At 45.9% G+C, this 72089-nt stretch overlaps 1 protein-coding gene across 1 annotated transcript; it reads left to right on the top strand.

Moving 5' to 3' along the window:
• Positions 1-20687: 20687 nt before the first annotated feature.
• On the top strand, positions 20688-38987 carry LOC143956761 (uncharacterized). Its single transcript, XM_077466944.1, has 5 exons — positions 20688-20860; positions 28404-28602; positions 34497-34568; positions 34846-34987; positions 37134-38987. Exons 1-5 carry the CDS (start codon positions 20688-20690, stop codon positions 38714-38716), a joined length of 2169 nt encoding a protein of 722 aa, XP_077323070.1. The 3' UTR covers positions 38717-38987.
• The last annotated feature ends 33102 nt before the right edge of the window (positions 38988-72089 follow it).

Raw genomic sequence — 72089 nt, forward strand, 5'->3', positions numbered from 1 at the left:
GGGGATGCATTGTGTAGCGGCATTAACCACTTAACAACCGCCCATTGACGATTAACGGCTTCAGGGCGGTTGTTTAACTCTGAGAGGCAGTTAATTAACGGCCTCCCAGAATTCTGCTCTCGTGCGCCTTCTGGGGCACGCACACTAGAGCATCCGTGACCGCCGGGTCCAGTGGACCCAGCACATCACGGTATATGGCCGATCATCGCATCCGATTACCACGTGATCGATCCGTCAAATGACAGAGTGATCACTTGTAAACAAACTGTAATGACACCGGTTACTACCTCCCCCTCTCTGTACCGATCGGTACAGCGGAGGGGGAAGAGATCGGTGTCAGCAGCGCTGTGGGCTGCATCTGCAGTGCCCACATCGCTGCTCACCGAAATTTAACCCCTCAATTCCCTGCCAATACTCTGCAATACCCTGAAATACTCTGAAATACCCTGAAATACCCTGTCATTACTCTGCAATACCCTGCAACACTCTGCAATACCCTGCAACACTCTGCAATGCTCTGCAACACCCGCCAATACCCTGCAACACTCTGCAACATCTGCCAATACCCTGCAACACTCTGCAATGCTCTACAACACCCGCCAATACCCTGCAATGCTCTGCAACACCCGCCAATACCCTGAAAAACTCTGCAATACCTGCCAATACCCTGCAATACTCTGTAATGCTCTGCAACACCCGCCAATACCCTGTAACACTCTGCAACACCCACCAATACCCTGCAACACTCTGCAACACCCGCCAATACCCTGCAACACTCTGCAACACCCGCCAATACCCTGCAACACTCTGTAATGCTCTGCAACACCCGCCAATACCCTGTAACACTCTGCAACACCCACCAATACCCTGCAACTCTCTGCAACACCCACCAATACCCTGCAACACTCTGCAACACCCGCCAATACCCTGCAACACCCGCCAATACCCTGCAACACTCTGCAATGCTCTGCAACACCCGCCAATACCCTGCAACACTCTGCAATGCTCTGCAACACCCGCCAATACTCTGCAACACTCTGCAATGCTCTGCAACACCCGCCAATACCCTGCAATGCTCTGCAACGCAATACTCTGCAACGCTATACTCTGAGATACCCAGCCATACTCTGAGATACCCAGCCATACCCAGCCATAGTCTGTGATACCCTGCAATACCCAGCCATAGACATCCCCCCTCCCACCGCCCTCCGGTGCTTCTACCAACTCGCCAATATGATCAAAGCCAGAATCTTTTTTTTTTCAGGCTTTCCAGCTTAGAGGTGAGATGCGGGGTCTTATTGACCCCATATCTCATTGTAAAGAGAACCTGTCATGTCATATTCCTATTACAAGGGATGTGTACATTCCTTGTAATAAGAATAAAAGTGATCAAAAAATTTATTTTTGGGGAAAAAAATGTCAAACTAAAATAATTAAAGTAAAATGTCCCTGTCCCCATGTGCTCGCATGGAGAAGCGAACGCATACGTAAGTCCCGCCCACATATGAAAACGGTGTTCAAACTGCACATGTGAGGTATCGCTGCGAATGTTAGAGCGAGAACAATAATTCTAGCCCTAGACCTCCTCTGTAACTCAAAACATATAACCAGTAAAAAAAAATTAAATTGTCGCCTATGGGGATTTTTAAGTAGCGACGTTTGGCACCATTCCAGGAGCGTGTGCAATTTTGAAGAGTGACATGTTAGGTATCTATTTACTCAGCGTAACTTCATCTTTCGCATTATGCAAAAATTGGGCTAACGTTACTGTGTTTTTTTTTTAAGCACAACACTGTTTTTTTTACAAAAAAAAGCATTCAAAAAATTGCTGCGTAAATACCGTGCGAGATAAAAAGTTGCAATGACCACCATTGTATTCTCCAGGGCGTTTGCTAAAAAAACATATGTAATGTTTTGGGATTCTATGTAATTTCTAGCAAATAAATGATGATTTTTACATGTAGGAGAGACATGTCAGAATTGTCCTGGGTGCTCCAGAACGCCTGATGGTGCTCCCTGCATGTTGGGCCTCTGTATGTGGCCACACTGTGTAAAAGTCTCACACATGTGGTATCGCCGTACTCGGGAGTAATAGCAGAATGTGTTTTGGGGTGTAATTTGTGGTATGCATATGCTGTGTGTGAGAAATAAACTGATAATATGGCAACTACCAGGAATATCTACCCCCACCCGGGACCGAGGACGCCTATAAGAGGACTATAGACTACTACCTATCCCATCAAAAGCTGGAATACAATCCTCCGGGATTACAAGCGCTTTAGACCCACTGTCATAGGGCATGTGGGTCCAACATTTCTGGTAAGAGTACCTACTTTACATTTATTGAGTGTCGTGTCATCAGATACTACTACAGACAAACAGATTGTTGCCGCTGGTCTTGTAGCCACCCTGGCCCATGGTCTATATGAGAAGATTGGCCACTCTTGCTTGTTATAATAAGAGGATTCCTCTATAGACTGATGAACTGACAATGATTTATTTTCCAGAATTCACGCTATGTAATCCCATTGTTACTACATTACACATTTACAATTGTATTCATAGTGCACTGGGCATTGCACATTGTACACAATGGCGTTCACGTTTATCTCACAGTAAGCGTCAGACCTTTTTTTCTTTCAGCACAGGTGGTTTATATTCATTCTACAACTGTTTTGAGTTTTTTGGTGCTTACCTTTTTAGCACTACATTTTTTGTTTCACACTTGTATAGAAGGAGACATTGTTGCAATAAGTGTTAATGGGATGAGAACAAATTTAATAAATATGTTTATGAAAAATATTAGCGCTCTTCCTACACAGTACAATATTTCCCAAATAGATGAATTTCCATGGGAAAAATGGGCAAATATAATTCAAAAGGATAAAGGTTTATTAATAGCTTTGGCTAAGGAATTGCAGAATGCAGAAGTATTGTTTAAACATGAACAAGGAAATTTGCAAGAAATATCACATCAATGGTCAGAATTTTCAGGAAGTAATTGGTGGAAAAATGTAGTAATAGTGTATCAATTTGGGGAAAAACTTTGATAACTTCAGCAGCAGGAAATATTTTATCGCATCCTATTGTTATTCTTTGTATTATTATTATGTTATTTCTTATATTCCAGTTATGTTTGATGTTTAGAATGAAAAAATTATATTATCGAATTAGAAGTGAAATTAGGAAAGGAGATGATTTATTGCAAAATAAACGTAAAAGGAGAATGGGTTTTGGAGTTACGGATTCAGTTACACATGACAGAACATTTGGAGTTAGGGCAGTTTCACACCACACCAGCCATAGCGTCGGCGGTAAAACTGCGCTATTTTTACCGCATTACTACTGCATTTTACCACGTTTTTGGGGCGCTAGCAGGCGTTTTAACGGTGTTTTACAAGTGTTATTGAAGCATGGGCATCAAAGAACCACCCCACCTCCCTACATCACTTCCTGTTTACTTCCTGGTATCTTGTGAGGTGAAGGAGGATACAGAAAGAAGATGGAGTTCATGGAGCTGCTCTTGATGTTTGTGCTACTGTATTGGGAATATATCCACCAACAGAGGCAGCAACGTTGGTATTGGGTTCATCCCATCCTCCAAACACACAGCTCTATTGGGCAATTTGTGTTGCTATATGTGCACCTAAGAGTGCACCCAGACAAATTCAGAAACTACACTCGAATGAGTATTGGAATGTAAGTATAAATAATCTAACCCCACTCTCACTGGTCCCAAATCCCTAACCCCAATCCCACTCCCACTGGTCTCATACCCCTAACCCTAACCCCAATCCCACTGGTCTCATACCCCTAACCCTAACCCTAATCCCACTCCCACCAGTCCCAAATCCCTAACCCTAATCCCACACCCACTAGTCCCAAATCCCTAACCCTAATCCCACTCCAACTGGTCCCATACCCCTAACTCTAACCCCACTCCCACTAGTCCCAAATCCCTAACCCTAATCCCTCTCCCACTGGACCCAAATCCCTAACCCTAAACCCGCTCCCACTAGTCCCATAATCCCTAACACTAATCCCACTGGTCCAATACCCCTAACCCTAATCCATCTCCCACTGGTCCCACACCCCTAACCCTAATCCTACTCCCACTGGTCCAATACCCCTAACCCCAATCCCACTCCCACTTGTCTCATACCCCTAACCCTAACCCTAATCCCACTCCCACTAGTCCCAAATCCCTAACCCTAATCCCACTCCAACTGGTCCCATACCCCTAACCCTAACCCCACTCCCACTAGTCCCAAATCCCTAACCCTAATCCCACTCCAACTGGTCCCAAACCCCTTAGGCCGCGTACACATGGGCGGATTGTCTGCCCAACTAAGTTCGTCAGACAATCCGACAGACAGTCCGTTAAAAATTTGCTTGAACGGACTTGACCACACACGATGAGCAGACAGTCCACTGAAAGCGTGCGCGATGATGTGTACAGCAAGTACGACGGGACTAGAAAAAATCCTTTCTCAGCATGCGCCATACTTAGTCCGTCCAACTTGCCTACACACGAGCGGACTGTCCGCTGAAACGAAGTTTGGACGGACAAAACCAAGTTTGAACGGACTGTCTTACGGAAATTCCGCAAGACTTTGTTCGTCAGATTGTCCGCTGAAAAAGTCAGGTGAAGCCCACACACGAGCGGATTGTCCGCTGAAACACGGTTCAGCGGACTAAGTTGGACAGACAATCCGCCCGTGTGTACGTGGCCTTACCCTAACCCCAATCCCACTCCCACTGGTCCCATACCCCTAACCCTAAAACGAATCCCACTCGCACTAGTCCCAAATCCCTAACCCTAACCCTGATCCCACTCCAACTGGTCCCAAACCCCTTACCCTAACCCCAATCCCACTCCCAGTAGTCCCAAATCCCTTACCCTAACCCTAATCCCACTCCCACTTGTCCCAAATCCCTAACCCTAATCCTGCTCCTACTAGTCCCAAATCTCTAACCCTAACCTTAATCCCACTCCCACTGGTCCCATACCCCTAACCATAACCCTAATCCCACTCCCACTGGTTCCCAAATCCCAAATCTCCAACCCTAATCCCACTCCCACTGGTCCCATAACCCTAACCCTAATCCCACACCCACTGGTCCCAAACCCCTAACCCTAACCCTAATCCCACTCCCACTGGTCCCAAACCCCTAACCCTAACCTTAATCCCACTGGTACCAAACCCATAACCGTAATCCCACTCCCACTAGTCCCAAATTTCTAAGCGTAATCCCGCTCCCATGAGTCCCAAATCTCCAACTCTAATCATACTCCGATTTTTCCCATATCCCTAACCCTAACCCCACTCTCACTGGTCCCAAATCCCTAACCCTAATCCCACTCCAACTGGTCCCAAACCCCTTACCCTAACCCTAATCCCACTCCCACTAGTCCCACATCCCTAACCCTAACCCCACTCCCACTAGTCCCAAATCCCTAACCCTAACCCCACTCCCACTGGACCCAAATCCCTAACCCAAAACCCACTTCCACTAGTCCCATAATCCCTAACACTAATCCCACTCCCACAGGTCCAATACCCCTAACCCTAATCCATCTCCCACTGGTCCCACACCCCTAACCCTAATCCCACTCTCACTGGTCAATTACCCCTAACCCCATACCACTCCCACTGGTCTCATACCCCTAACCTTAACCCTAATCCCACTCCCACTAGTCCCAAATCCCTAACCCTAATCCCACTCCAACTGGTCCCATACCCCTAACCCTAACACCACTTCCACTAGTCCCAAATCCCTAACCCTAATCCCACTCCAACTGGTCCCAAACCCCTTACCCTAACCCCAATCCCACTCCCACTAGTCCCATACCCCTAACCCTAACCCTAATCCCACTCCCACTAGTCCCAAATCCCTAACCCTAACCCTAATCCCACTCCAACTGGTCCCAAACCCCTTACCCTAACCCCAATCCCACTCCCAGTAGTCCCAAATCCCTTACCCTAACCCTAAACCCGCTCCCACTTGTCCCAAATCCCTAACTCTAATCCTGCTCCTACTAGTCCCAAATCATTAACCCTAACCCTAATCCCACTCCCACTGGTCCCATACCCCTAACCATAACCCTAATCCCACTCCCATTGGTCCCAAATCCCAAATCTCCAACCCTATTCTCACTGCCACTGGTCCCAAACCCCTAACCCTAATCCCACTCCCATTGGTCCCAAACCCCTAACCCTAATTCAACTCCCACTAGTCCCAAATCTCAAATATCTAACCCTAATCCCGCTCCCACTAGTCCCAAATCTCAAACTCTAATCCCACTCCCACTGGTCCCATACCCCTAACCCTAACCCCACTCCCACTAGTCCCAAACCCCTAACCCTAATCCCACTCCCATTGGTCCCAAACCCCTAACCCTAATTCCACTCCCACTAGTCCCAAATCTCAAATATCTAACCCTAATCCCGCTCCCACTAGTCCCAAATCCCAAATATCAAACTCTAATCCCACTCCCACTGGTCCCATACCCCTAACCCTAATCCCACTCCCACTAGTCCCAAATCCCTAACCCTAATTCCACTCCCACTGGTTCCAAACCCCTAACCCTGTAACCCTAATCCCACTCCCACTAGTCCAAAAATCAAAAACCCACAATAGCCTATACGTATTACCTATTTTCTGTCCCAAATTTGACTTTCTTCTGGATATGTTGTTGCCTGCCCTACTGAGACATGATACCCACTACACAGAGGCAATACCTCCATGTGAACGTTTGCTTATAACACTAAGGTAAGTTCATAATGGTATATATAAGAAGACAAATTAATAAAATATATCATGAATTTAATAAAGAAAACATCATTCATTTTAAAAACAAATATTTATTTGTAAACTGTAGAAAACGGAATATATTGCAATAAACTAGTATACACCAGTTAAACAACTGAATTATTATTTTTGTAAATATAACCAATATTAACAATTTGAAAGTTATATTAACCACTTGAGACCCGCGCTATAGCCGAATGACGGCTACAGAGCGGATCTCCTTTTCCGGGACGACGTCAATAGACGTCGTCCCGTGCACGAGCGGCCTGCGCGCCCCCTGAGGGGCGCACGCGGCACGCTCTGTGATCGGCGAGTCTATTAGACTCGCCTGATCACCGATCCATGCAAGGGGTCGATTCCGACCCCTTATCACGTGATCAGCTGTCAGCCAATGACAGCTGATCATGTGATATAACGGAGCCGGTAATCGGCTATTATTCCTCCTCGCGCTGACAGCGCGGGGAGAAAAAAAAAGCTGATCACCGGTGGCCGTCCCGATCACGGCCAGCCCTGCCAGTGCCCACCTGCCCCCTGCCAGTGCCCACCTGCCCCCTCATAACTACACATAATAAAAAATTAGTGCCCACAGTGCCACCCAGCAGTGCCCACAATCTGCCTCAAAGGTGCTGCACCCCAGTGCCACATATCCGTGAACATCAGTGTCATCTACCAGTGCCCATCAGCGCCCAGCAGTGCCGCCCATCAGTGCCCAGCAGTGCCACCTATCAGAGCCACCTATCAGTGCCACCTATCAGTGCCCATCAGTCCCATCTATCAGTGGTACCTATCAGTGCCCATCCATGCCACCCATCCGTGCCAACCATCTGTGCCACCCATCCGTGCCATCTTATCTGTGCCCATCTTTGCCCATCAGTGCCGCCTTATCTGTGCCCATCGGTGCCGCCTTATCTGTGCCTATTAGTGCCGCCTTAACTATGCCTATCAGTGCCCACCAATGCAGCCTATCAGTGCCCACCAATGCAGCCTATCAGTGCCCACCAATGCAGCCCATCACTGCCCACCAGTGCAGCCTATCAGTGCCGCCTCATCAGCGCACTTCAATGAAGGAGAAAAATGACTTGTTTGCAAAATTTTATAACAAACTATTAAACATGATTTTTTTTTTTGCATCTTTTTTTGTTTGTTTATCAAAAAATAAAACTCCCAGTTGTGATTAAATACCACCAAAAGAAAGCTCTATTTGTGGGAAAAAATGATAACAATTTCATTTGGGTACAGTGTTGTATGGCCGCGCAATTGTCATTCAAAGTGCATCAGCGCTGAAAGCTGAAAATTGGTCTGGGACTGAGGGGGGTTTAAGTGCCCAGTAAGCAAGTGGTTAAAGAAAACAACAATAATCTAACAAAAACAATATATTACAGGTCGTGATATAAGGGAGGGGTGGTATGGGACTCCTCTCGAGGGGGGTGAGATTGATTATGCTGTGCCCTATACATGGGGAAACGGGCAGTGTCATAGGTGGGAGTAGGTGGGATGGGATACATTGATGGTTCGGGGTACTGGATAGAAGCTGGAGCAGGGTAATGTAGGTTGGAAGGACCAGGATATTGTATATTTCTATAATCATAATTCGTATACGTATCATTATTTGGAAATCTGGTCTGGAGGTTGAACAACTTCTGTTTTGATATGTTTCAATGACACAAAGAATGTCACTTCTCATGGCACACTGCCATTTTTTGTCCACCGAATCAATAAGTGGTATTAAACTGCGGGTAAAGGCAGCACTATCCCCCATGTCTTTACGATGTGCAGCTAACATCTGCTTCACCACCTCCACAAAGTCCTCACATTGCTGTTGTTTAGATTTTCTTTATCGTGCTGGCTCCGGTTCGTTAGCCATCGGACTGTCTGGCTAATTTTTTGTCAAATGAAGGACAATTCGACATTGGAGGACCAGCCACATCCTCCTGCTGCTCAGTATCTTGCTCGTCTCCTGTCGCCGAGTCAACATTGCATTCGGTTCTGAAAAGAAATATAAGAAATATATTTCTTATAAAAGAAAAGAAATATAGAAAAAAACAATCAATCTATCTATATATCTATCTATCTATCTATCTATCTATCTATCTATCTATCTATATATATATATATATATATATATATATATATATATATATATATATATATATATATATATATATATATATATATATATATATATATATATATATATATATATATATATGTATACATATATATATATATGTATATATATATATATATGTATATATATATATATATATATATATATATATATATATATATATATATATACACATCACTCAAAATATATACTTACTCTCTCATATCCATGACAGGTTTGAGAAACTGAAGTTCCATAAAATGACAGTACACTCTTGTTTTTTTGGCACATGATCCGCTTCTTATTTGTAATTGTTTCTTGGGCTCCCTCCTATAATTGTCTTTCAATGTTTTCCATCTTTTTTAAAGTTGTTCAACTGAAAGATATAAAATGATATCATGTTTTTATTTACAGATATCTTGCCACTGGTAATAGCTATACATCACTGCAATATGAATATCACATAGGCATATCCACAATTAGTGAGATAGTGAAGGTAACGTGTGATGCTATATGGAATCTAAAGACAGAATTTATGCCATTACCGAATAAAGATAAATGGAAAGATGTTGCCGATCGCTTCTGGAGTAAAACAAACTTTCCTAACTGCCTGGGAGCTATCGATAGAAAACACATTAGGGTTATAAAACCCTGTCACAGTGGAAGCAGATATTTTAATTACAAGAAGTATTTTTTCGATTGTTCTTATGGCTTTTCTTGATGCAGACTACAAATTCCTATTTGTAGATATCGGATCATATGGAAGTTGTGCAGATTCAACTGTTTTTCAAAATTCTAAGTTCGGAAGGAGTGACAAACAAACTAGATTTACAGGAGAACAAACCACGACCTGGGACTGAAAATCCAGATATGCCTTTTGTGTTTGTGGCTGATGAGGCATTCACTATTAATGAACACCTAATGAAGCCCTACTCACAGAGGAATCTCGACCCACGGAAGAGAGTGTTCAATTACCATCTCTGCCGTGGGCACAGGCTAGTAGAATGCTCTTTTGGAATTCTTGCCAACAAATGGCAAATTTTCCACAAGCCAATTAATTTGAAAATTGAATATTCAATGAAAGTCATAAAAGCAGCATGTGTTTTACACAGCCATGTACGAGAGAGAGATGGTGTCAATTTTGAGGACACTTTGTCACAGAATTTGGAATCGGCTGACTTTGTCCATGTCCGAGGTCCAACTGTTGGAGTCACAGTCAGGGATAAATTGGCTGATTATTTCATGAGCCCTGCTGGTGAATTTAGCTGGCAGGGAGATATGATTTAATCCTTTTTGCAATCCCCGAATGAACAAAAACATGTCTCCTATTCATAGATAGATGTTATATATAAGTTGTGCCCCGGTGTGGTCCTCAGCTGAACTGGAGGATCTTCTCCTGCGTGTGTAATGTTTGGTCTCTACATGGGCAAGTTTATATGTCATTAAAAATTCAATAAATAATATTCTATTTAACGGTTTATACTTGAGTATATACGGTATTTGTTGTAACACTTAATTTTTCATTAGCTTAGAACGATTTTTTATTCTGTATAACCACAATTTCTCAAATACTAAACTTTGTGTCTCTTTTTTGTATGATATAGTATGTTGATAAGATTACATATTGTTTGATTATTTGTGTCATGTAATAAACATAATACAATTCATTTTTGTTTCCTTTTATATGTGTAACAAATAACTTACAAACATCACTGCAAAGTGGAAAATGCAATTGACCCTCCCTTGTTGATACTAATTTAGTGCTAATTACTTGCTTACCAGCAAGCTGACAATTATTTACACATATATATTATCTATTTTTCTGCTTCTTATAACCCTACGTGTGATTTGCTCCTGAAGATGTGCTATTTTAAGCACGGAACATGTCGAGCCATTAGGTCAACCATAACTTGGACCCAAACACATAACACCACTCCTGTGACAAGATCCAACATATTTTAATACATCTTTTATATTCATTGCTGAAACTTGTATCGTATTGTATTTTTGTATGTTATAGTCAACTATGAACTTTATTGGAGATTGTGATTTAGGAAAAGTGGGAGTGGGATTAGGGTTAGGGGTTTGGGACCAGTGGGAGCGGGATTATGGTTGAGGTTAGGGCATTTGCAACTAGTGGGAGTGGTATTAGGGTTAGGGTTAGGGGTTTGGGAACAGTGGGAGTGGGATTAGGAGTAGGGTTAGGGATATAGGACTAATGGGAGTGGGATTAGAGTTAGGGTTATGGATTTGGGACTAGTAAGAGTGGGATTAAGGTTAGGGGTTTGGGACTAGTGGGATTAGGGTTAGGGGTTTGGGACTAGTGGAAGTGGGATTAGGGTTAGGGATTTGGGACTAGTGGGAGTGGGATTGGGGTTAGGGGTTTGGGAACAGTGGAAGTGTGATTAGGGTTAGGGTTGGGGGTTTTGGAACAGTGGGAGTGGGATCAAGGGTAGGGTTAGGGATTTGGGACTAGTGGGAGTGGGATTAGGGTTATGGTTAGGGATTTGGGACTAGTGACAGTGGGGTTAGGGTTTGGGGTTTGGGACTAGTGGGAGTGGGCTTAGAGGAAGGGTTAGGGATTTGGGACTAGTGGGAGTGGGGTTAGGGTTAGGGATTTGGGACTAGTGGGAGTGGGATTATGGTTAGGGTTAGGGATTTGCGACTAGTAGGAGTGGGATTAGGGTTTGATTTAGGGGTTTGGGAACAGTGGGAGTGGGATTAGGTATAGGGTTAGGGATTTGGGACTAGTGGGAGTGGAATGAGGGTTAGGGTTAGGTATTTGGGACTAGTGGGAGTGGGATTAGGTTTAGGGATTTGTGACTAGTGTGAGTGGGATTATGGTTAGGGTTAGGTGTTTGGGACTAGTGGGAGTGGGATTAGGGTTAGGGTTAGGGGTTTGAGACTAGTGAGAGTGGGATTAGGGTTAGGGATTTTGGACTAGTGGGAGTGGGATTAGGGTTAAGTTTATTGGTTTGAAACTAGTGGGAGTGGGATTAGGGGTAGAGTTAGGGATTTGGGACTAGTGGGAGTGGGATTAGTGTTAGGGTGAGGGATTTGCAACTAGTGGGAGTGGGATTATGGTTTGATTTAGGGGTTTCAGAACAGTGGGAGTGGGATTAGTGGTAGAGTTTAGGATTTGGGACTAGTGGGAGTGGGATTAGGGTTTGATTTAGGGGTTTGGGAACAGTGGGAGTGGGGTTAGGGGTAGGGTTAGGGATTTGGGACTAGTGGGAGTGGGATTAGTGTTAGGGTTAGTGATTTGGGACTAGTGGGAGTGGGGTTAGGGTTAGGGGTTTGGGACTAGTGAGAGTGGGATTTGGGTTAGGGATTTGGGACTAGTGGGAGTGGGATTATGGTTAGGGTTAGGGGTTTGGGAATAGTGGGAGTAGGGTTAGGGTTTGGGATTTGGGACAAGTGGCAGTGGGATTATAGTTAGGAATTTGGGAGTAGTGGGAGTGGGATTAGGGTTAGGGTTAGGGGTTTGGGAACAATGGGATTAGGGGTAGGGTTAGGGATTTGAGACTAGTGAGAGTGGGATTAGGGTTAGGGATTTGGAACTAGTCGGAGTGGGATTAGGGTTAGGGTTATGGGTTTGGAACTAGTGGGAGTGGGATTAGGGTTAGGGGTTTTGGAACAGTGGGAGTGGGCTTAGAGGTAGGGGTAGGGATTTGGGACAAGTGGGTGTGGGGTTAGGGTTAGAGATTTGGGAATAGTAAGAGTGGTATTATGGTTAGGGTTAGGGATTTGCGACTAGTGGGAGTGGGATTAGGGTTTGATTTAGGGGTTTCGGAACAGTGGGAGTGGGATTAGGGGTAGGGTTAGGGATTTGGGACTAGTGGGAGTGGGATTAGGGTTAGGGTTAGGGATTTGCAACTAGTGGGAGTGGGATTATGGTTTGATTTAGGGGTTTCAGAACAGTGGGAGTGGGATTAGTGGTAGGGTTGGGGGTTTGGGACTAGTGGGAGTGGAATTAGGGTTAGGGTTAGGGGTTTGAGACTAGTGGGAGTGGGATAAGAGTTAGGGTTAGGGATTTGGGACTAGTGGGACTGGGAATAGGGTTAGGGATTTGGGACTAGTGGGACTGGGAATAGGGTTAGGGATTTGGGACTAGTGGGAGTGGGATTATGGTTGGGGTTAGGGCATTTGCAACTAGTGGCAGTGGGATTAGGGTTAGGGTTAGGTGTTTGGGAACAGTGGGAGTGGAATTAGGGGTAGGGTTGGGGATATGGGACTAGTGAGAGTGGGATTAGGGTTAGTGTTAGGGATTTGGTTTTAGTGGGAGTGGTATTGAGGTTAGGGGTTTGGGAACAGTGGAAGTGTGATTAGGGTTAGAGTTGGGGGTTTTGGAACAGTGGGAGTGGGATTAGGGGTAGGGTTAGGGATTTGGGACTAGTGAGAATGGGGTTAGGGTTAGGGGTTTGGGACTAGTGGGAGTAGGCTTAGAGGAAGGGTTAGGGATTTGGGACTAGTGGATGTGGGGTTAGGGTTAGGGATTTGGGACTAGTGGGAGTGGGATTATGGTTAGTCTTATGCCCCGTACACACGAGAGGGATTAAGTCTGACAGACCTCCAAAGGAGTTCCGCCGGAGTTCCGACGGAGTTCTGGCGGACTTTTCGACCGAACGGACTTGACCACACACCATCACACCAAACTCCGACGGAGTCGAACGTGATGACGTACGACTGGATTCGACGTAGGAAGTTCATAGACAGTAGCCAATAGCTGCCCTAGCGTCGGTATTAGTCCGTCGGAGTAGCACACACACGAGCAAATTTTTCGAAGGGGACCGGGTCCGGCGGAGTTCCGTCGGGAAAATTTAAAGCATGCTTCATTTCTAAAGTCCGTCAGACTTTAGCGAAGCTAAAGTCCGTTGCAGCCCACACACGATCGGATAGTCTGACGAACTCAGTCCGTCAGACTTTGGATGTCGAAAAGTCCGCTCGTGTGTACGGGGCATAAGGGATTTGGGACTAGTGTGAGTGGGATTAGGGTTTGATTTAGAGGTTTGGGAACAGTGGGAGTGGGATTAGGGGTAGGGTTAGGGATTTGGGACTAGTGGGAGTGGGATTAGGGTTAGAGTTAGGGATTTGGGACTAGTGGGAGTGAGGTTAGGGTTAGGGATTTGGGACTAGTGGGAGTGGGGTTATGGTTAGGGATTTGGGACTAGTGGGAGTGGGATTAGGGTTTGATTTAGGGGTTTGGGAAAAGTGGGAGTGGGATTATTGATTTTGGACTAGTGGGAGTGGTTTTAGGGTTAGGGTTAGGGATTTGGGACTAGTGGGAGTGGGATTAGGGTTAGGGATTTGGGACTAGTGGGAGTGGGATTATGGTTAGGGTTAGGTGTTTGGGACTAGTGGGAGTGGGATTAGTCTTAGGGTTAGGGGTTTGAGACTAGTGGGAGTGGGATTAGGGTTTGAGACTAGTGAGAGTGGGATTAGGGTTAGGGATTTGGGACTAGTGGGAGTGGGATTAGGGTTAGGGTTATGGGTTTGGAACTAGTGGGAGTGGGATTAGGGTTAGGGGTTTGAGAACAGTGGGAGTGGGATTAGGGGTAGGGTTAGGGATTTGGGACTAGTGGGAGTGGTATTAGGGTTAGGGTTATGGATTTGGTACTAGTGAGAGTGGGATTAAGGTTAGGGGTTTGGGACTAGTGGAAGTGGGGTTAGGGTTAGAGATTTGGGACTAGTGGGAGTGGGATTAGGGTTAGGGATTTGGAACTAGTGGGAGTGGTCTTATGCTTAGGGTTAGGGTTTTGCGACTGATGGGAGTGGGATTAGAGTTAGGTTTTTGGGAACAGTGGGAGTGGGATTAGGGGTAGGGTTAGGGATTTGCGACGAGTGGGATTAGGGATAGGTTTAGGGATTTGGTTTTAGTGGGAGTGGGATTAGGGTTAGGGGTTTGGGAACAGTGGGAGTGGGATTATGGTTAGGGATTTGGGACTAGTGGGAGTGGGATTTCGGTTAGTGGTTTGGGAACAATGGGATTAGGGTTAGGGATTTGGGACTAGTGGGAGTGGGATTAGGGTTAGGGTTAGGGGTTTGTAACTAGTGGGAGTGAGATTAGGGTTAGGGTTAGGGATTTGGGACTAGTGGGAGTGGGATTATGGTTAGGGTTAGCGATTTGTGACTAGTGGGAATGGGATTAGGGTTTGAATTAGGGGTTTGGGAACAGTGGGAGTGGGATTATTGATTTGGGACTAGTGGGAGTGGATTTAGGGTTAGGTATTTGGGACTAGTGGGAGTGGGATTATGGTTAGGTGTTTGGGACTAGTGGGAGTGGGATTAGGGGTAGGTGTTTGGGACTAGTGGGAGTGGGATTAGGGTTAGGGTTAGGGGTTTGAGAATAGTGAGAGTGGGATTAGGGTTAGGTGTTTGGGACTAGTGGGAGTGGGATTAGGGTTAGGGGTTTGAGACTAGTGAGAGTGGGATTAGGGTTAGGGATTTGGGACTAGTGGGAGTGGGATTAGGGTTAGGGTTATGGGTTTTGAACTAATGGGAGTGGGATTAGGGTTAGGGGTTTGAGAACAGTGGGAGTGGGATTAGGGGTAGGGTTAGGGATTTGGGACTAGTGGGAGTGGGATTAGGGTTAGGGTTATGGATTTGGTACTAGTGAGAGTGGGATTAAAGTTAGGGGTTTGGGACTAGTGGAAGTGGGGTTAGGGTTAGGGGTTTGGGACTAGTGGGAGTGGGATTAGGGTTAGGGATTTGGGACCAGTGGGAGCTGGATTAGGGTTAGGGATTTGTTACTAGTGGGAGTGGTCTTATGCTTAGTGTTAGGGTTTTGCGACTGGTGGGAGTGGGATTAGGGTTAGGTTTTTGGGAACAGTGGGAGTGGGATTAGGGGTAGGGTTAGGGATTTGCAACAAGTGGGATTAGGGATAGGTTTAGGGATTTGGTTTTAGTGGGAGTGGGATTAGGGTTAGGGGTTTGGGAACAGTGGGAGTGGGATTATGGTTAGGGATTTGGGACTAGTGGGAGTGGGATTTGGGTTAGTGGTTTGGGAACAGTGGGATTAGGGTTAGGGATTTGGGACTAGTGGGAGTGGGATTAGGGTTAGGGGTTTGTAACTAGTGGGAGTGAGATTAGGGTTAGGGTTAGGGATTTGGGACTAGTGGGAGTGGGATTAGGGTTTGATTTAGGGGTTTAGGAACAGTGGGAGTGGGATTATTGATTTGGGACTAGTGGGAGTGGATTTAGGGTTAGGGTTAGGGATTTGGGACTAGTGGGAGTGGGATTATGGTTAGGTGTTTGGGACTAGTGGGAGTGGGATTAGGGTTAGGGATTTGGGACTAGTGGGAGTGGGATTATGGTTTGGGTTAGGTGTTTGGGACTAGTGTGAGTGGGATTAGGGTTAGGGTTAGGGGTTTGAGAATAGTGAGAGTGGGATTAGGGTTAGGTGTTTGGGACTAGTGGGAGTGGGATTAGGGTTAGGGGTTTGAGACTAGTGAGAGTGGGATTAGGGTTAGGGATTTGGGACTAGTGGGAGTGGGATTAGGGTTAGGGATTTGGGACCAGTGGGAGCTGGATTAGGGTTAGGGATTTGTTACTAGTGGGAGTGGTCTTATGCTTAGGGTTAGAGTTTTGCGACTGGTGGGAGTGGGATTAGGGTTAGGTTTTTGGGAACAGTGGGAGTGGGATTAGGGGTAGGGTTAGGGATTTGCAACGAGTGGGATTAGGGATAGGTTTAGGGATTTGGTTTTAGTGGGAGTGGGATTAGGGTTAGGGGTTTGGGAACAGTGGGAGTGGAATTATGGTTAGGGATTTGGGACTAGTGGGAGTGGGATTAGGGTTAGGGTTATGGATTTGGTACTAGTGAGAGTGGGATTAAGGTTAGGGGTTTGGGACTAGTGGAAGTGGGGTTAGGGTTAGGGGTTTGGGACTAGTGGGAGTGGGATTAGGGTTAGGGATTTGGGACCAGTGGGAGCTGGATTAGGGTTAGGGATTTGTTACTAGTGGGAGTGGTCTTATGCTTAGGGTTAGGGTTTTGCGACTGGTGGGAGTGGGATTAGGGTTAGTTTTTTGGGAACAGTGGGAGTGGGATTAGGGGTAGGGTTAGGGATTTGCAACGAGTGGGATTAGGGATAGGTTTAGGGATTTGGTTTTAGTGGGAGTGGGATTAGGGTTAGGGGTTTGGGAACAGTGGGAGTGGGATTATGGTTAGGGATTTGGGACTAGTGGGAGTGGGATTTCGGTTAGTGGTTTGGGAACAATGGGATTAGGGTTAGGGATTTGGGACTAGTGGGAGTGGGATTAGGGTTAGGGTTAGGGGTTTGTAACTAGTGGGAGTGAGATTAGGGTTAGGGTTAGGGATTTGGGACTAGTGGGAGTGGGATTATGGTTAGGGTTAGCGATTTGTGACTAGTGGGAATGGGATTAGGGTTTGAATTAGGGGTTTGGGAACAGTGGGAGTGGGATTATTGATTTGGGACTAGTGGGAGTGGATTTAGGGTTAGGTATTTGGGACTAGTGGGAGTGGGATTATGGTTAGGTGTTTGGGACTAGTGGGAGTGGGATTAGGGGTAGGTGTTTGGGACTAGTGGGAGTGGGATTAGGGTTAGGGTTAGGGGTTTGAGAATAGTGAGAGTGGGATTAGGGTTAGGTGTTTGGGACTAGTGGGAGTGGGATTAGGGTTAGGGGTTTGAGACTAGTGAGAGTGGGATTAGGGTTAGGGATTTGGGACTAGTGGGAGTGGGATTAGGGTTAGGGTTATGGGTTTTGAACTAATGGGAGTGGGATTAGGGTTAGGGGTTTGAGAACAGTGGGAGTGGGATTAGGGGTAGGGTTAGGGATTTGGGACTAGTGGGAGTGGGATTAGGGTTAGGGTTATGGATTTGGTACTAGTGAGAGTGGGATTAAAGTTAGGGGTTTGGGACTAGTGGAAGTGGGGTTAGGGTTAGGGGTTTGGGACTAGTGGGAGTGGGATTAGGGTTAGGGATTTGGGACCAGTGGGAGCTGGATTAGGGTTAGGGATTTGTTACTAGTGGGAGTGGTCTTATGCTTAGTGTTAGGGTTTTGCGACTGGTGGGAGTGGGATTAGGGTTAGGTTTTTGGGAACAGTGGGAGTGGGATTAGGGGTAGGGTTAGGGATTTGCAACAAGTGGGATTAGGGATAGGTTTAGGGATTTGGTTTTAGTGGGAGTGGGATTAGGGTTAGGGGTTTGGGAACAGTGGGAGTGGGATTATGGTTAGGGATTTGGGACTAGTGGGAGTGGGATTTGGGTTAGTGGTTTGGGAACAGTGGGATTAGGGTTAGGGATTTGGGACTAGTGGGAGTGGAATTAGGGTTAGGGGTTTGTAACTAGTGGGAGTGAGATTAGGGTTAGGGTTAGGGATTTGGGACTAGTGGGAGTGGGATTAGGGTTTGATTTAGGGGTTTAGGAACAGTGGGAGTGGGATTATTGATTTGGGACTAGTGGGAGTGGATTTAGGGTTAGGGTTAGGGATTTGGGACTAGTGGGAGTGGGATTATGGTTAGGTGTTTGGGACTAGTAGGAGTGGGATTAGGGTTAGGGATTTGGGACTAGTGGGAGTGGGATTATGGTTTGGGTTAGGTGTTTGGGACTAGTGTGAGTGGGATTAGGGTTAGGGTTAGGGGTTTGAGAATAGTGAGAGTGGGATTAGGGTTAGGTGTTTGGGACTAGTGGGAGTGGGATTAGGGTTAGGGGTTTGAGACTAGTGAGAGTGGGATTAGGGTTAGGGATTTGGGACTAGTGGGAGTGGGATTAGGGTTAGGGATTTGGGACCAGTGGGAGCTGGATTAGGGTTAGGGATTTGTTACTAGTGGGAGTGGTCTTATGCTTAGGGTTAGAGTTTTGCGACTGGTGGGAGTGGGATTAGGGTTAGGTTTTTGGGAACAGTGGGAGTGGGATTAGGGGTAGGGTTAGGGATTTGCAACGAGTGGGATTAGGGATAGGTTTAGGGATTTGGTTTTAGTGGGAGTGGGATTAGGGTTAGGGGTTTGGGAACAGTGGGAGTGGAATTATGGTTAGGGATTTGGGACTAGTGGGAGTGGGATTAGGGTTAGGGTTATGGATTTGGTACTAGTGAGAGTGGGATTAAGGTTAGGGGTTTGGGACTAGTGGAAGTGGGGTTAGGGTTAGGGGTTTGGGACTAGTGGGAGTGGGATTAGGGTTAGGGATTTGGGACCAGTGGGAGCTGGATTAGGGTTAGGGATTTGTTACTAGTGGGAGTGGTCTTATGCTTAGGGTTAGGGTTTTGCGACTGGTGGGAGTGGGATTAGGGTTAGTTTTTTGGGAACAGTGGGAGTGGGATTAGGGGTAGGGGTAGGGATTTGCAACGAGTGGGATTAGGGATAGGTTTAGGGATTTGGTTTTAGTGGGAGTGGGATTAGGGTTAGGGGTTTGGGAACAGTGGGAGTGGGATTATGGTTAGGGATTTGGGACTAGTGGGAGTGGGATTTGGGTTAGTGGTTTGGGAACAGTGGGATTAGGGTTAGGGATTTGGGACTAGTGGGAGTGGGATTAGGGATAGGGTTAGGGGTTTGTAACTAGTGGGAGTTAGATTAGGGTTAGGGTTAGGGGTTTGGGAACAGTAGGAGTGGTCTTAGAGGTAGGGTTAGGGTTTTGGGACTAGTGGGTATAGGTTTAAGGATTTGGGACTAGTGGGAGTGGGAATAGGGTTAGGGATTTGGGAACAGTGGAAGTGGGATTAGGGGTAGAGTTAGGGATTTGGGACTAGTGGGAGTGGGATTATGGTTAGGGATTTGGGACTAGTGGAAGTGGGACTAGGGTTAGGGGTTTGGGACTAGTGGGTGTGGTGTTAGGGATTTGGGACTAGTGGGAGTGGGACTAGGGTTAGGGTTAGGGGTTTGGGAACAGTGGGAGTGGGATTATGGTTAGGGTTAGGGATTTGGGACTAGTGGGAGTGGTATTAGGGTTAGGGGTTTGGGAATAGTAGGAGTGGGCTTAGAGGTAGGGTTAGGGATTTGGGACTAGTGGGATTATTATTTCTCTCCCCAGTAAAATGTTGTGGTTTTCAGACCTGTGATATGGGAACTATAGGGATGTGGTGAAGCTGCTGTTTGTTTTTATCACATAGGCTTCCTGCACTGGATGAGGAGAGCGCCCCGTATGACCTACTAGAAGAATTCCTAGTTGGATTATTGAAAAAAAATGAGACAATGAAGGTGAAAATGCCACATGATGAGGATACACATACAGTATATCTATGTAACTGCCAGGTAATTTTTTGGCACAGGTACATAGATGATATTTTTCCCTTTTGGATCAGACCTGCCAGTGAATTTAATAATTTTGTGGAGTCATCAGATGATCTTAATTTTGAAGTTTAAATATAAATGTAGCAAACTTGTAGTAAATGTCTTGGACTTCTAAATAGTGGTAACAAAAGAAGGTAAGGTTATCAACATAATAAATAGTAAGTCTACAGTGTTCATCGAGTTCTCACCAAAGGCTCCTTAGATGTAGCAATAGTTAAACTTTTTGGACTTTGGAATAGTGGTAAGAAAAGGAGAGACACAGTCCTCATTCCAGGCTCCTCATACCACACTCCTCATTCCAGGCTCCTCATACCACACTCCTCATTCCAGGCTCCTCATACCACACTCCTCATTCCAGGCTCCTCATACCACACTCCTCATTCCAGGCTCCTCATACCACACTCCTCATTCCAGGCTCCTCATACCACAGTCCTCATCCCAGGACTTCAGAATATTGTTGCTTCTGCCACTGTGGGACATTCCTTACCAAAGATTGCATTGAGTTTCTTTACCCTAGTACCCAACATGGGTACTATTGCATCACATCCTGACTGCAGAGGGAGAGAATCCTATACATCCTATCCTATCCTGAAAGCAGGAGATTGTGGGACATGTAGTCTAGAAAGCTGGGATTGCAATGGACCCAATGCTGCTGCAAACTACAAGTTCCAGCTGACTGGAGAGAAAAATAATTCTGGGTGAGCAGATAAATAGAACGGTCGGGGGAAGGGGTTCACTCTCTTGGGACATGGGGCCTACAGCTGCAGGGGTGAGAGGCTAGGCTTCCACTTTATCACTTCAATAGCGGGCACACCCCCATCCTGCCCAGGACAAGCTTCCAGAGATGTCACACTTTGAATGACAATTGCGCTGTCATGTAACTCTGTACACATATGACATTTTTTATCATTTTTCCCCACAAATAGAGCTTTATGATGATATGTGATCACCAATGGGGTTTTATTTTTTGCTAAACAAATAAGTAAATAAACAAAAAAAAATAAAATAAAAAAGTTTGTCTTTGTTTCTGTCATAGAATTTTGTAAATTTATTTTCTCCTTCACTGATGGGAACTGATGAGGAGGCACTAATATACAGGACTGGTGGGCACTATTAGGTGGCACTGATGGTCACTGATAGCTGGCACTGTTGGGCACTAATAGGTGGCACTGATGGGCATCGATAGGTGGCACTAATAGGCAACACTGTGGAGGAGGCACTAACAGCATTGATTGGCATCCCTGATGAACACTGATTGGCATCCCTAATAGGCACTGATTGACATCACAGGTGGGCACTGGTGGGCATCACTAAAGTGGCTGCACTGATTACCAGTGCAGATCCCCCATCAGGAGAGCTGCTTATTATCTCTCCTCTACTCATGCCCTGTCAGTGTGAATAGAGGAAAGAAGACAATAGGCACTTCCTAGTAATGCTGTGGTCAGCTGTGATCACAAGGTATAGAGCCTATGTCATAGGCTCTTTACTGTGATTGGAGATGCGGTGTGTTTGAGCGACAACCCACACTACTGATCGAACTGCACAAATGTCTTGTTCTGTCAGACGTCATATGACATCCAATCAGAAAGGATGAGCCACCACCCGGCCGTGATTTTGCTATAGGCCGGGCTGGATGTTGCTAAAATGGCATATTATTAATCTATTGTACAAATTAATTTTAATTTATAAGAAGATTTATCATAATAAGGACAGAAACACAGCCAAGAAGGCAATGTTCATGTGAAAGATGTTTGATGAATTTGTTTATCTATCTCCTCCTTATAGAGGTCTGTGTATAAAATCTTCATTGTGACAATTATCCTCACATTTAGAATGGAAATTGCTGTATTTTCTCTGATATGTCGTTCCTATATAATCAGCTCCACCTAGGGGCCATTATCTGTTTCTTTCTGGCTGAAATAAAATGCATAACCACCGCTGGGTGGCGCTACAGAAATATAGAAATTAGGGATGATTACACAAATAATAATACAGACATTATTAATAAATAATATTAATATTATGAAACAACTTCTACTTCTCACTGTTCTTTTAGGGGTAAGTCAGCAATGAAACAAAAAACACACTGCAGGTGAAAAAAAAAAAAAGATTATAAATGTACAAAGAAATAACCACAACAGCTTTGCTACAGACAAGGAAATATTACTTCTATTACAGAGAAACAATAATAACTTTTAATGCCGCGTACACTCGATCGGACTATCCACCAGTGTGTGGGCTCCAGCAGACTTTTTCTTTCCAAAAGTCCGGCGGACTTAGAAAGAAGTTTTGACTCAAAGCCGAGTCCGGGGGACAATCCGCCCGTCTGTGTGCTAGTCCGCTGGACTTTTAAAATGAACCGACTTGCCCACACATGGAATAAAACCCATTAATTTTGAACGCAGCTCCAGGTAGCCGGTACTAGCAAAGGAAGTCAATGTTGCTGCCTCCATTGGCGAGATTGACACCTCGCTGGCCCCGTCACCTGGTATGGATTTAAAGGGGACCCCCTACACTGAAAAAACTGCGTGGGGGTCCCTCCAAAGTCCATAGCATACCCTTATCTGAGCATGCAGCCCGGCCAGTCAGTAAAGGGGGTGGGGATGAGTGAGCACCCCCCTCCTGAGCCGTACCAGGCCACGTGCCCTCAACATGGGGGGTGCTTTGGGGAAGGGGGGCCCTGCGGCCCCCCAACCCAAAGCACCTTGTCCCCATGTTGATGAGGACAAGGGCCTCTTCCCGACAGCCCTGGCCGTTGGTTGTTGGGATCTGTGAGCGTGGGGCTTATCGGAATCCAGGAGCCCCCTTAGGGTTTTTTAAGGTTTAATAAGGGGGCCCCCAGATACCGGCCCCCCACCCTATGTGAATGAGTATGGGGTACAATGTACCCCTACCCATTCACCTGGTGAAAAAAAGTGTAAATAAAAAACAACAAGTTTTTAAAATAATTTATTAGACAGCTCCACTGGTCTTCTCTTCTTCCGTCTTGGGGGTCTTCTCGCCAGACTACTCTGCTATATTTTGCTCTTTTACTAGCTCTTTTACTAATGGAGGAGCCCGGGTTTCTTCTTCATCGCCGCCTCTGTCCGGGGGTCTTCTTCTGACTTCAGAGTCTTGTCCCACTCTTCTGGGGTCTTGTCCCGCTCTTCTGGGGTCTTGTCCCACTCTTCGATTCTTCTGCCGGGCCTCCGCTATCTTCTTATAGCTCTTTTACTAGCATTGGCCCGGTCTTCTGTCGCCACTGCCTTCTTCTCTTCTTCTCTTCTTCCTTGTGATGTTGACACACCACTCTCTCTGGCTGCAGTGGCAGGGGCACGTTGTGCTGCGATTTTTATAGGGACAAGGGGCGGGGTCACCGGGTGATGTCACATGGTGACCCCGCTCCTTGTGAAGTCACAGTCCCAGAGGATGCTGGGACTGTAACATCATAAGAGGGCAGGGTCACCATGTGACATCACCTGGTGACCCCGCCCCTTGTACATATATATGTTGCCCCACAACACATCCCTGCCATTGCGGCCAGAGAGAGCATTGTGTCAATATCGTAAGCAAGAAGAGAAGAAGAGAAGAAGGTGGCGGAGACAGAGGACCGGGCCAACACTAGTAAAAGAGTTATAAGAAGATAGCGGAGGCCCAGAAGAAGAACTGAAGAGTGGGACAAGACCCCAGAAGAGTGGGACAAGACCCCAGAAGAGCGGGACAAGACACTGAAGTCTGAAGTAGATCCCCAGATGGCGGCAATGGCTATGAAGAAAAAAGCCGGTCTCCTCCACTAGTAAAAGAGCTAGTAAAAGAGCAGAAGATAGAAAGACCACCGGAGTTGTCTAATACATTATTTAAAAAAAAAAAAAACTTGTGTTGTTTTTTTGTTTACACTTTTTTCACCAGGTGAATGGGTAGGGGTACATCGTACCCCATACTCATTCACATAGGGTGGAGGTCCGGTATCTTGGGGCCCCCTTATTAAAGGGGGCTCCCGGATTCCGATAAGCCCCCCACTCGCAGACCCCAACAACCAACAGTCAGGGTTGTCGGGAAGAGTCCCTTGTCCTCATCAACATGGGGACAAGGTGCTTTTGAGGTGGGGGCCACAGGGCCCCCCTTCCCCAAAGCACCCCCATGTTGAGGTCACGTGGCCTGGTATGGCTCAGGAGGGGGAGCGCTCGCTCGTCCTCACCCCTTTCCTGACCGGCTAGGCTGCGTGCTTGGATAAGGGTCTGCTATGGACTTTGAGGGAACCCCATGCCTTATTTTTTGTGCAGGGGTTCCCCTTTAAATCCATATCAGGTGACGGGGCCAGCGAAGTGTCAATCTCCCAGATGGAGGCAGAGATATTGACTTCCTTCGCTAGTCCCGGTTGCCTGGAGCCACATTCAAAATGAACAGACTTTTCTCTGTGTGTGGGCAAGTCCGTTCATTTCAAAAGTCCGGTCGTGTGTGGGCAGGTCCGCTCATTCAGTAAGTCCGGCGGACCTCAGCTGCAAAGTCTGGTGATTTATCTGCTGGATTAAGTCTGCCGGATAGTCTGATCGTGTGTACGCGGCATAAGAGGCATAAAACCATAGTGGTCACTAGAAGGAAAAAACACCATCTGTTGTTACAGACTATGGTATCGGGGTACAGTGATGTGGGGGGTCAGACAACACATGGGGTATCACCTTCTGCTGTATATGCACAGAAATCACCCAGCACACTGGCAGATTTCAGGAGAACCACAAGTTCCCAGCCTAGACAGGGGTAACAGCTGTATAACAGCACACACACACTATTCTCCCACCACTGTCACACACATGACAAGGATGGAAGCCACGGGAACTAGAAAACCAGGAGAGGACCTTGTATGGTGGAGGAGGGAAGGAGAGGGAGATCATTGTTAGCCAGTAATACCAGCTGTGATAGATTTGGCAAAGCCTGCAATACATCTGTCCACCACTAGAGGGAGACTCTGCCCATATCTAATTGGCTGACCACACAGACAAGAGCAGTCTAGTAATCAGCACACACTTCAAGGGTTCCTCAGACTCCCCTACAAGATAGAATCCTTGTGTTACTCACTCTTCCCACTATCTATGTACAAAACTACACCAGACACAACATGGGGGCAGTGAGGGAAGTGGGGTGAACAGGGAGGCAGCTGGGGGGAGAGGGAAGTAGATGGGAAAGTGGGGGGGAGAGGGAAGTAGATGGTAAAGTGAGGGGGGAGGGAAGAAGACCGGAAACGGGGAGGCAATTGGGGGAATAGAGAAGTGGGGGGAAGGTGGACAGTGAGAGGTAGGTGGTAAGAAAAAATGACCACTGTCCATAGTCATTGTTTGGGAGGATACCTTCTATTGTCATCAGTTGATAAAAGATGATCACTGAGAGAAAATGTTGGGCATTGGTGCTTAATGTGAAAAAGGGGGACTTAGTGAGGAGCAAGGGAAGAGAAAGGTGCTCAGTGAAGAAATAAGTGGTATTGGACTGGTGCTCAATGGTGGGATGGTGGGCAGTTAGGGTACAGAGGGGTGGAGAGGGGAGCAGCAGGTAGACAGAGGGGTGGACAGGGGGCAGTAGGGAGGCACATGGAAAGACAAGGGGCAGTAGGGGACACATGGGAGGACATGGGGCAGTAGGAGGACACATGGGAGGAAAGGGGGCAGTAGGAGGACACATGGGAGGACAGGGGGCAGTAGGTGGACACATGGGAGGACAGGGGGCAGTAGGGGGACACATGGGAGGACAGGGGGCAGTAGGGGGACACATGGGAGGACAAGGGGGCAGTAGGGAGACACGTGGGAGGACAAAAGGGCAGTAGGGGGACACATGGGAGGACAAGGGGCAGTAGAGAGACAAAGATGTAGGCAGGGGTACAGAGGGGTAGTGGGTAAGACAAAAGGGCTTGACAGAGGGCAGTGGGGGGCACAGGGGTAGTTAGGGGACAGGGGGTAGACAGGGGGCAGTAGGGGGACAGAAGTGTGGGCAAGGGGCAGTGGGGAACAGATGAGTGGATGGGGTGCAGTGGGGTGAATTGGGAAATTAATACCTGGCTGATGATGTTCTGTTCAAGGGGTTGATGTGGAGCTCCTCTGATGAGTCTTCTATGGTTGAGGTCCTCTCGGGTGGTCCCTCTTAGCTCCTCTGATGAGTCTTCTATGGTTGGGGTCCTCTCGGATGGTCCCTCTTGGCACTTCGGATGACTCTTCTATGGTCGGGTGACTTCTGACCCTTCCCAGCACAGTGACTGGATATGAAGAGGGAAATCTCTCCCAAACCTTGGCTTCCTTCTGCTCACAAGTCTCCACAATCAGGGGAAAGTTCTCTGTGTCCCCGATGGAAGATGGAGGCTTTTTGTCCTGGCTGAGAGGTGTGAGGGCCGTTCTGTGCCTGCACTACGGATCTAGAAAGATTCCTCCAATCACATTGTGACCCAACTTCCTCACAGGGGGCCCCTCCCCCACAGAAGCCCTGGGGCCTATCATCTCATCCAATATGAGATGATAAAAGGAAATGAAATGTTGAACTTCTTCTGAGCGCCATTCATCAATCCATGGAATGTAGTGAGAAGATTTCTCCAAATTCTCCTTCAATAATCTCCTAGTGTATGAGGAGCTTTGCCTTTCTTGTGTCCTCTTCCTTCCTCCGCTGATCACACTGGTGTCTTCAGAGAGATCCGGAGCTGAGCTCTCACATCTCTCAGGACTCTCATATTGCACACACCGGGGGATCACCTCATACACTTCATCTTCTACATGTGCTGGACGCCATGACACTCATTTCTTGGGGAAAACTTTCTCACAGAGATCTTGGAGGAGATGAAAGGAATGTTGTACGACGCATGTGTGAGACGAAGCACATGACATTACACGCTCCATCTTCTGCATGCGCGGTATAATGTACATTTACATAATGATGGTGTGGGGGAGGGGACACAGGCTGCACAGAGGTACAATAAGTGATTCGGAAGGGATTGGATGGATTTTGATCCATGTATTGGCTTGCTGGTTGTACACAGGTCAGTCTATTGATCAATTTGTGTACAACCAGTCTGTCAGCTTTTACCTGAATGATCAACACCACCGGCTATAGGCGGCAGCACCAGTCATTGTATTCTGATGGTGGGGGAGGGTCTCCACTGTTCCAACACAATAGCACAGCGGGAGGATTCCCCCATCCCCCTCCAATGTGTGGGAAATGTACATTCTACCCGCTGTTTGAATTAAAAATAAAAATACTCCTCTATGTCCAGGATAAGGACGTCCATATACATTCCAATCTGATTGTACAATCTCTGTTCTGTGAGCCTTGTCCCTCCCCTTGTCATATCAATAATGATAACTGAACCAATAATGATTCAAAATTAGGAGGACACCCCTCCCCCTCCAATGAGGACACCCTCTCCCTTCCTGCAACGATGACTTCCCCTCCCCCTCCCCACCACTGAGGGCATCCCCTTCCCATTCTTCACAGAGAACACCCCCTCTTTTTCTGCATTGAGGACACCCCCCTCCCCTACTGAAAACACCCCTCCCCCTCTGTCACTAAGAGGGGGGAGAGGAACCATGGGGGTAATGTGATGTCACTAAGAGGGGAGGAGAGAGGACCATGGCCTAGGGAATTTTGGGCCTCATGGGAAGAATGGTCAATGTGAGCGGAGGGGAGGATAGAAGAGGAGACCATAGGGGGCAGTGTAGTGTCACAATGTGGGGTCATCATAATGGAGGGAGGAACTATGGAGGACAATGTGGGGTCACTTCTGTAAAAAGAAAGAGTAACCAATGGGAACAATTTGGGGTCACTATTTTGAGGGGGATCATGGGGAACAATGTCAAGTCACTATGGGGGAGGGGCAGTGCAGGGAACATAGGAGGGGTGACAAGGTACATATTGGGGGATTCTGGAACAGAATTCTATTTCTTTTAATGTTTCAAAAACAATGTAATAGGAGGAAACACCCAAACCTTCCATTCAGTGTGTATGGGATCGGGCAGATCCTTGTACTATGTAGATGATGGAAAGGAGATTGTACAATCAGATTGTATAGTGTATGGTCACCTTTAGGGCTCATTCACACCAACAATTAATCTGGCCATACACGAGATTTTCAAATGAACGTCCGTACAAACTTCCATATGACAATTCTCATCAGTACATTCAATGACTCCCATGGTGAATGTCCTTTGTGCTTGGAATGTCCCGTGTGTTTGGAATGATGGACTTTCCGGAATGAAATCTCATTCACTGCTAGAAATTTCTTCATTCCAGAAACATTTTCCATCCGACTCCTTCCAATTTCCTCATCACCGCCATCACACACTTCCATTTCCCTCCACTAACCAGAAGAGAATGGAGGGAAGGATCTTCCAATGAAAAGATTGGAAGGAGATTGTACGAGTGTATGGGCAGCTTAACAAGGCGATGTTCCCGATGTTCTATGGCTTCCGTCACCATCACAGAAAACAATGTGAGGTTGTATTGTTTGTGCCAAGCATTCCCACACCTTGTATAATATTACAAAGAGCCCATAGAATTCTATAGAGGAGAGCCTAACACCTCATTACACCGCACAACAGCGCCCCCCCACTGCACACCAGAGAACACGCATTATACACACAATAACATGGGCTGTGTGCTGTGACTGAGCCCCAATGTTACCTCCCCCTCCCCTCCCCCTCTACTGGAATTGTCCAATCCTGTCCTCTAATATTAGAGAGAGTGTCTGTACTTCTAATTACATGTAACCGCCTCTCCCCCATACACAGCCCTCCCCTCCCCCATACACAGCCCAACCCCATACACCGCCCTCCCCTCCCCCATACACAGCCCTCCCCCATACACAGCCCTCCCCAAACACAACCCTGCCCCATACACAGCCCTCCCCAACTTCTCACTCCTCCCCCATACACAACCCTCCCCTCCTCCATGCACAGCCCTCCCTCATACACAGCCCTCCCGACCTTCTCACCCCTTTCCCATACACATCCCTCCCCAGCTTCTCACCCCTCCCCCATACACAACCCTCCCTGCCTTCTCACCCCTCCCACATACACAGCCCTCCACAACTTCTCACCCCTCCCCCATACAGAGCCCTCCCCGACTTCTCACCCCTCCCCCATACACAGCCCTCCCCGACTTCTTACCCCTCCCCCATACACAGCCATCCCCACCTTCTCATACCTCCCCATACACATCCCTCTCCGACTTCTCACCCCTCCCCCATACACAGCCCTCCCCCATACACATCCTTCCTCACCCCTACCCCATACACATCCCTCCCCACCTTATCATCCCTCCCCCATACACATCCCTCCTGACTTCTCACCCCTCCCCCATACACAGCCCTCCCCCATACACATCCCTCCCCACCTTATCATCCCTCCCCCATACACATCCCTCCCCGACTTCTCACCCCTCCCCCATACACAGCTCTCCCCAACTTCTCACCCCTCCCCCCTACACATCCCTCCCCTGCCTTCTCACCCCTCGCCCCCATACACAGCCCTCCACATCTTATCACCCCTCCCCCATACACAGCCCTCCCTGACTTCTCACCCCTCCCCGACTTCTCACCCCTCCCCCATACACATCCCTCCCCGACTTCTCACCCCTCCCCCATACACAGCCCTCCATTTAACAAAAACTTATAACAACTTGTCTGCTTTCTCTGCGCAAACAGATTCCAACAAATAACCTCACATGTCACTTCCCTCCCTCATACACTCCCTATAGATCACCTCCCCCTCCCCCACACAAATGATCAATTTATCCAACTGTCCATTCAGAGCCTCTGGTTTATAGACCGGATACATCCTAAATATAAAACCATTTATCCAACTGTAAAATCAAAAAAAGCTGCGCTATAAAAATAAAAATGAAATAAAAATAGTCCATATACTGCGCCAACCCAATGGTGACGTCCAGTGTGGTGATCACAATCTACTTCTATGGTGATCGGCACACTTTTGGATTTCATGCATGTGCACTGCGCTCTTCATTAATCAGAGACTTTAATACATCTTTATATACCTGTGACTACGATTTTGGATACAATTGGTTTGGCACAGTATATGGACTATTTTTATTTCATTTCATTTTTTAATTTAATTTTAATTTTTATAGCACAGCTTTTTTTGAATTTATGTTTATTTTCTGTGTTATCGCACTGTATTGCTGCTGCTCTCCATAGCTTCTTTCCTTTTTTGCCAGCAAAGTTACATTCTTGTTTCTCTCTATATTTATCCAACTATAGTGTCATCCCAGAGAATGGAGGGAGGGGTCCTCTTTGTGAAACCCCCTCCCCCGCACTGTGATTGTAGTCAGCATGGCCCCGGGGCGTCTGTGGGGGAGGGGCTCCCTGTGAGGAAGCTGGCTCACAATGTGATTGGAGTCTTCCCAGATCTGTAGTGCAGACAAAGAACGTCCCTCACACCTCTCAGCCAGAACAAGAAGCCTCCATCTTCCATCGGGGACACGGAGGAGAGACAGAGAAGATCCTCACACAGGTCAGAGCAGAATCAGCTTCATGTCTACAGTCTGCACATTGCAGGCCTAGGACCCCCACAAGGTGGAAAGACACTTTAAGGAGAACTTTTGCCTGATTGTGGACAACTTTTGAGCAGGAGGAAGAGGAGCCGAGAGTTGGGAGAGATTTCCCCCTTCATGTCCAGTCAGAAGTCACCCGACCATAGAAGACCCATCAGAGGAACCAAGAGGAACCATCCGAGAGGACCCCAACCATAGAAGACTCAACAGAGGAGCCAAGAGGGACCATCCGAGAGGACCCCAACCATAGAAGACTCATCAGAGGAGCCAAGAGGGACCATTCGAGAGGACCCCAACCATAGAAGACTCATCAGAGGAGCTTCACATCAACGTCCAGACCAGGACACCATGAGCCAGGTATTCATCTCCCACTGAGCACCACTACCTTCTCATCCCCCACTGCCTTCCTGTTAAGCTCCTTGTTTCTCCACTGCCTCCCAGTTTACCCCACTGCCCCCTATCCAACCCCTGTCCCTCACTTTCTCCTGTCCAGCCCTTTGTCCTCTCGACTCCCCCTTCCCCACTTCACCGCCCCTCTGTCCCTTTATTGTCCCTTTTCCACTCTTCTGCCCCCCCAGTTACCGTCCTACCCCCCACTTCCCCCTGTCCAGCCACTGAGCAGCAGTGCCTACTGTTTCTCTATTGAGAACCTCTTACCCCCTTGCTCCTTCCCCCTTTTTCCTACTAATCACTAATGCCAATCATTTCCCCCCCAGTGAACACAATTTTTTTTAAATCAACTGATATTAATAGCGGTCACCCCCCCCCCCCCACACACACATACACTGTCCACAAATAACTGGAATTTAACCCTCTTTTTCCTATCTAGTTCCCTCTCTCCCCACTTCCTCGTCTACTTCCCTCTCCCTCACCCCCATCTATTTCCCTCTCCCCCCACTTCCTCATCTACTTCCCTCTCCCCCCACTTTCCCATCTACTTCCCTCTCACCCCACTTCCCTGTCTACTTCCCTCTTCCCCCACTTTCCCATCTACTTCCCTCTCACCCCACTTCCCTGTCTACTTCCCTCTCCCCCCACTTCCCCATCAACTTCCCTCTCACCCCACTTCCCTATCTACTTCCCTCCCTCTCACTTCCCCGTCTACTTTTCCCCACCACAGACCCCCACAACCACCGACCAAGGGTTTTGGGGATGAGGCCCAATATAGGGACAAGGTGTTTTGGGGGGACCCCAAGAATCCCTCTGCATGTTGAGGGCATGTGTCCCGGTATGGTTCAGGAGGGGAGGCGCTCTCTCGACCCTCCCCTTTTTCCTGCAGCCTGCCGGGTTGCGTGCTCGGATAAGGGTCTGGTATGGATTTTGGGGGGACCCCCACACCATTTTATTTTTATTTTGGGGTGGGGTTCCCCTTAAAATCCATACCAAACCTTATGGGCCTGGTAATGGACTGCTGGGGGGGGGACCCACACCATTTTTTTTCAATGATTTTTATGGATATTTCCAATAATACATTACAGCCGCAAGCAATTTTAAATTCAATTTTTCCTTTATAAACACGGGAAAGATGCTCTACTTTACAGGCAGACTAAGGGGACCCCCCAGGCACGATATTTAAAGGAATATTTCAGTTTTATTGTTTCACTTTAAGCATTATTAAAATCACTGTCCCCGAAAAAAACTGAAATTTTTAAAACTTTTTTGCAGGGCAGGACCCGGGTCCCCAAACACTTTTTATGACAATAGCTTGAATATAAGCCTTTACAATGAGCACTTTCAATTTCTCATGTTCGTGTCCCATAGACTTTTGCCTGTTCGCAAGTTTTGGTGCAAACCGAACCGGGAGGAGGGGGGGGGTGGGGGGTGTCCGGCTCATCCCTAATGATAACTATTCATGCTCTTTATTATTGTATATATTAGATAGATAGTTAGGATATAAGGCTGATGTTTATATTTCCCTCAATTGTTTGGGTGGTATACCACACATAAATTGTACATAATGTCTGATATTTATCTGCCTTGTGTGAACTACCATTCACTTATGTATATGTTACATATGTTTATTTCATGTGGTACCCCCCTTGTATTACTGTTATTATTATTCATTTCCTTGTTTCCCCACCCATCCCAGCTTTTGTCAGGACATTCGCTCTCAGGCTTGAGGGCTCAAATTATTATTTTTTTCTGCAAAACTATGAGATGTAGTTTCCTAGGCAGGGGGAGGATGTAGCACCCTGATGTTTAGGCAGAGCTGCTCCTAAATTTATTTGCCGAGTGATAGATGCCATGGTTAATTGTTAGGGGCATAGGCATGCACACAGGGTGTGTCGGGTGTGTCTAGGCACACCCTAATCACCCCATGTGCATTACCATTATCAAGGAGCAGCACCATGTGGGTGGTTGAGGGTGCCAGTGGCCAGTGTAAATGCCCCCATTATATTAAAGTCTAGGTTCAACCTTAGGAACACATTACATCCGTATTTAGGGTGTACCGTAATATGCTCTCAATCAACTGTCTCCCACCATCAGAGCACCCTTCCTGTGACAGCATGTGGCGTTCATGTGTGTTTGAACTTTGGAGTGCACACCCTAATGCAATAGGCTGCGCACACCTATGGTTAGGGGTCAATTGATCTCACCCTAATTCTGGAATTGCTGCACCTCTCTCTTCTGGAACTAGGTGGCCGGGTATCTGGTGGCATTAGATAAGACAAGGGCATTGCAAGGAAAGATTAGGAATAGATATGGTGTCTCAACCAATGGGCAGGAATTTTCTTGAATCCCTTGGCCTGCTGGGAGAGCCTATTTATTTGGGTGAGGTCAGGTGATCGGTGTTCTGTGCCACCTGGATGGCTGTCTGGGTGGATGTGTGTTGTTCTTCCCCGGGCTGCTAGGCCAGAGCCTGAGGCCTATCCCGGGGACATCTGGCTGCTAGGCTGTCAGAGGGCCTATCCAGAAACAAGAGAGCAGCATAGGGTTGGGAGGGTGGCTTGCAGTCCAACCAGAAGTGACGGTTCTGATGGCTGGAGAATCAGTCATGGACGGAGGTAGAGGGGAAGCTGTCACTACTAAGGGACCATCCACCTTATTACCAGGGACCAATGTGAGTAGCTGAAGCAAGTACCAGAGCAGCATTCTCACCAACCGGGGACAGTGAAGAATTGGGAAACTTCAGCAGGTTTCAAGCCAGGGACCCAACCAGCGGAGGTGATGCTTGCAGAGAAGCCTTGTGTGTCAAGCCAGGGACCGAGCCAGCCAGCGAGGTGACACTTGAGGGGTATCTGTGAGTGCCAAGCTAGGGACCCAGCAGGGAGGCGGGGGAGACTCTTGAGGAATATACTGAGTGAGAAGGTTGGAAGAGCTCAGGGGTTTCAGTGGCGGTGGATCAACAAGTCCAGTGAGAGAGACTGGGAGATCAGTGGAGTGAAGATCTACAAAAGGAGATTGTAGAGGAAGTAAAGAAGTTTGTTACAACTTGTGTTAGAAACTGTTATAAGACTGTTGCCATAGGAGATGGCTTCCTTACTCGTGCAGATGTGGTGTCTTGCTGGATGCCTTTCCCTGCACCGCTGTCTACCTATAGAAGTCTCAGAGTCTGCCAATTAACATTGCAACTACTAAGGGTGTCCTGGCCCCAACCCTCTCTCCCACAGCTCTGTTCAAGAAACAATAAATCTCTTGGCATTCAAGAAGTGTCTGGTGCCCATTAATCTACTTTATTTTGCACCCACCATGTCTCGTAACCCACTCTGCATAGAAGGATGTCAGCTGTGACTATCTCTGGAGGGTCTCATTAGACCAAAGGGGGCCCGGGACCTTACTACATTATAATTGATATCATTTTTATTATATTTTCAGAGTGGAAACCTCAGTAATTCTGAAGTTGATGTTAAAGAAGAGATAAAAGAAGAGGATGATGTGGAGGATGGGGTGATGGAGGAGTCAAAGTTCCTAAAAGAACACAAAGATCTGTACCAGGACACCATGGTGGAGACATCCAGCTACATGAACCCCCCAGAGAGATGTCACCATCCTCTGTATTCCCGGGATTCCACACAGGAAGATCTCACCATCCCTCATTATTACAAGGTTGGTGGGATGGAGCATCTAGAACATGGATGGAGATGTGTGGATTTTATATCTGTGATGTCACAGTAATAAATCTTCTATCTTACAGATGATATTTTCTCTCATTTTCCTGATTTAGAGTGGAGATCCAATGGATATAGAATTTGAGGTGAAATCAGAAGAAGAAGAGAGGTATGTGAGGGATGATCAGCAGTCTATGGAGGAGGATGGAATAACGGGGACACTTATAGAGGAGGACACTCCTACAGAGATCAGCACAGGTGGGTCATTAACACGAAATACATTCCTCCACCCATACTGCTCACTGATTGGTCCAGAGTAGGGCGGGGGCGGGGTGATATCAGCCTGTAATCCCCTGGTCACTTTCCTGAGCTGTGTTCCCGTCCTGTATTCCTGGATTTCTCTCGGATAATCTTCCTTCTCTGTGCTGCAGACACAGTTCATGTATCTAGGATGGATTTATGGAGATTCGGGGGGTTCAGCTGGCAGCAAAATGTTGATTTTCTCTATAGGTGTTGCTTGTCTTAGACATCTGGGGATTGTGTCTTCGGTCTTCTGTCCCATACCCGGATCTAGCGAGATCTCTGACAGAGGAATTCTCCCGGGGTTACTAGTTCTGTTGTTTGCTGGCAGTGCCGGGTGGAGGGATATGTCTGTATAGCAGAGGTAGGTAACCTTAACGAGCTGGAGATCTACCTGAACAACATGGATGAGTCAAAGATCACCAGGCACAGTATTGCCCAGTGTCACCTCCTCAAACCTGAGTTAACCCTCTAATTGCCATACTACTGTGTCACAATAGTGTGCATTGCACCACAATCATGGCTGTAAATCAGGTGGTGAGGAGGCAACATATCACCTCCTCACCACCTGTCAACACACACTTGGATCGCTTTTCAGAGGAGCAGCAGTGTACTGCCTGCCAATTTGAGCCCATTTAAGTAAATAAGGGCATTATGGAGGAGCCCCACAACTTCATGCTTCTGTAAGGTCCAAGGGGTTAAAGCAGGTGGTGAGAAAGCAACAATGCTGCCTGCTTTAACCCCTTATTTTCTGTACTGCACAAGGTTGCAGGGCACTTGCAGAGCGGCCTCATTCACTTGAATGGGTTATACTTCGTAGGTGCGATACCCACATACTATGACACCCACCAACCATCAACCATGACACCCACCAACCATGTCACCCACCAACCACCAACCATGACACCCACCAACCACCAACCATGTCACCCACCAACCACAATACCCACCAACCACGACACCCACCAATCATAACACCCACCAACCATGACACCCACCAACCATGTCACCCACCAACCACCAACCATGTCACCCACCAACCATGACACCCACCAACCATGTCACCCACCAACCATGTCACCCACCAACCACGACACCCACCAATCACGACACCCACCAACCATGACACCCACCAACCATGTCACCCACCAACCATGACACCCACCAACCATGACACCTACCAACTATGACACCCACCAACTATGACACCCACCAACCATGACACCCACCATCTATGACACCCACCAACCACCAACCATGACACCCACCAACCATGACACCCACCAACTACCAACCATGACACTCACCAACCATGACACCCACCAACTATAACACCCACCATCTATGACACCCACCAACCACCAACCATGACACCCACCAACCACCAACCATGACACCCATCAACCATGACACCCATCAACCATGACAACCATCAACAATGACACCCATCAACCATGACACCCACCAACCCTGACACCCACCAACCATGACAATGCATATAACTCCTGTTGCAGCTATGACATGTGTACACCCCTGGCCACTGCAGCTAAAGGGGATGTGGTTGGGGCAGGGGTGATAAAAACACATATTTACTATGGGGTTTTACCCCCCCAATAATAATGTGATAACATCCTCAAACTTTGGACCCTTAAACAGAAAGTGATAATGAGGGAGGAGCCAATAACCCAATGATGGGGGTCTTCAGGATCAGTCCAGTCTTCATCTTGGTTGTTCTCCCCCATCCTCACTCTCTGACCTCTGGTGGGGCTCAGCCCCGCTGTTATTCATGACTAAATCAGGGAGTTCAGGACTTCTTGTGTTGGGAAGATGGCGATGAGTGATAGAGGGGGAGGGGACACTCGTCCTATAATCCCCTCATCACTGTCACTCCTATAATAGACAGTTCTCGTTGTGTCCTCACTCTCTGACTAAGGTCCATGAATAAAGAAATGATCTGGTAGGAGATCAGAGGACCCATTTACTAGTTACCTTGAGGGGGAATTGTAAGATCCTCAGAGACAAAGCTGCCTGATGTGGGCGGAGTCCTGGTTTAGGGGAACCAATCAGCTCATGTCTAGTAATAATCTTTGTATTTCTATTTTAGTAGATGGACGGGAGATGAGGAAAACCTCAGAGGATTGTCTCACTTTGTCTCCAGACTGTGAAGTAGAAGATGAGGACATCACACAGTATAGTCCAGGAGAAAACCCGACCACCTCAAATGTCCATCCGGCACCACACAGTGTAGATGGACCATCGTCTTCCTCTGATCCTGAGAAACCTCAGACTGTGCGGGACGGGGCCGTCCTTCCAACAGAGAAGAGGTTTTCCTGTACTGAGTGTGGGAAGTGTTTCCATCATAAATCCAGCCTTAACGAGCATACAAGATCTCACACAGGAGAGAAACCGTATTCCTGTCCTGAGTGCGGGAAATGTTTTTCAAGGAAGTCCTATCTTTCCACACATCAGAGATCTCACACAGGGGAGAAGCCGTATTCCTGTCCTGAGTGCGGGAAATGTTTTTCACAGAAGTCAGATCTTTCCACACATCAGAGATCTCACACAGGGGAAAAGCCGTATTCCTGTCCTGAGTGTAGGAAATGTTTTTCAGACAAGTCCAGTCTTTACAAACATCAGAGATCTCACACAGGGGAGAAGCCGTATTCCTGTCCTGAGTGCGGGAAATGTTTTTCAAGGAAATCCCATCTTTCCACACATCAGACATCTCACACAGGGGAGAAGCCGTATTCCTGTCCTGAGTGCGGGAAATGTTTTTCACAGAAGTCCCATCTTTCCACCCATCAGAGATCTCACACAGGTGAGAGGCCGTATTCCTGTTCTGAGTGTGGGAAATGTTTTTCACAGAAGTCCCATCTTTCCACACATCAGAGATCTCACACGAGGGAGAAGCCATATTCCTGTCCTGAGTGCGGGAAATGTTTTTCACAGAAGGCCAATCTTTCCACACATCAGAGATCTCATACAGGGGAGAAGCCGTATTCCTGTTCTGAGTGTGGGAAATGTTTTTCACAGAAGTCAGATCTTTCCACACATCAGAGATCTCATACGGGGGAAAAGCTGTATTCCTGTCCTGAGTGTAGGAAATGTTTTTCAGACAAGTCCAGTCTTTCCACACATCAGAGATCTCACACAGGGGAGAAGCCGTATTCCTGTCTTGAGTGTGGGAAATGTTTTTCAAGGAAGTCCAGTCTTTCCACACATCATACATCTCACACGGGGGAGAAGCCGTATTCCTGTCCTGAGTGCGGGAAATGTTTTTCAGACAAGTCCAGTCTTTACAAACATCAGAGATCTCACACAGGGGAGAAGCCGTATTCATGTCCTGAGTGTGGGAAATGTTTTTCAGACAAGTCCAATCTTTCCACACATCAGAGATCTCATACGGGGGAGAAGCCTTATTCATGTCCTGAGTGTGGGAAATGTTTTTCAGACAAGTCCAATCTTTCCACACATCAGAGATCTCATACGGGGGAGAAGCCTTATTCATGTCCTGAGTGTGGGAAATGTTTTTCAGACAAGTCCAATCTTTCCACACATCAGAGATCTCATACGGGGGAGAAGCCATATTCCTGTCCTGAGTGCGGGAAATGTTTTTCACACAAGTCCAGTCTTTCCACACATCAGAGATCTCACACGGGGGAGAAGCCATATTCCTGTCCTGAGTGAGTGAAATGTTCCTCACTGAAGTCCTGTCTTCCTGTACATCAGGGATCCCACACAGCCCTTGAGGTGTATTAGTGCCTTGAGTGCGGGAAATGTCTTCTATATGAATGTTGTTGGACATCACAGGTCTCATGTGGGGAAGAAGCACACCCTGATATACACCTCAGATATACTCCATGGCTGATCTCATCATATAAGAAGCAGGGGGATATATGTGTGGGGAGTGTGTGAAGGGGGTGTGAGTCCCTGGATGTCCTTTATTATTGGCACGTGCACAGGGGGGACTTGTCTCACAAATATCCCACTTATATTGTGTTTTATCACTCCATGTCAATGTGATATGTCTATCTAAACAAGGATGGACAATGTCACTTGTCATTTGTAACACTTTGTATTTTGTAACTGATTGTTCAATATGAGAACTTCCAATAAAAATGATTAAAATATAAAAATGGAGTCATTGCCTTTCATTGATATGTGATGTAAGCTTTGCAAACACTCAGTGTTCTCATTTTATTTTTGTTTCAATAGTTTATTGAAAGTTTTTTAGTACAACAAATAAAATGTACAGATAGTAAAAAACAGCAATAAATGATCTTATAAACAGCAAATTTCTATTGCGGTTGGGAGGTAAAACAGAGGTGTAGAAGGTTTATCTATGTTTGAGCATTAGATAGGTTGTAACCGTAGAGTAGAACATCAATGTAAACGTTAATAAGGATAAGAAAGACCCCCTAGGGCTCACATCCTATTCTGCTGTGATATACTCATAACAGGGGTGTTACATTTCTAGGTAGAGGATTTATGTTGATGAAAACCCCAGTCACAGGGAATGTCGGAAACCAGTTGGGATCCAAGGTTTATTTAACGGAAAACAATCCGTTTTGCATCAAGTCTCTTTCATATCCATCCACCCCTAATGGGAGATAACTGTGGACGGAAGAGAACTGCCGGTGAAGGAACCGAGGGGTTTATGAGGAGACTTGACGAGTTCTATTATAACCATATGGAATATCTATTGTTATTGAACATTAGTCTGTGTATCGATGCTAACATTAAATGATTACATTGTGCAACATGGAGGGGAGGAGAGAGAGATATGGGGAGGAGGAGGGCGATTGTCGACAGAAACGGAGGTATATAAATGGTGTATGAGGATATAGAGAGGGGGTAAGAGGGAAGGCTACCTGTAAGCTTTCTGTAAGGTAAAGGAGAGAATAAGGATGGGGAAAGGAGGAATGGGGGAGACGGCCCCTAGACAAAGCAGCACAGCTATTTATCTCATTATCAGATCAGGTTGAGGGTAGCAAGTGAGTAGTGGTATGTTTTGTGGAGGATCGAAATTGTATCCAGCATGCCCCGGTGTGAGTGAATTTGGAGTGTTTGTCATGAGCTTGATGTATAAGCCCTTGTACACACGATCGGAGATTCCGACGGAATGTGTCCGATCGGCGCGTTTTGACGGATATTCCGACTGTGTGTGGTCTCCATCGGACTTTTTCCGTCGGAATATCCGTCGGACCAAATTTTCCATCATGCCGGAAATATTTTCTGCCAAAATGCTCCGATCGGACATACTCCGATCATGTGTAGAGAATTCCAATCGGACAAAGTGCCACGCATACTCAGATCAAATTCCTACATCAAAGCTATTGGCTACTAGCCTGAACGTAGTCCCGTCATATCGAAATAACGTCATCACGTTCTGAACGATCGGATTTTCCATCAACTTCGTCCAACCGTGTGTATGCAACAGTTTCAGACAAAATCCGACGGATTTGGTTGTCGGAATCTCCGACCGTGTGTACAAGGGCTAAGTCTTTCCATTTCTTCAGTGTTATCAATCTGTCGGTACCATTCACTCACAGTTGGTGTTCTTGTGGTTCTCCAATGTCTGGGGGATGCATTGTGTAGCGGCATTAACCACCTAACAACCGCCCATTGACGATTAACGGCTTCAGGGCAATTGTTTAACTCTGAGAGGTAGTTAATAAACGGCCTCTCACAATTCTGCTCTCGCATGCCTTCTAGGGCGCGCACACGAGAGCATCCATGACCGCTGGGTCCAGTGGACCCGGCACATCACGGTAAACGGTAAACGGCCGCTCATCGCGGTCATTTACCACGTGGTGTCCCGTCAAATGAAGGAGTGATCACTTGTAAACAAACCGGCATCATGTAATGACGCCGGTTCCTCCCTCCCCCTCTCTGTACCGATCGGTACAGAGGAGGGGGAAGAGATCGGTGTCAGCAGCGCTGTGGGCTGCATCTGCAGTGCCCACATCGCTGCTCACCGAAATTTAACCCCTCAATTCCCTGCCATTACTCTGCAATACCCTGCAATACCCTGCAATACTCTGCAATACTCTGCAATACCCTGCAACACTCTGCAACACCCTGCAACACTATGCAATTCTCTGCAACACCCGCCAATACCCTGCAATGCTCTGCAATGCCCGCCAATACCCTGCAACACTCTGCAACATCTGCCAATACCCTGCAATACTCTGCAATGCTCTGCAACACCCGCCAATACCCTGCAACACTCTGCAATGCTCTGCAACACCAGGCAATACCCTGCAACACTCTGCAATGCTCTGCAACACTCGCCAATACCCTGCAATGCTCTGCAACACCCGCCGATACCCTGCAAAACTCTGCAACACTCGCCAATACCCTGCAATACTCTGTAATGCTCTGCAACACCTGCCAATACCCTGCAACAATCTGCAACACCCAACACTACCCTGCAACACCCGCCAATACACTGCAACACTCTGCAATACCCACCAATACCCTGCAACACTCTGTAATGCTCTACAACACCCGCCAATACCCTGCAACACTCTGCAACACCCACCAATACCCTGCAACACTCTGCAACACCCGCCAATACCCTGCAACACTCTGCAACACCCGCCAATACCCTGCAGCACTCTGCAATGCTCTGCAACACCCACCAATACCCTACAACACTCTGCAATGCTCTGCAACACCCGCCAATACCCTGCAACACTCTGCAATGCTCGGCAAACACCCGCCAATACCCTGCAATGCTCTGCAACGCAATACTGTGCAGCACTATACTCTGAGATACCCAGCCATACCCAGTCATAGTCTGTGATACCCTGTAATACACAGCCATAGACATCCCCCCTCCCACCGCCCTCCGGTGCTTCTACCAACTCGCCAATACGATCAAATCCAGAATCTTTTTTTTTTCAGGCTTCCCAGCTTAGAGGTGAGATGCGGGGTCTTATTGACCCCACATCTCACTGTAAAGAGGACCTGTCATGCCATATTCCTATTACAAGGGATGTGTACATTCCTTGTAATAAGAATAAAAGTGATCAAAAAAATTATTTTTGGGGAAAAAAATGTCAAACTAAAATAAATAAAGTAAAATTAACAATAAAAAAAAATTAAAGCGCCCCTGTCCCCATGTGCTCGCATGGAGAAGTGAACGCATATGTAAGTCCCGCCCACATATGAAAACGGTGTTAAAACTACACATGTGAGGTATCGCTGCGAATGTTAGAGCGAGAGCACTAATTCTAGCCCTAGACCTCCTCTGTAACTCAAAACATATAACCAGTAAAAAAAAATTAAATCGTCGCCTATGGGGATTTTTAAGTAGCGACGTTTGGCGCCATTCCACGAGCGTGGGCAATTTTGAAGAGTGACATGTTAGGTATCTATTTACTCAGCGTAACTTCATCTTTTGCATTATGCAAAAATTGGGCTAACTTTACTTTTTTTTTTTTAAGCATAAAACTTTTTTTTAAAAAAAAAGCATTCAAAAAATTCCTGCGTAAATACCGTGCGAGATAAAAAGTTGCAATGACCACCATTGTATTCTCCGGGGTGTTTGCTAAAAAAAACATATATAATGTTTTGGGATTCTATGTAATTTTCTAGCAAATAAATGATGATTTTTACATGTAGGAGAGAAATGTCAGAATTGTCCTGGGTGCTCCAGAACGCCTGATGGCACTCCCTGCATGTTGGGCCTCTGTATGTGGCCACACTGTGTAAAAGTCTCACACATGTGGTATCGCCGTACTCGGGAGTAATAGCAGAATGTGTTTTGGGGTGTAATTTGTGGTATGCATATGCTGTGTGTGAGAAATAAACTGATAATATGACAATTTTGTGAAAAAAAAGTAAAAAAAAATCTTGATTTTGCAAAGAGTTCCCGAAATATTATCGCCCTTGAGTGGGAAAATATCGGTTGGCAACTACTAGGAATATCTACCCCCACCTGGGACCGAGGACGCCTATAAGAGGACTATAGACTACGACCTATCCCATCAAAAGCTGGAATACAATCCTCCGGGATTACAAGCGCTTTAGACCCACTGTCATAGGGCATGCGGGTCCAACATTTCTGGTAAGAGTACCTACTTTACATTTATCGAGTGTCGTGTCGTCAGATACTACTACAGACAAACAGATTGTTGCCGCTGGTCTTGTAGCCACCCTGGCCCATGGTCTATATGAAAAGATTGGCCACTCTTGCTTGTTATAATAAGAGGACTCCTCTATAGACTGATGAACTGACAATGATTTATTTTCCAGAATTCACGCTATGTAATCCCATTGTTACTACATCACACATTTACAATTGTATTCATAGTGCACTGGGCATTGCACATTGTACACAATGGTGTTCACGTTTATCTCACAGTAAGTGTGAGACCTTTTTTCTTTCAGCACAGGTGGTTTATATTCACTCTACAACTGTTTTGAGTTTTTTGGTGCTTACCTTTTTAGCACTACATTTTTTGTTTCACACTTGTATAGAAGGAGACATTGTTGCAATAAGTGTTAATAGGTTGAGAACAAATTTAATAAATATGTTTATGAAAAATATTAGCGCTCTTCCTACACAGTACAATATTTCCCAAATAGATGAATTTCCATGGGAAAAATGGGAAAATATAATTCAAAAGGATAAAGGTTTATTAATAGCTTTGGCTAAGGAATTGCAGAATGCAGAAGTATTGTTTAAACATGAACAAGGACATTTGCAAGAAATATCACATCAATGGTCAGAATTTTCAGGAAGTAATTGGTGGAAAAATGTAGTAATAGTGTATCAATTTGGGGAAAAACTTTGATAACTTCAACAGCAGGAAATATTTTATCACATCCTATTGTTATTCTTTTTATTATTATTATGTTATTTCTTATATTCCAGTTATGTTTGATGTTTAGAATGAAAAAATTATATTATCGAATTAGAAGTGAAATTAGGAAAGGAGATGATTTATTGCAAAATAAGCTTAAAAGGATAATGGGTTTTGGAGTTACGGATTCAGTTACACATGACAGAACATTTGGAGTTAGGGCACTTTCACACCACACCAGCCATAGCGATGGCGGTAAAACTGCGCTATTTTTACAGCATTACTACTGCATTTTACCACGTTTTTGGGGCACTAGCGGGTGTTTTAACTGTGTTTTACAAGTGTTATTGAAGCATGGGCATCAAAGAACCACCCACCTCCCTACATCACTTCCTGTTTACTTCCTGGTATCTTGTGAGGTGAGGGAGGATACAGAAAGAAGATGGAATTCATGGAGCTGTTCTTAATGTTTGCGCTACTGTATTGGGAAAATATCCACCAACAGAGGCAGCAACGTCAGTATTGGGTTCATCCCATCCTCCAAACACACAGCTCTATTGGGTAATTTGTGTTGCTATATGAGCACCTAAGAGTGCACCCAGACAAATTCAGAAACTACACTCGAATGCGTATTGGAATGTAAGTATAAATATCCTAATCCCACTACCACTAGTCCCAAATCCCTAACCCTAATCCCTCTCCCACTGGACCCAAATCCCTAACCCTAAACCTGCTCCCACTAGTCCCATAATCCCTAACACTAATCCCACTCCCACTGGTCCAATACCCCTAACCCTAATCCATCTCCCACTGGTCCCATACCCCTAACCTTAACCCTAATCCCACTCCCACTGATCCAATACCCCTAACCCTAACCCTAACCCTAATCCAACTCCCACTGGTCCCACACCCCTAATACTAACCCTAATCCCACTCCCACTGGTCCCATACCCCTAACCCTAATCCCACACCCACTGGTCCCAAACCCCTAACCCTAACCCTAATCCCACTCCCACTGGTCCCAAACCCCTAACCCTAATCCAACTCCCACTGGTCCCAAACCCCTAACCCTAACCTTAATCCCACTGGTACCAAACCCATAACCCTAATCCCACTCCCACTAGTCCCAAATCTCTAAACCTAATCCCGCTCCCACTAGTCCAAAATCTCCAACTCTAATCTCACTCCGACTGGTCCCATACCCCTAACTCTAACCCCACTCCCACTAGTCCCAAATCCCTAACCCTAATCCCACTCCAACTGGTCCCAAACCCCTTACCCTAACCCCAATCCCACTCCCACTGGTCCCATACCCCTAACCCTAACCCTAATCCCACTCCCACTAGTCCCAAATCGCTAACCCTAACCCTAATCCCACTCCACCTGGTCCCAAACCCCTTACCCTAACCCCAATCCCACTCCCAGTAGTCCCAAATCCCTTACCCTAACCCCGCTCCCACTTGTCCCAAATCCCTAACCCTAATCCTGCTCCTACTAGTCCCAAATCTCTAACCCAAACCCTAATCCCACTCCCACTGGTCCCATACCCCTAACCATAACCCTAATCCCTCTCCCATTGGTCCCAAATCCCAAATCTCCAACCCTATTCCCACTCCCACTGGTCCCAAATCCCAAATATCCAACCCTATTCCCACTCCTACTGGTCCCAAACCCCTAACCTTAACCCTAATCTCACTCCCACTGGTCCCAAACCCCTAACCCTAATTTCCACTCCCATTGGTCCCAAACCCCTAACCCTAATTCCACTCCCACTAGTCCCAAATCTCAAATATCTAACCCTAATCCCGCTCCCACTAGTCCCAAATCCCAAATCTCAAACTCTAATCCCACTCCCACTAGTCGCAAACCCCTAACCCTAACCCTAATCCCACTCCCATCAGTCCCAAATCCCTAACCCTAATTCCACTCCCACTGGTCCCAAACCCCTAACCCTGTAACCCTAATCTCACTTCCACTAGTCCAAAAATCAAAAACCCACAATAGCCTAAACATATTACCTATTTTCTGTCCCAAATTTGACTTTCTTCTGGATATGTTGTTGCCTGCCCTACTGAGAAATGATACCCACTACACAGAGACAATACCTCCATGTGAACGTTTGCTTATAACACTAAGGTAAATTCATAATGGTATATATAAGAAGACAAATTAATAAAGTATATCATGAATTTAATAAAGAAAACATCATTCATTTTAAAAACAAATATTTATTTGTAAACTGTAGAAAACTGAATATATTGCAATAAACTAGCATACACCAGTTAAACAACTGAATTATTATTTTTGTAAATATAACCAATATTAACAATTTGAAAGTTATATTAAAGAAAACAACAATAATGTAACAAAAAACAATATATTACAGGTCGTGATATAAGGGAGGGGTGGTATGGGACTCCTCTCGAGGGGGGTGAGATTGGTTATGCTGTGCTCTATACATGGGGAAACGGGCAGTGTCATAGGTGGGAGTAGGTGGGATGGGATACATTGTTGGTCCGGGGTACTGGATAGAAGCTGGAGCAGGGTAATGTAGGTTGGAAGGGCCAGGATATTGTATATTTCTATAATCATAATTCGTATACGTATCATTATTTTGCAAATCTGGTCTGGAGGTTGAACAACTTCTGTTTTGATATGTTTCAAAGACACGAAGAATGTCACTTCTCATGGCACACTGCCATTTTTTGTCCACCGAATCAATAAGTGGTATTAAACTGCGGGTAAAGACAGCACTATCCCCCATGTCTTTACGATGTGCAGCTAACATCTGCTTCACCACCTCCACAAAGTCCTCACATTGCTGTTGTTTAGTTTTTCCTTATCTTGCTGGCTCCGGTTCATTAGCCATCGGACTGCCTGGCTCATTTTTTGTCAAATGAAGGACAATTCGACATTGGAGGACCAGCCACATCCTCCTGCTGCTCAGTATCTTGCTCGTCTTCTGTTGCCGAGTCAACATTGCATTCGGTTCTGAAAAGAAATATAAGAAATATATTTCTTATAAAAGAAAAGAAATAAAGAAAAAAATAATCAATCAATCAATATATATATATATATATATATATATATATATATATATATATATATATATATATATAAAACTCAAAAATATATACTTACTCTCTCATATCCATGACAGGTTTGAGAAACTGAAGTTCCATAAAATGACAGAACACTCTTGTTTTTTTGGCACATGATCCGCTTCTTATTTGTAATTGTTTCTTGGGCTCCCTCCTATAATTGTCTTTCAATGTTTTCCATCTTTTTTAAGTTGTTCAACTGAAAGATATAAAATGATATCATGTTTTTATTTACAGATATCTTGCCACTGGTAATAGCTATACATCACTGCAATATGAATATCACATAGGCATATCCACAATTAGTGCGATAGTGAAGGTAACGTGTGATGCTATATGGAATCTAAAGACAGAATTCATGCCATTACCGAATAAAGATAAATGGAAAGATGTTGCCGATCGCTTCTGGAGTAATACAAACTTTCCTAACTGCCTGGGAGCTATCGATAGAAAACACATTAGGGTTATAAAACCCTGTCACAGTGGAAGCAGATATTTTAATTACAAGAAGTATTTTTCGATTGTTCTTATGGCTGTTGTTGATGCAGACTGCAAATTCCTATTTGTAGATATCGGATCATATGGAAGTTGTGCAGATTCAACTGTTTTTCAAAATTCTAAGTTCGGAAAGAAACTAGTGACAAACACACTAGATTTACCGGAGAACAAACCCCGACCTGGGACTGAAAATCCAGATATGCCTTTTTTGTGTTTGTGGCTGATGAGGCATTTGCTATTAATGAACACCTAATGAAGCCCTACTCACAGAGGAATCTCGACCCATGGAAGAGTGTTCAATTACCGTCTCTGCCGTGCACGCAGGCTAGTAGAATGCGCTTTTGGAATTCTTGCCAACAAATAGCAAATTTTCCACAAGCCAATTAATTTGAAAATTGAAAATTCAATGAAAGTCATAAAAGCAGCATGTGTTTTACACAACCTTGTACGAGAGAGAGATGGTGTCAATTTTGAGGACACTTTGTCACACAATTTGGAACCGGCTGACTTTGTCCATGTTCGAGGTCCAATTGTTGGATTCACAGTCAGGGATAAATTGGCTGATTATTTCATGAGCCCTGCTGGTGAATTTAGCTGGCAGGGAGATATGATTTAATCCTTTTTGCAATCCCCGAATGAACAAAAACATGTCTCCTATTCATAGATAGATGTTATATATAAGTTGTGCCCCGGTGTGGTCCTCGGCTGAACTGGAGGATCTTCTCCTGCGTGTGTAATGTTTGGTCTCTACATGGGCAAGTTTATATGTCATTAAAAATTCAATAAATAATATTCTATTTAACGGTTTATACTTGAGTATATACGGTATTTATTGTAACACTGTTCATTTTTCATTAGCTTAGAACGATTTTTTATTCTGTATAACCACAATTTCTCAAATACTAAACTCTGTGTGTCTTTTTTGTATGATATAGTATGTTGATAAGATTACATATTGTTTGATTATTTGTGTCATGTAATAAACATAATACAATTAATTTTTGTTTCCTTTTATATGTGTAACAAATAACTTACAAAAATCACTGCAAAATGGAAAATGCAATTGACCCTCCCTTGTTGATACTAATTTAGTGCTAATTACTTGCTTACCAGCAAGCTGACAATTATTTACACATATATATTATCTATTTTTCTGCTTCTTATAACCCTACGTGTGATTTGCTCCTGAAGACGTGCTATTTTAAGCGCGGAACATGTCGAGCCATTAGGTCAACCATAACTTGGACCCAAATGCATAACACCACTACTGTGACAAGAGCCAACATATTTTTAATACATCTTTTATATTCATTGCTGAAACTTGTATTGTATTGTATTTTTGTATTTTATAGTCAACTATGAGCTTCATTGGAGATTGGGATTTGGGAACAGTGGGAGTGGGATTAGGGTTAGGGGTTTGGGACCAGTGGAAGTGGGATTAGGGTTAGAGATTTTAGATTTAGGACTAGTGGGAGTGGGATTAGGGTTAGGGTTAGGGATTTGGGACTAGAGGTAGTGGGATTAGTGTTAGGGTTAGGGGTTTTGGACTAGTCGGAGATGGATTAGGGTTAGAGTAATGGGGTTTGGGACTAGTGGTAGTGGGATTATGGTTAGGGTTAGGGGTTTGGGACTAGTGGGAGTGGGATTAGGGTTAGATTTAGGGATTTGGGAACAGTGGGATTAGGGGTAGGGTTAGGGATTTGAGACTAGTGAGAGTGGGATTAGGGTTAGGTTTTTTTGGACTAGTGGGAGTGGGATCATGGTTAGGGTTATGGGTTTGGAACTAGTGGGAGTGGGATTAGGGTTAGGGGTTTGGGAACAGTGGGAGTGGGCTTAGAGGTAGGGTTAGGGATTTGGGACTAGTGGGTGTGGCATTAGGGTTAGAGATTTGGGACTAGCAGGAGTGGGATTATGGTTAGGGATTTGTGACTAGAGGTAGTGGGATTAGTGTTAGGGTTAGGGGTTTTGGACTAGTCGGAGATGGATTAGGGTTAGAGTAATGGGGTTTGGGACTAGTGGTAGTGGGATTATGGTTAGGGTTAGGGGTTTGGGACTAGTGGGAGTGGGTTTAGGGTTTGATTTAGGGGTTTGGGAACAGTGGGAGTGGAATTAGAGGTAGGGTTAGGGATTTGGGACTAGTGGGAATGGGATTAGGGTTAGGGTTAGGGATTTGGGACTAGTGGGAGTGGGATTAGGGTTAGGGATTTGGGACTGGTGGGAGTGGGATTATGGTTAGGTTTAGGGGTTTGGGACTAGTGGGAGTGGGATTAGGGTTAGGGGTTTGAGACTAGTGGGAGTGGGATTAGGGTTAGGGTTATGGGTTTGGAACTAGTAGGAGTGGGATTAGGGTTAAGGTTAGGGATTTGGGACTAGTGGTAGTGGGATTAGGGTTAGGGTTAGGGCATTTGCGACTAGTGGGAGTGGGATTAGGGTTAGGGTTAGGGGTTTGGGAACAGTGGGAGTGGGATTATGGGTAGGTTTAGGGGTTTGGGACTAGTGGGAGTGGGATTAGAGTTAGGGGTTTGAGACTAGTGGGAGTGGGATTAGGGTTAGGGTTATGGGTTTGGAACTAGTAGGAGTGGGATTAGGGTTAAGGTTAGGGATTTGGGACTAGTGGTAGTGGGATTAGGGTTAGGGTTAGGGCATTTGCGACTAGTGGGAGTGGGATTAGGGTTAGGGTTAGGGGTTTGGGAACAGTGGGAGTGGGCTTAGAGGTAGGGTTAGGGATTTGGGACTAGTGGGTGTGGCATTAGGGTTAGAGATTTGGGACTAGCAGGAGTGGGATTATGGTTAGGGATTTGTGACTAGTGGGAGTGGGTTTAGGGTTTGATTTAGGGGTTTGGGAACAGTGGGAGTGGAATTAGAGGTAGGGTTAGGGATTTGGAACTAGTGGGAATGGGATTAGGGTTAGGGTTAGGGATTTGGGACTAGTGGGAGTGGCATTAGGGTTAGGGATTTGGGACTGGTGGGAGTGGGATTATGGTTAGGTTTAGGGGTTTGGGACTAGTGGGAGTGGGATTAGGGTTAGGGGTTTGAGACTAGTGGGAGTGGGATTAGGGTTAGGGTTATGGGTTTGGAACTAGTAGGAGTGGGATTAGGGTTAAGGTTAGGGATTTGGGACTAGTGGTAGTGGGATTAGGGTTAGGGTTAGGGCATTTGCGACTAGTGGGAGTGGGATTAGGGTTAGGGTTAGGGGTTTGGGAACAGTGGGAGTGGGATTATGGGTAGGGTTATGGATGTGGGACTAGTGGGAGTGGGATTAGGGTTAGGATTATGGATTTGGGACTAGTGAGAGTGGGATTAAGGTTAAGGGTTTGGGACTAGTGGGAGGGAGATTAGGGTTAGGGGTTTGGGATTAGTGGAAGTGGGATTATGGTTAGGGTTTTTCGGACTAGTGGGAGTGGGATTGGGGTTAGGGGTTTGGGAACAGTGGAAGTGTGATTAGGGTTAGGGTTGGGGGTTTTGGAACAGTCGGAGTGGTGTTAGGGGTAGGGTTAGGGATTTGGGACTAGTAGGAGTGGGATTAGGGTTAGGGATTTGGGACTAGTGGGAGTAGGGTTAGGGTTAGGGATTTGGGACTAGTGGGTGTGGGATTAGGGTTAGGAATTTGGGACTAGTGGGAGTGGGATTATGGTTAGGGTCAGGGCATTTGCAACTAGTGGTAGTGGGATAAGGGTTAGGGTTAGGGGTTTGGGAACAGTGGGAGTGGGATTAGGGGTAGGGTTAGGGATATGGGACTAGTGGAAGTGGGATTAGGGTTAGGGATTTGGGACTAGTGGGAGTGGTGTTATGGTTAGGGTTAGGGATTTGCAACTAGTGGGAGTGGGATTAGGGTTTGATTTAGGGGTTTCGGAACAGTGGGAGTGGGATTAGTGGTAGGGTTATGGATTTGGGACTAGTGGGAGTGGGATTAGGGTTAGGGGTTTGGGACTAGTGGGAGTGGGATTAGGGTTAGGGTTAGGGGTTTGAGACTAGTTGGAGTGGGATAAGGGTTAGGGTTAGGGATTTGGGACTAGTGGGACTGGGAATAGGGTTAGGGATTTGGGAGTAGTGGGAGTGGGATTATGGTTGGGGTAGGGCATTTGCAACTAGTGGGAGGGGTTTGGGACTAGTGGGAGTGGGATTAGGATTAGGGATAAGGATTTGGGACTAGTAGCAGTGGGATTATGGTTAGGGTTAGGAATTTGGGAGTATTGGGAGTGGGATTAGGGTTAGGGTTAGGGGTTTGGGAACAGTGGGATTAGGGGTAGGGTTAGGGATTTGGGACTATTGAGAGTGGGATTAGGGTTAGGGATTTGGGACTAGTCGTAGTTGGATTAGGGTTCGGGTTATGGGTTTGGAACTAGTGGGAGTGGGATTAGGGTTATGGGTTTGGGAACAGTGGCAGTGGGTTTAGAGGTAGGGTAAGGGATTTGGGACTAGTGGGTGTGGGGTTAGGGTTCGGGATTTGGGACTAGTGGGAGTGGTATTATGGTTAGGGTTAGGGATTTGCGACTATTGGGAGTGGGATTAGGGTTTGATTTAGGGGTTTCGGAACAATGGGAGTGGGATTAGGGGTAGGGTTAGGGATTTAGGACTAGTGGGAGTGGGATTTGGGTTAGGGTTAGGGGTTTGGGACTAGTGGGAGTGGGATTAGGGTTAGGGATAGGGGTTTGAGACTAGTGGGAGTGGCATTAGGGTTATAGATTTGGGACTAGTAGGAGTGGGATTATGGTTAGGGATTTGCGACTAGTGGGAGTGGAATTAGGGTTTGATTTAGGGGTTTGGGAACAGTGGGAGTGGGATTAGGGGTAGGATTAGGGATTTGAGACTAGTGGGAGTGGGATTAGGGTTAGGGATTTGGGACTAGTGGGAGTGGGATTATGGTTAGGCTTAGAAATTTGGGACTAGTGGGAGTGGGATTAGGGTTAGGGTTAGGGATTTGCAACTAGTGGGAGTGGGATTAGGGTTAGGGATTTGGGACTAGTGGGAGTGGGATTAGGGTTAGGGGTTTGGGAACAGTGGGAGGGGATTAGGGGTAGGGTTAGGGATTTGGGACTAGTAGCAATGGGATTATGGTTAGGATTAGGAATTTGGGAGTAGTGGGAGTGGGATTTGGGTTAGGGTTAGGGGTTTGGGAACAGTGGGATAAGGGGTAGGGTTAGGAATTTGGAAGTAGTGGGAGTGGGATTAGGGTTAGGGTTAGGGATTTGGGACTAGTGGGAGTGGGATTATGGTTAGGGTTAGGGTTAGGGGTTTGGGACTAGTGGGAGTGGGATTAGCGGTAGGGTTAGGGATATGGGACTAGTGGGAGTGGGATTAGGGTTAGGGTTATGGATTTGGGACTAGTGAGAGTGGGATTAAGGTTAGGGGTTTGGGACTAGTGGAAGTGGGATTAGGGTTAGGGATTTGGGACTTGTGGGAGTGGGATTGGGGTTAGGGGTTTGGGAACAGTGGAAGTGTGATTAGGGTTAGGGTTGGGGGTTTTGGAACAGTGGGAGTGGGATTAGGGGTAGGGTTAGGGATTTGGGACTAGTGGGAGTGGGATTAGTGTTAGGGTTAGGGATTTGGGACTAGTGAGAGTGGGGTTAGGGTTAGGGGTTTGGGAGTAGTTGGTGTGGGGTTAGGGTTAGGGTTTTGGTACTAGTGGGAGTGGGATTATGGTTAGGGTTAGGGATTTGAGACTAGTGGGTGTGGGATTAGGGTTTGATTTAGGGGTTTAGGAACAGTGGGAGTGGGATTAGGGATAGGGTTAGGGATTTGGGACTAGTGGTAGTGGAATTAGGGTTGGGGTTAGGTGTTTGGGACTAGTTGGATTGGGATTAGGGTTAGGGTTATGGGTTTGGAACTAGTGGGAGTGGGATTAGTGTTAGGGGTTTGGGAACAGTGGGAGTGGGATTAGGGGTAGGGTTTAGGGATTTGGGACTAGTGGGAGTGGGATTAGGGTTAGGGTTAGGGATTTGCAACTAGTGGAAGTGGGATTAGGGTTTGATATAGGGGTTTCGGAACAGTGAGAGTGGGATTAGTGGTAGGGTTAGGGATTTGGGACTAGTGGGAGTGGGATTAGGGTTAGGGTTAGGGGTTTGAGACTTTTGGGAGTGGGATAAGGGTTAGGGTTAGGGATTTGGGACTAATGGGATTGGGAATAGGGTTAGGGATTTTGAACTAGTGGGAGTGGGATTATGGTTGGGGTTAGGGCATTTGCAACTAGTGGGAGTGGGATTAGGGTTAGGGTTAGGGGTTTGGGAACAGTAGGAGTGGGATTAGGGATAGGGTTAGGGATTTGGGACTAGTGGGAGTGGGATTATGGTTAGGGTTAGGTGTTTTGGACTAGTGGGAGTGGGATTAGAGTTAGGGTTATAGGTTTGGATCTAGTGGGAGTGGGATTAGGGTTAGGGGTTTGGGAACAGTGGGAGTGGGATTAGGGGTAGGGTTAGGTATTTGGGACTAGTGGGAGTGGGATTAGGGTCAGGGTTATGGATTTGGGACTAGTGAGAGTGGGATTAAGGTTAGGGGTTTGGGACTAGTGGAAGTGGGATTAGGGTTAGGGGTTTGGGACTAGTGGGAGTGGGATTAGGGTTAGGGATTTGGGACTAGTGGAAGTAGGATTGGGGTTAGGGGTTTGGGAACAGTGGAAGTGCGATTAGCGTTAGGGTTGGGCGTTTTGGAACAGTGGGAGTGGGATTAAGGGTAGGGTAAGGGATTTGGGACTAGTGGGAGTGAAATTAGAATTAGGGATTTAGGACTAGTGGGAGTGGGATTAGGGTTATGGATTTGGGACCAGTGGGAGCTGGATTAGAGTTTGGGGTTTGGAACCAGTGGAAGTGGGATAAGGGTTAGAGATTTGGGACCAGTGGGAGTGGGATTAGGGTTAGGGATTTGGAACTAGTGGGACTGGGAATAGGGTTAGGGATTTGGGACTACTGGGAGTGGAATTAGGGTTAGGATTAGGGATTTGCAACTAGTGGAAGTGGGATTAGGGTTTGATATAGGGGTTTTGGGACAGTGGGAGTGGGATTAGTGGTAGGGTTAGGGATTTGGGACTAGTGGGAGTGGGATTAGGGTTAGGGTTAGGGGTTTGAAATTAGTTGGAGCGGGATAAGGGTTAGGGTTAGGGATTTGGGACTAGTGGGACTGGGAATAGGGTTAGGGATTTGGAACTAGTGGGAGTGGGATTATGGTTGGGGTTAGGGCATTTGCAACTAGTGGGAGTGGGATTAGGGTTAGGGTTATGGATTTGGGACTAGTGAGAGTGGGATTAAGGTTAGGGGTTTGGGACTAGTGGAAGTGGGATTAGGGTTAGGGGTTTGGGACTAGTGGGAGTGGGATTAGGGTTAGGGATTTGGGACTAGTGGAAGTAGGATTGGGGTTAGGGGTTTGGGAACAGTGGAAGTGCGATTAGCGTTAGGGTTGGGGGTTTTGGAACAGTGGGAGTGGGATTAGGGTTAGGGATTTGGGACTAGTGAGAGTGGAATTAGAATTAGGGATTTAGGACTAGTGGGAGTGGGATTAGGGTTAGGGATTTGGGACCAGTGGGAGTGGGATTAGAGTTAGGGGTTTGGAACCAGTGGAAGTGGGATAAGGGTTAGAGATTTGGGACCAGTGGGAGTGGGATTAGGGTTAGGGATTTGGGACCAGTGGGAGTGGGATTAGAGTTAGGGGTTTGGAACCAGTGGAAGTGGGATAAGGGTTAGAGATTTGGGACCAGTGGGAGTGGGATTAGGGTTAGGGATTTGGGACCAGTGGGAGTGGGATTAGAGTTAGGGGTTTGGAACCAGTGGAAGTGGGATAAGGGTTAGAGATTTGGGACCAGTGGGACTGGGAATAGGGTTAGGGATTTGGGACTACTGGGAGTGGAATTAGGGTTAGGGTTAGGGATTTGGGACTAGTGGGAGTGGGATTAGGGTTAGGGATTTGGGACTAGTGGGAGTGGGATTATGGTTAGGGTTAGGTGTTTGGGACTAGTGGGATTGAGATTAGGCTTAGGTTTATGGGTTTGGAACTAGTGGGAGTGGGATTAGGGTTAGGGGTTTGGGAACAGTGGGAGTGGGATTAGGGGTAGGGTTAGGGATTTGGGACTAGTGGGAGTGGTATTAGGGTTAGGGTTAGGGGTTTGGGAACAGTAGGAGTGGGCTTAGAGGTAGGGTTAGGGATTTGGGACTAGTGGGATTATTATTTCTCTCCCCAGTGAAATGTTGTGGTTTTCAGACCTGTAATATGGGAACTATAGGGATCTGGTGAAGCTGCTGTTTGTTTTTATCACATAGACTTCCTGCACTGGATGAGGAGAGCGCCCCCTATGACCTACTAGAAGAATTCCTAGTTGGATTATTGAAAAAAAATGAGACAATGAAGGTGAAAATGTCACATGATGAGGATACACATACAGTATATCTATGTAACTGCCAGGTAATTTTTTGGCACAGGTACATAGATGATATTTTTCCCTTTTGGATCAGACCTGCCAGTGAATTTAATAATTTTGTGGAGTCATCAGATGATCTTAATTTAAAGTTTAAATATAAATGTAGCAAACTTGTAGTAAATGTCTTGGACTTCTAAATAGTGGTAACAAAAGAAGGTAAGGTTATCAACATAATGAGTAGTAAATCTACAGTGTGCATCAAGTTCTCATCCAAGGCTCCTTAGATGTAGCAATAGTTAAACTTTTTGGACTTTGGAATAGTGGTGAGAAAAGGAGAGACACAGTCCTCATTCCAGGCTCCTCATACCACACTCCTCATTCCAGGCTCCTCATACCACACTCCTCATTCCAGGCTCCTCATACCACACTCCTCATTCCAGGCTCCTCATACCACACTCCTCATCCCAGGCTCCTCATACCACACTCCTCATTCCAGGCTCCTCATACCACACTCCTCATTCCAGGCTCCTCATACCACACTCCTCATCCCAGGCTCCTCATACCACACTCCTCATTCCAGGCTCCTCATACCACACTCCTCATCCCAGGCTCCTCATACCACACTCCTCATTCCAGGCTCCTCATACCACACTCCTCATCCCAGGCTCCTCATACCACACTCCTCATTCCAGGCTCCTCATACCACACTCCTCATTCCAGGCTCCTCATACCACACTCCTCATCCCAGGCTCCTCATACCACACTCCTCATCCCAGGCTCCTCATACCACACTCCTCATCCCAGGCTCCTCATTCCACACTCCTCATTCCAGGCTCCTCATACCACACTCCTCATCCCAGGCTCCTCATACCACACTCCTCATCCCAGGCTCCTCATACCACACTCCTCATTCCAGGCTCCTCATACCACACTCCTCATTCCAGGCTCCTCATACCACACTCCTCATTCCAGGCTCCTCATACCACACTCCTCATTCCAGGCTCCTCATACCACACTCCTCATCCCAGGCTCCTCATACCACACTCCTCATTCCAGGCTCCTCATACCACACTCCTCATTCCAGGCTCCTCATACCACACTCCTCATCCCAGGCTCCTCATACCACACTCCTCATCCCAGGCTCCTCATACCACACTCCTCATTCCAGGCTCCTCATACCACACTCCTCATCCCATGCTCCTCATACCACACTCCTCATTCCAGGCTCCTCATACCACACTCCTCATTCCAGGCTCCTCATACCACACTCCTCATCCCAGGCTCCTCATACCACACTCCTCATCCCAGGCTCCTCATACCACACTCCTCATCCCAGGCTCCTCATTCCACACTCCTCATTCCAGGCTCCTCATACCACACTCCTCATCCCAGGCTCCTCATACCACACTCCTCATCCCAGGCTCCTCATACCACACTCCTCATTCCAGGCTCCTCATACCACACTCCTCATTCCAGGCTCCTCATACCACACTCCTCATCCCAGGCTCCTCATACCACACTCCTCATTCCAGGCTCCTCATACCGCACTCCTCATTCCAGGCTCCTCATACCACACTCCTCATTCCAGGCTCCTCATACCACACTCCTCATTCCAGGCTCCTCATACCACACTCCTCATTCCAGGCTCCTCATACCACAGTCCTCATTCCAGGCTCTTCATACCACACTCCTCATCCCAGGACTTTGGAATATTGTTGCTTCTGCTACTGTGGGACATTCCTTACCAAAGATTGCATTGAGTTTCTTTACCCTAGTACTCAACATGGGTACTATTGCATCACTTCCTGACTGCAGAGGGAGAGAATCCTATACATCCTATCCTATCCTGAAAGCAGGAGATTGTGGGACATGTAGTCTAGAAAGCTGGGATTTCAATGGACCTAATGCTGCTGCAAACTACAAGTTCCAGCTGGCTGGAGAGAAAAATAATTCTGGGTGAGCAGATAAATAGAACAGTCGGGGGAAGGGGCTCCCTCTCTTGGGACATGGGACCTACAGCTGCAGGGGTGAGAGGCTAGGCTTCCACTTTATCACTTCAATAGCGGGCACACCCCCCTCCTGCCCAGGCCAAGCTTCCAGTGATGTCACACTTTGAATGACAATTACGCGGTCATGTAACTCTGTACACATATGACTTTTTTTATCATTTTTCCCCACAAATAGAGCTTTATGATGATATGTGATCACCAATGGGGTTTTATTTTTTGCTAAACAAATAAGTAAATAAACAAAAAAATAAAATAAAAAAGTTTGTCTTTGTTTCTGTCATAGAATTTTGTAAATATGTTTTCTCCTTCACTGATGGGAACTGATGAGGAGGCACTAATATACAGGACTGGTGGGCACTATTAAGTGGCACTGATGGTCACTGATAGCCGGCACTGTTGGGCACTAATAGGTGGCACTGATTGGCATCGATAGGTGGCACTAATAGGCAACACTGAGGAGGAGGCACTGACAGTCAGCACTGATTGACATCCCTGATGAACACTGATTGGCATCCCTAACAGGCACTGATTGCCATCACAGCTGGGCACTGGTGGGATTGCTAAAGGGGCTGCACTGATTATCAGTGCAGATCCCCCATCAGGAGAGCTGCTTATTATCTCTCCTCTACTCATGCCCTGTCAGTGTGAATAGAGGAAAGCAGACAATAGGCACTTCCTAGTAATGCTGTGGTCAGCTGTGATCACAAGGTATAGAGCCTATGTCATAGGCTCTTTACTGTGATTGGAGATGCGGTGTGTTGGAGCGACACCCTGCACTACTGATCGGGCTGCATAAACGGCTTGTTCTGCCGGACGTCATATGACATCCAATCAGAACGGGGGAGCCACCACCCGGCCGTGATTTTGCTATAGGCCGGGCTGGATGTTGTTAAAATGGCATATTGTTAATCTATTGTACAAATTAATCTGAATTTATAAGAAGATTTATCATAATAAGGAGAGAAACACAGCCAAGAAGGCAATGTTCATGTGAAAGATGTTTGATGAATTTGTTTCTCTATCTCCTCCTTATAGAGGTCTGTGTATAAAATCTTCATTGTGACAATTATCCTCACATTTAGAATGGAAATTGCTGTATTTTCTCTGATATGTAGTTCCTATATGATCAGCTCCACCTAGGGGCCATTATCTGTTTTTTTCCTGGCTGAAATAAAATGCATAACCACCGCTGGGTGGCGATACAGAAATATAGAAATTAGGGATGATTACACAAATAATAATACAGACATTATTAATAAATAATATTAATATTATAAAACAACTTCTAGTTCTCCATTACATCCTCTTTAAGTGTGAAGCTCTGTAGGCAACAGATGATGTCGCGAGGGGGTAGTGTTTCAGGGCCTCTCGCTCTGAGTGCCCTGTGCGCTCTAACAAAGTCAATGGCAGAATCTTCCGGACGTTCAAGTAGGGTATTAAACACTCTCTGCAAGACTGAGGTGATTTGATCGGGCGCAACGGACTCCGGTATGCCGCACACCCTAATATTATTACGCCTCCCCCTGTTGTCCAAGTCCTCTAAATGCCTGTTCATTTCTATGAAATGGAGGGAGTGTGCTGTGACTGCCTCATCCAGTCTGTGTATTGACCTGTCTCTCATCTTTCCTGCTGTCTCCGCAGCCGCCATTTTCTCCTGCATAACCAGGAAGCTGGTCTTTAAGTCTGTGATCGCCGCGGAGAATGAGGCCTTGATGTCGGCAGCAAAGCCAGACATATCCTCGTAGGTAAGTGGGTGGTAGAGCGAGAACTGTGCCTACCGTTGTCCTCGGCCGCCGATTGCGAGTCCTCGCTATAATCCTCGTCCGCATGGACCGGCGCCATCTTGCCTTCCTCCGAGGCCTGTAGTGCTGAAGCCTGAGTCTTAAAAATGTCGGAGATATCTCGGCCGGGATTGACTGCCACTGAGCGGCGGGGACGAGTCTGGTGCTTGTTCTTTTTGCTCATTTTTGCGCCGTTTGCTGCTATAATCAGACGGGCTGGGGCCGCTTTCCGACGGAGCTCTCCCTCTAGGCTGCCATCTCCGTTGCGCGCCAAGCCACGCCCCCCAACTTCTAGTTCTCATTGTTCTTTTAGGGGTAAGTCAGCAATGAAACAAAAAATCTACTGCAGGTGAAAAAAAAAAAAAAAGATTATAAATGTACAAAGAAATAACCGCAACAGCTTTGCTACATACAAGGAAATATAACTTCTATTACAGAGAAACAATAATCATTTTTAATGCCGCGTACACTCGATCGGACTATCCGCCAGTGTGTGGGCTCCAGCAGACTTTTTCTTTCCAAAAGCCCGGTGGACTTAGAAAGAAGTTTTGACTCAAAGCCGAGTCCGGGGGACAATCCGCCCGTCTGTGTGCTAGTCCGCTGGACTTTTAAAATGAACCGACTTGCCCACACATGGAATAAAACCCATTCATTTTGAACGTGGCTCAAGGTAGCTGGGACTAGCGAAGGAAGTCAATGTTGCCGCCTCCATTGGCGAGATTGACACCTCGCTGGCCCCGTCACCTGGTATGGATTTAAAGGGGAACCCCTACACCAAAAAAACAGCGTTGGGGTCCCCCCAAAGTCCATAGCATACCCTTATCTGAGCATGCAGCCCGGCTGGTCAGGAAAGGGGGTGGGGATGAGTGAGCGACCCCCTCCTGAGCCGTACCAGGCCACGTGCCCTCAACATGGGGGTGCTTTGGGGCAGGGGAGCCCTGAGGCCCCCCAACCCAAAGCACCTTGTTCCCATGTTGATGAGGACAAGGGCCTCTTCCCGACAACCCTGGCCATTGGTTGTCGGGGTCTGTGGGTGTGGGGCTTATCGGAATTCGAGAGCCCCCTTTAATAAGAGGGCCCCCAGATACCACCCCCCACCCTATGTGAATGAGTATAGGGTACAATGTACCCCTACCCATTTACCTGGTGAAAAAAGTTTAAATGAAAAAAACAACTTCATTGATACCATAAATATAAATGAAATAAGATGTGTGTGGTTGTTTTGCACTGGTACACTGCAAGTATGAAAAGTTGATGTGACAGATATATATAAGTAAGTATAAGTAACTAACCATCTTCCAAAATGTCTAATTCAAGTCGAAAAGATTAGAACAGAATAGAAAAAAAAAAAAATTATTAGAATAAAATAGAAAGAATATACAACCATCTTCTGAAATTCAAATTTGAATAGAATAAATTAGAATTTCGAATAGTATGAATTCAAATTTTTAAATTAATTAATTTTAAATTTGGATAAAAAAGATTATAATAAAATAGAAAATAGACTAGAAAAACGATAGAACAGAACAGAATAGACTATATTATACTTTATTCTGTTCTGTTCTATTGTTTTTCTAGTCTATTCTTTTATATTCTATTAAAATCTTTTCTATTAAAATCAAAATCATTATATACTAAATTCGAATTTCGGAAGATGGTTTTATATATATATATATATATATACATATATATATATATATATATATATATATATATATATATATATATATATATATATATATATATATATATAATAAATAAATAATATAATTTGAATAGAAAAGATTAGAATAGAAATAGAGAATAGACTAGAACAATATAACAGAATAGAATATAGATACTATCTATTAAATTTTTTAAAAAAATTGCAGATTACCATTTGTTTTAATAAGATTTCCTGCAGACTATTAGCATCTATTTCATTTTTTGGAAGATCTCCTGCAGACTATTAGTATCTATTTTGTTTTTTCACCAGATCTCCTGCAGACTATTAGCATCTATTTCATTTTTTTGCAGATCTCCTGCAGACTATTAGATCTCATGTAGACTATTAACAGCCGTTTCACTTATTTTTTTGCAGATCTCCTGCAGACTGTTAGAATCAATTTCATTTTTCTTTTTTTTTGCAGATTACTATTTATTTCCATCAGATCTCCTGCAGTATATTAACACCTATTTCAGTTTTTTTTCAGATCTCCTGCAGACTATTAGCATCTATTTAATTTTTATTTTTATTTTTTGCATTAGAACAGCCATTTCCTTTGGATATAGATGCTAATAGTCTGCAAGAGATCTGCAAACAATGAAATATATGTTATTATACTGCAGGAAATCTGATGGAAATAAATAGTAATCTCCAAAAAAATTAAATTGATTCTAACAGTCTGCAGGAGATCTGCAAAAAAAGAAGTGAAATGGCTGTTAATAGTCTACAGGAGATCTGCTAAAAAAGTAGATGCTAATGGTCTGCAGGAGATCTGGTTAGAAAACAAAATAGATACTAATAGTCTGCAGGAGATCTGCAAAAAAAGAAGTGAAATGGCTGTTATTAGTCTACAGGAGATCTGCTAAAAAAAATAGATGCTAATGGTCTGCAGGAGATCTGGTTAGAAAACAAAATAGATACTAATAGTCTGCAGGAGATCTGCAAAAAATTTAAAAAGATTCTAATAGTCTGCAGGAGATCTTATGGAAACAAATAATAATCTTCAAAAGAAATTAAAAATGAAATAGATAGTATCTATATTCTATTCTGTTCTATTGTTTTTCTAGTCTATTCTCTATTTCCATTCTAATCTTTTCTATTCAAATTCAAATTCATTCTATACGAAATTTGAATGTCGGAAAGAAATATATATATATATATATATATATATATATATATATATATATATATATATATATATATATATATATATCTTATAAAATCACCATCTTCCGAAAATTCGAATTTAGTATATAATGATTTCGATTTTAATAGAAAAGATTGTAATAGAATATAAAAGAATAGACTAGAAAAACAATAGAACAGAACAGAATAAAGTATAATATATTCTATTCTGTTCTGTTTTTCTATAATTTTTCTAGTCTATTTTCTATTTTATTATAATCTTTTCTATCCAAATTTAAAATTAATTAATTAAAAATGTTGAATTCATACTATTCAAAATTCTAATTTATTCTATTTTATTCTATTAAATTATATTTTTTTCTAATCTTTTCTATTTGAATTAGAAATTTTGGAAGATGCTTACTTACTTATATATATCTATCACATCAACTTCTCATACTTGCAGTGTACAGTGCAAAAAAACACACACATCTTATTTCATTTATATTACTTTTCTGCAGAAGAGAATGACATTTTGCGACCCGACTTTGGGGGCCACGTATCTTGGGGCCACTTATAGCTAGCAACCCCAGTATGCAAACACAGTAGAACTAGCACTACAACATATCCAAATTTGGAGTTTCTAGCTCCAAGTGACCCTGAGTTATGGGGCCCCAAAGTCGGGTCGCAAAATGTCAAGCACTTTTCTGAAGCAGAGGATGACATTTTGCGACCCAACTTTGCGGCCCCGTAACTCGGGGTCACTTGGTGCTAGAAACACCAAATTTGGAAATGTTGTAGTGCTAGTTCTACTGTGTTTGCATACTGGGATTCCTAGCTATAAGTGGCCCTGAGATACATGGCCCCAAAGTCGGGGTCTCAAAATGTAATTTTTCGAATTTGATTCGAATTTCGTTTGAATTCGTTAGCATTGCAATTCGGTAATTCGGATGCATCCGAATGTCCGAATAATCAAAATTCATCCGAATTTCGATTCGGAACGAAACAACATGCACATGTCTAGGAGACAGAAGACCGGGCCAACACTAGTAAAAGAGCTATAAGAAGATAGCGGAGGCCCGGCAGAAGAACTGAAGAGTGGGACAAGACCCCAGAAGAGCAGGACAAGACCCCAGAAGAGCGAGACAAGACCCTGAAGTCAGAAATAGACCCCCAGACGGTGGCAACGGCTATGAAGAAGAAAGCCGGTCTCCTCCGCTAGTAAAAGAGCTAGTAAAAGAGCAGAAGATAGAAAGACCACTGGAGCTGTCTAATAAATTATTTTAAAAACTCATTCACATAGGGTGGGGGTCCGGTATCTGTGGGCCCCCTTATTAAAGGGTGCTCCCGGATTCCAATAAGCCCCCGCCCATAGACCCCAACAACCAACAGCCAGGGTTGTCGGGAAGAAGCCCTTGTCCTCATCAACATGGGGACAAGGTGCTTTTGGGGTAGGGGGCCGCAGGGCCCCCCTTTCCCAAAGCACCCCCATGTTGAGGGCACGCGGCCTGGTATGGCTCAGGAGGGGGAGCGCTCACTCGTCCTCACCCCCTTTCCTGACCGGCTAGGCTGCGTGTTTGGATAAGGGTCTGCTATGGACTTTGAGGGGACCCCATGCTGTTTTCTTTGGCGAAGGGGTTCCCCTTTAAATCCATACCAGGTGACGGGGCCAGCGAGGTGTCAATTTCGCAGATAGAGGCGGAGACATTGACTTCCTTCGCTAGTCCCGGCTACCTGGAGCCACATTCAAAATGAACAGACTTTTCTCTGTGTGTGGGCAAGTCCGTTCATTTCAAAAGTCCGGTCATGTGTGGGCAGGTCCGCTCGTTCGGTAAGTCCGGCGGACCTCAGCTGCAAAGTCCGGTGATTTGTCTGCCGGATAGTCTAATCGTGTGTACGTGGCATAAGAGGCATAAAACCACAGTGGTCACTAGAAGGAAAAAAACACCATCTGTTGTTACAGACTATGGTATTGGGGTACAGTGATGTGGGGGGGACAGACAACACACGGTTATCACCTTCTGTTGTATATGCACAGAAATCACCCAGCATGCTGGCAGATTGTCAGGAGAACCCCAAGTTCCCAGCCTAGACAGGGGTAACAGCTGTATAACAGCACACACACACACTATTCTCCCACCACTGCCACACACATGACAAGGATGGAAGCCACGGGAACTAGAAAACCAGGAGAGGACCTTGTATGGTGGAGGAGGGAAGGAGAGGGAAATCATTGTTAGCCAGTAATACCAGCTGTGATAGACTTGGCAAAGCCTGCAATACCTATGCCCACCACTAGAGGGAGACCCCGCCCATATCTAACTGGCTGACCACACAGACAAGAGTAGTCTAGTAATCAGCACACACTTCTAGGGTTCCTCAGACTTCCCTGAAAGCTAGAATCCTTGTGTTACTTACTCTTCCCACTATCTATGTACACAACTACACCAGACATAACATGGGGGCAATGAGGGAAGTGGGGTGAACAGGGAGGCAGCTGGGGGGAGAGGGAAGTAGATGGGAAAGTGGGGGGAGAGGGAAGTAGATGGTAAAGTGAGGGGGGGAAGTAGACAGGAAATGGGGAGGCAGTTGGGAGAATAGAGAAGTGGGGGGGTGGACAGTGAGAGGTAGGTGTTAAGAAAAAATTACCACTGTCCATGGTCATTGTGTGGGGGGATACCTTCTATTGTTATCAGTTGATTTTAAAAAAAGATGATCACTGAGAGGAAATGTTGGGCATTGGGGCTTAATGTGAAAAAGGGGGACTTAGTGAGGAGCAAGGGAAGACAGAGGTGCTCAGTGAAGAAATAAGTGGTATTGAACTGGTGCTCAATGGTGGGATGGTGGGCAGTTAGAGTACATAGGGGTGGGAGGACAAGGGGGCAGTAAGGAGTCACATGGGAGGACAAAGGGGCAGTAAGGGGATACATGGGAGGACAAGGGGCAGTAGAGAGACAAAGATGTAGGCAGGGGTACAGAGGGGTAGATAGGGGCAGTGGGGGAGACAAAAGTGCTTGACAGGGGGCAGTGGGGGGACACAGGGGTAGTTAGGGGAAAGGGGGGTGGACAAGGGGCAGTAGGGGGACAGAGGTATGGCCAAGGGACAGTGAGGAACAGATGAGTGGATGGGGTGCAGTGGGGTGAATTGGGAAATCAATACCTGGCTGATGATGCCCTGTTCAAGGGGGTGATGTGGAGCTCCTTTGATGAGTCTTCTATGGTTTGGGTCCTCTCGGATGGTCCCTCTTGGCTCCTCTGATGAGTCTTCTATGGTCGGGTGACTTCTGACTCTTCCCAGCACAGTGACTGGATATGAAGGTGAAAATTTCTCCCAACTCTCGGCTTCCTTCTGCTCACAAGTCTCCACAATCAGGGGAAAGTTCTGTGTGTCCCGGATGGAAGATGAAGGCTTCTTGTCCTGGTTGGGAGGTGTGAGGGCCGTTCTGTGTCTGCACTAAGGATCTAGAAAGATTCGTCCAATCACATTGTGAGCCAGCTTCCTCACAGGGGGCCCAGGGAGGGGGAGGGGGATTCACAAAGAGGACCCCTCCCTCCATTCTCTGGGGTGACACAATAGAATCTCATTCCAGATTGGTCATATGAAGAAGGTTTGTTGGATGTTCTTCTGGTTAGTGGAGGGAAATCAATGTTGATTATTGAGTGCAGTGAGGAGAAGATTGGGAGGAGCAGGATGGGGAATTTTTCTCCAAGGAATGAATTTCTAGCAGTGAATGTGGTTTTCATTCAGTAAATTCCATTCATTCCAAAATGAGATGATAAAAGGAAATTAAATGCTGAACTCCTTCTGAGCGCCATTCATCAATCCATGGAATGTAGTGAGAAGATTTCTCCAAATTCTCCTTCAATAATCTCCTAGTGTATGAGGAGCTTTGCCTTTCTTGTGTCCTCTTCCTTCCTCCGCTGATCACACTGGTGTCTTCAGAGAGATCCGGAGCTGAGCTCTCACATCTCTCAGGACTCTCATATTGCACACACCGGGGGATCACCTCATACACTTCATCTTCTACATGTGCTGGACGCCATGACACTCATTTCTTGGGGAAAACTTTCTCCCGGAGATCTTGGAGGAGATGAAAGGAATGTTGTACGAGGCATGTGTGAGACGAGGCACATGACATCACACGCTCCATCTTCTGCATGCGCGGTATAATGTACATTTTCATAATGGTGGTGTGGGGGAGGGGACACAGGCTGCACAGAGGTACAATAAGTGATTCGGAAGGGATTGGATGGGTTTTGATCCATGTATTGGCTTGCTGGTTGTACACAGGTCAGTCTATTGATCGATTTGTGTACAACCAGTCTGTCAGGTTTTACCTGAATGATCAACACCACCGGCTATAGGCGGCAGCACCAATCATTGTATTCTGATGGTGGGGGAGGGTCTCCACTGTCAGAACACAATAGCACAGCGGGAGGGATTCCCCCCTCCCCCTCCAATGTGTGGGAAATGTACTTTCTACAAGCTGTTTGAATTAAAGAAAAATATTCCTCTATGTCCAGGATAAGGACGTCCATATACATTCCAATCTGATTGTACAATCTCTGTTCTGTGAGCCTTGTCCCTCCCCTTGTCATAACAATAATGATAACTGAACCAATAATGATTCAAAATTAGGAGGACACCCCTCCCCCTCCAATGAGGACACCCTCTCCCTTCCTGCAATTATGACTTCCCCTCCCCCTCCCCACCACTGAGGGCATCCCCTTCCCATTCTTCACAGAGAACACCCCCTCTTTTTCTGCATTGAGGACACCCCCTCCCCCACTGAAAACACCCCTCCCCTCTGTCACTAAGAGGGGGGAGATGAACCATGGGGGTAATGTGATGTCACTAAGAGGGGAGGAGAGAGGACCATGGCCTAGGTAATTTTGGGCCTCATGGGAAGAATGGTCAATGTGAGCGGAGGGGAGGATAGAAGAGGAGACCATAGGGGGCAGTGTAGTGTCACAATGTGGGGTCATCATACTGGAGGGGGGAACTATGGAGGACAATGTGGGGTCACTTCTGGAAAAAGAAAGAGGAACCAATGGGAACAATTTGGGGTCACTATTTTGAGGGGGATCATGGGGAACAATGTCCAGTCATTATGGGGGAGGGGCAGTGCAGGGAACATAGGAGGGGGTGACAAGGTACATATTGGGGGATTCTGGAACAGAATTCTATTTCTTTTAATGTTTCCAAAACAATGTAATAGGAGGAAACACCCAAACCTTCCATTCAGTGTGTATGGGATCGGGCAGATCCTTGTACTATGTAGATGATGGAAAGGAGATTGTACAATCAGATTGTATAGTGTATGGTCACCTTTAGGGCTCATTCACACCAACAATGAATCTGGCCATACACGAGGAGATTTTCAAATGAACATCCATACAAACTTCCATATGACAATTCTCATCAGTACATTCAATGACTCCCATGGTGAATGTCCTTTGTGCTTGGAATGTCCCGTGTGTTTGGAATGATGGACTTTCCGGAATGAAATCTCATTCACTGCTAGAAATTTCTTCATTCCAGAAACATTTTCCATCCGACTCCTTCCAATTTCCTCATCACCTCCATCACACACTTCCATTTCCCTCCACTAACCAGAAGAGAATGGAGGGAAGGATCTTCCAATGAAAAGATTGGAAGGAGATTGTACGAGTGTATGGGCAGCTGAACAAGGCGATGTTCCCGATGTTCTATGGCTTCCGTCACCATCACAGAAAACAATGTGAGGTTGTATTGTTTGTGCCGAGCGTTCCCACACCTTGTATAATATTACAAAGAGCCCATAGAATTCTATAGAAGAGAGCCTAACACCTCATTACACTGCACAACAGCGCCCCCACACTGCACACCAGAGAACACGCATTATACACACAATAACATGGGCTGTGTGCTGTGACTGAGCCCCAATGTTACCTCCCCCTCCCCTCCCCCTCTACTGGAATTGTCCAATCCTGTCCTCTAATATTAGAGAGAGTGTCTCTACTTCTCATTACATGTAACCGCCCCTCCCCCATACACAGCACAACCCCATACACAGCCCTTCCCCATACATATCCCTCCTCCATACACAGCCCTCCCCAACTTCTCACCCCTCCCCCATACACAGCCCTCCCACCTTCTCACCCCTCCCCCATACACAGCCCTCCATTTAACAAAAACTTATAACAACTTGTCTGCTTTCTCTGCGCAAACAGATTCCAACAAATAACCTCACATGTCACTTCCCTCCCTCATACACTCCCTATAGATCACCTCCCCCTCCCCCACACAAATGATCAATTTATCCAACTGTCCATCCAGAGCCTCTGGTTTATAGACCGGATACATCCTAAATATAGAACCATTTATCCAACTATAAAATCAAACAAAGCTGCGCTATAAAAATAAAAATTTAAAATGAAATGAAATAAAAATATTCCATATACTGCGCCAAACCAATTGTATCCAAAATCGTAGTCACAGGTATATAAAGATGTATTAAAGTCTCTGATTAATGAAGAGCGCAGTGCACATGCATGAAATCCAAAAGTGTGTCTTGTTTCTCTCTATATTTATCCAACTATAGTGTCATCCCAGAGAATGGAGGGAGGGGTCCTCTTTGTGAAACCCCCTCCCCCGCACTGTGATTGTAGTCAGCATGGCCCCAGGGCATCTGTGGGGGAGGGGCTCCCTGTGAGGAAGCTGGCTCACAATGTGATTGGAGTCTTCCCAGATCTGTAGTGCAGACAAAGAACGTCCCTCACACCTCTCAGCCAAGACAAGAATCCTCCATCTTCCATCGGGGACACGGAGGAGAGACACAGAAGATCCTCACACAGGTCAGAGCAGAATCAGCTTCATGTCTACAGTCTGCACATTGCAGGCCTAGGACCCCCACAAGGTGGAAAGACACTTTAAGGAGAACTTTCCTCTGATTGTGGACAACTTTTGAGCAGGAGGAAGAGGAGCCGAGAGTTGGGAGAGATTTCCCCCTTCATCTCCAGTCAGAAGTCACCCGACCATAGAAGACTCATCAGAGGAACCAAGAGGGACCATCCGAGAGGACCCCAACCATAGAAGACTCATCAGAGGAGCCAAGAGGGACCATCCGAGAGGACCCCAACCATAGAAGACTCATCAGAGTCACCAAGAGGGACCATCCAAGAGGACCCAAACCATAGAGGACTCATCAGAGGAACCAAGAGGGACCATCCAAGAGGACCCAAACCATAGAGGACTCATCAGAGTCACCAAGAGGGACCATCCAAGAGGACCCAAACCATAGAAGACTCATCAGAGGAGCCAAGAGGGACCATCCGAGAGGACCCCAACTATAGAAGACTCATTAGAGGAGCCAAGAGGGACCATCTGAGAGGACCCCAACCATAGAAGACTCGTCAGAGGAGCTTCACTTCAACCTCCAGACCAGGACACCATGAGCCAGGTATTCATCTCCCACTGAGCACCACTACCTTCCCATCCCCCACTGCCTTCCTGTTAAGCTCCTTGTTTCTCCACTGCCTCCCAGTTTACCCCGCTGCCCCCTATCCAACCCCTGTCCCTCACTTTCTCCTGCCCAGCCCTCTGTCCTCTCGACTCCTCCTTCCCCACTTCACCGCCCCTCTGTCCCTTTATTGTCCCTTTTCCACACTTCTGCCCCCCCAGTTACCGTCCTATCCCCCCACTTCCCCCTGTCCAGCCACTGAGCAGCAGTGCCTACTGTCTCTCTATTGAGAACCTCTTACCCCCCTTGCTCCTTCCCCCTTTTTAGTACTAATCACTAATACCCATCATTTCCCCCCAGTGAACACAATTTTTTTTAAATCAACTGAAATTAATAACGGGCATCCCCCCCACACACACACTGTCCACAAATAACAGGAATGTATCCCTATTTTTCCCTATCTAGTTCCTTCTCTCCCCACTTCCCTGTCTACTTCCCTCCCCCTCACTTCCCCATCTACTTTCCCCCACCACAGACCCCCACAACCACTGGCCAAGGGCTTTGGGGATGAGGCCCAATATGGGGACAAGGTGTTTTGGGGGACCCCAAGAAACCCTCTCCATGTTGAGGGTATGTGTCCTGGTACGGTTCAGGAGGGGGGCGCTCTCTCATCCCTCCCCTTTTTCCTGCAGCCTACCAGGTTGCATGCTCGGATAAGGGTCTGGTATGGATTTTGGGGGGACCCCCACGCCATTTTATTTTTATTTTGGGGCAGGGTTCCCCTTAAAATCCATACCAGACCTTAAGGGTCTGGTAATGCACTGCCGGGGGGGGGGGGGCACACCATTTTTTTTCAATGATTTTTATGGATATTTTCAATAGTACATTACAGCCGCAAGCAATTTTAAATTCAATTTTTCCTTTATAAACACGGGAAAGATGCCCTACTTTACAGGCAGACTAAGGGGACCCCCCAGCACGATATTTAAAGAAATATTTCAGTTTTATTGTTTCAATTTAAGCATTATTAAAATCACTGCCCCCGAAAAAAAACTGACATTTTTAAAACTTTTTTGCAGGGCAGGACCCGGGTCCCCAAACACTTTTTATGACAATAGCTTGAATATAAGCCTTTAAAATTAGCACTTTCAATTTTTCATGTTCGTGTCCCATAGACTTTTGCCGGTTCGCAAGTTCTTTTTTTTTTTTTTCATTCTTTTTTTTTATAAATTCTTTATTTTTTCATCTTTTCTTTCCATAGATTTCACATTACATTTCGTTTTACATCTACAACTTCTTTAACAGCTATAACAGTCTTATAATATTTCAATCCGTACCTCAATTCCATGTCATCCTCCCCCCTCCCTCACCCTTCCCTCCCAGAAAAATAAATAAATAAATATACAAACAAGAGAAAAAAAAAAAAAAAAAAAAAGTTTGAATTTTCACTATAATCCCCCCCCCTCACTCCCCCCCCCCCCCCACCACCACCCGCCTGCTCTATCATATTTCGAAATGTTTCACATCATACTTTCTCTATAATTTAGATATGGAGCCCAGATCTTCTGATATTTCTCGTCTTGATCTCTCATTGTCATTGTTAAATTTTCCATTTGTTGGATTTCTGCAATTCTCTGAAACCACTGTGCTCTAGCTGGAGGGTTGCTTTTTTTCCACAGAACCGGGATACATGCCCTTGCTGCTATCAATAAATGTCTCAGCAAAGAATTTTTGAATCTTTCTATTGCCATTGGGATGTCCAGCAGCAGAAAAGTTGCCGGTTTATCTCCCAGGTCAATTCCTGTAATCCTTACAATAGTATCGGCTACCATCTCCCAGAACACTCTAATTTTTGGACATTCCCAAAATATATGTAATAATGTTCCTTCTGCTCCATGACATCTCCAACATGTCTCTGATATCTGGGGGTAAATTTGATGTAACACTTTTGGTGTTCTATACCACCTAGTAAGGATCTTATATCCCCCTTCTTGATATCTGCTTGCCATCGAGGCCTTTTGATTAAACAACAGCATCTTATCCTTTTGTTCTGGGGAAAACGTAGTCCCTAAATCTCTTTCCCAAGCCTGTAAAAAGGGCAAATCTTGTGAAGTCTCCTGTTCTATTAACATACTATAAAAATAAGACATCAGATGTCTCAGTTCCTCTCCTTTCAAACAGATCTCTTCAAACTCAGTCAATGCCCTTATTTCTACGTATACCTTTGATTTAGATCTAATAA

This window comes from Lithobates pipiens, unplaced genomic scaffold (genome assembly GCF_037356315.1).
Source record: "Lithobates pipiens isolate NorthernLeopardFrog02 unplaced genomic scaffold, aLitPip1_a1.2 Scaffold_41, whole genome shotgun sequence".
NCBI lineage: Eukaryota > Metazoa > Chordata > Amphibia > Anura > Ranidae > Lithobates > Lithobates pipiens.

Coding starts and splice junctions, on each gene's coding strand:
- LOC143956761 (XM_077466944.1), top strand. CDS start 20,688: ATGGGTACTATTGCATCACATCCTGACTGCAGAGGGAGAGAATCCTAT. Junction 20,861..28,403: donor GGAGAGAAAAATAATTCTGG/GTGAGCAGATAA, acceptor TCTTCATTCCAG/AAACATTTTCCATCCGACTC. Junction 34,988..37,133: donor TCCTACAGAGATCAGCACAG/GTGGGTCATTAA, acceptor TTTCTATTTTAG/TAGATGGACGGGAGATGAGG.